Raw genomic sequence first — 72,089 nt, forward strand, 5'->3', positions numbered from 1 at the left:
CATCATCCATGAGCTTAGAACAGGTTTTGATTAATAGGCAGCAAGGAAACAGTTCTCATACTTGAAAGAGAATTAATTTTGTCTCTTATCTAAATGAGCTTAGAATCAGATTCTTTCCAGAGCCTCAGAAGAGACCACACTAGCAACTCCTTGAATGAGAGACCTTGAGCAGAGTCATACCTGCCTCTGACCCATAAAAACTGGATGATAATAACTTTCAGTTGTTTTAAATCCTCAAAGTTCGTGGAATTTTACAAAGCAAGAGAAAATGGATACACCCTTCTATGACATTACATTTCCATAAAGCTGTTCCTCTGTTTTACAGTCATAATAACTTCCCATTGTCTTTATCATACCATTCAATTTAATTAACAAGACTTTTTGAGACCTGTGGGTCCTGATCACCTCCCTAGGCTCATTCCTTGTGAGGCTGATGCTCTCACTCCATTTCAGATATATTAAAATGCTGGGAGCATCTTGAGGACAGCAGCTATCTCACTTCCCTCAGTTGCCTTCACTTCATACCTCAGTTTAAAATCTGATTTGCTGTCAAGCCTTTCATTAGTGTGCCCAGACTGGATGAGGCTGCTGTTCTCCTGGCTCCCAGGGAATCTAGTCCTTCCTCCTCTACAGCTCTCAGCACAGAGGTGTAATTGCCTCCGTACCCATCTCTGCTGAGTACACAGCTCTTCTTGAGCACACTGTTTTTATCTCACTCACCCTTTTTTTTTCCCCCAGGGTCTGGAACAGTGTTGACTGAGTGAGTGTATAAATTGGAAGACGAACTGTCCAGTGTACAGAACACAGAAAAGATGAACCATTGTCTGTTCCAACAAAGGGAGACTTGGTTTTGGATACCAGCCTACTCCACCATTAATTACAGGTGTTAGATAATTGAGATCAAAGTCCAGGATGATTAAGATACAGAGCCTAGAGCCCTTTTCTCTAAGGACATCATCATAGTAATTAGATACTCCACCTGTATAGTTATCTTACTAGCTTCAAGGGGAAACTGATGGGCATGCCAAGGGTGGAAGACAGAGCATCAGTGACCCCCTGGGAGTTTTCTCACCAGAGAAACAATTCCCTGTACATTTCCATGGTCAGAATACCTACAAGTCCTTATATCCTCAGGAGCTCTGTGCCTGAGATGATATCAAAACTGATAAGACTCCACTCAGAGTTTTCTCATGAAGGATATTGCTACAGCAGCCAGGAATCCTGTGTCTTATCACAGGAGTTTCCCAGCAGTCTGGCATTCCGTGTCTTTGCACAGAAATTTCCTAGCAGCCAGGCATTCTGTGTCTTTGCAAGAAACTTCCTAGTCACCAAGCATGCCACAATTATGAAGTTTATCAGAGACTCCAATCTCAAGCACAGAGCCTCTACATTTCCTAACTGTATCTTTTTCCTCTTGAGGAAAAAGAAACTTACTGGCACTTGGCATGCTGACGCTGAATGTTTGCTGCTTTGAGTTTCGGTTTCTTTTCTTGTCTCCACCCAGTGGCTGTTCCATAACTCAGACAAAATAATCAATCTTCCATTTAATCCTGAGCTGATCCAACTCTCAGCATCAGGTAAGAGGCTTCCAGCCATTTGGTTTCTTAGCTGTGTGAATAAAACAGCCGGCTTGCTTTACCTTGAGAAGATATCAAGGTAAAATTGCTTCTAACGATTGGATTTTCTCTTTCATTTGCTCTTTTATTTTCATGAAAATTTACACACTGACAACTATAGAGAAGAAAAAAATAAACGCTTGTATATTCTTCATACGTTTCTATCGGATTTTAAATATGATTTGCTTTATTAGAATAGATTTTTTTTCCTTAGAAAAACTGTTACATATAAAGTTGAAGTAATCTCTGAATCTTCCTTGTACTATATCTCCTCTTCCCTTCCTTCCTAGAGAGAAACATTATCTAAATTTTGGTGTAAATTATTGTCATGCTTATTTTTATGCTTTTGCTGTGTGTGTGTGTTTGTGTGTGTCTAGTATTACTTAGTATGCTAATATTTTATAAAAATTGTATTATATTGTTTCTCATTATCAATTTATTTTTTTATTCAAAATTAACTATTCAAGCTTCATTTATGCTGATACGAATAGTGCTAGTTCAATCACTTTGCTGTTACTTTCACTGTGTAAATGTGTCAAAATTCATATGTCCAACTTTCAAATGTCATTATGACCAATAATGGTATGAATATATTTCTCTCAAACTGCATATGTTTATCAGGACAGTGTTAACATTCTGGACTCTTCATATCTTGATCAACAGTTAGTATTGCTGGACTTCTGTTTTGATGTGGAGTGATACCCTGTTTATAGTTGTTTACAGTTTCATATTTTAAGAAAGATTGTTTGGGTGACTTCATCTGTGAATTTCCTTTTCATCTACTTTGACTGCTTTTTCTACTATGTTGTTTATGGTTTCCTTATTTCCTTGAAGAGATTTTTTTTAATGTATAATGCTTATAGAATAAAGATGTGTCAAAATAAAAAATAAAAAAAAGGACAGGGGATGTGGCTCAGTGGTAAAGCATCCCTGGATGAAATCCCCAGTTAAAAAAAAAAAACAACCAAACAATAACAACCAAAAAAGAAAGAAAAAAGACTAATCAGTTATGTTGACTGGACTTGGCTCCTCCTCCCTTTCCTGCTTGTCCCATTCTTGCTTGTCTGGAGTTGCACATCACTATAATTAATGCCTCTGTTTATGAGACTCCTTTAGCTTTGTTTCCCAGGGGCCCCTGGCTATGAAATTGATCAGTGACAAGGCTGTTTATTTTTGTGTCACTGTAATATTTCATTATAATTTTAGATTATTTAAACTATTAAAAGTAGCTATTTTTTTCCTGTGAAATATGTGAAATTCAGGATTATCTTATTAGAGATAATAGAAAGAATGTTCTTGGGCACTTGAATGAGTTTGCACTAAATTTGAAGATGAAGTTTGTAGAATATTACATCATTTTCAAGAAGGCTCTAAGCTGACAGTGTGAAATTGCAGCTTTATTCTTTTTGCTCAAGATTGCTGTAGCTATTTGGGGTCTAGTGTGTTTCTACATGAATTTTAGGGTCTTTTCTTCTATTTCCTCTTAACAAATCCCACTTTATCATTAGGAATGATCTTGTTATATGATTTAAATTGAACTTGCTAGTATTTTGTTGAGGCTTTTTGCATATAAGTTCATTCAGAATATAGGCCTGTTCTTTCGCGTAATGGTCTTATCTAACTTTGGTACCAGCACAATACTTAACTTCTAAAATGAATTTAGAAGTATTTCCCGCATTTCAATTTTTTGGAAGATTCTGAGAAAACTTGGTATTCTTTCTTCCTTAAATGTTTGTAGAAAACAGTTAAGAAACAATCTAGTATTAGTCTTTTCTTTGTTGGAAGACTTTTCTATTTTTATTACTGATTCAATCTACTTTCTTGTTTTTGACTATTCATATTTTCTATTTCCTCACGACTCTGTAGATTATATATTTTTAGAAATTTATTCATTTCTCCTATGTTATTTAATTTGTTGATATATAAGTTTTAAAAACTGATTCTATGTATTTCTGTGGTATTGGTCATAGTTTTCTCTTTTAATTCTGATTTTATTTATTTGAGTCTTGTCTTTTTTTTCCCCCTCAGCCTCTAAAGTTTTGCCAGCTTTGTCTTTAAAAAAAAACACATTTTTTTTTATATTTTTTAAAATCATTTTTTTAATCTCTATGCCACTTGTTTATTCTCTGATCTTTATTATTTCCTTCCATTTGCTAGCCTAGATTTTGGGTTGTTCTTGTTTAGAAACCTCTTCCCTGGAAAAAGGCCTTTAATTAGTTATCTCATTCTATCTTCTTGTATTAGTATTCTATGTTGCATAGCAATTCATCACAAATGTAGAAATACATGGATTATGCAGTCTCCAGGGGTCAGGATGTTTGGAATGGCTAGCTGGTTCCTTTGCAAGGTTGAAGTTGTGGGTAAGAGTCGACCTGCAGCACGGATGGCTGCTATGGAATGGGTTTAGTTTAACATATGTAAGAAGCTGCAGGGAACAGATCAATCAAGACTTTCCAAAAGTAATCTCTGGTTCAAAATTAATAAAAAGGGAGGAAATGTGGGAGAAACAACTCTCGGCTCATAACCAGTGGCTGTGAGCAGCTCAAGTGTGTAAGGAAAGCCTATGCACATACAGGCCTAGCAGACATAACTGCAGGAAGGAGCGCTCTGCTCTGGCTTAGCAGCTGAAGTAAAACCACTTCCTCACAATTGGTTGCCAGGGAAACCGAAGGCAGAGACTTGATGATCTAACCCACCATGGCTTAAGGTGATGAGTGAAGGGACCTGTACACCCAGTAGTGACCCTTCTTGCCTTCTCAGACCGCTTGGCAGGCTCCCCTACTTCCCATAGTACAGTTAGTTTTGATCTTGATGATGATTGGCTTCAAGATATTGTACTGCTGGCTTATACAATTATGATTGGTAAACACGCCCTATATAAACTATAAGCTCTTCTGTAATAAACGAGCTTGCTGGCAGCTCCCCACTTGCCTACTTTCACCCAGCTCCTGGTGTCTGTGTCTTGACTCTGCGTCCCTGCCCCCTCCACTGAGTGAAGCCGAGAGGCAACATGCAACATGAAATCAAAGTACCATTTCCATAGAAATTTTAGAATTACCTTATAACTGTCCACAAAATCTCATTAAGAGTTTAACATTGAATCTATTAGTACATGAACACATTATAAGGCCTTCATTTGTTTAAGCTATAAATCTGATTTTGCTTAGTAATATTTTATAGTTTTCTGTGTACAGGCCTTATACATGTTTAAAACATTCCTTTAGTTAGACATATTATAGATTTATTTATTTTTTTAGTAATGTAAATGGTACTTAAAACGTTTTATGTAAAACTGTGTTGGTACAAGAAATAGGGGTCATTTTAACATATTGGCCTTGTGTTTTAGTCTGTTTTGTGCTATTGAAACATGATACCAGCTGGGCACAGTGGTGTAAGCCTTTAATCCTAGCAGCTCAGAAGACTGAGGCAGGAGGACTGAGAATTCAAAGCCAGCCTCAGCAATTTAGCAAGGTCCTGAGCAACTCAATGAGGCCCTGCCTCTAAATGAAAATTTAAAAAAGGGATAGGGATGTGACTCAGTGCTCTTGGATTCAGTTCCTGGTACCAAAAAAACAAACCAAAACAAAAGAACCAAAAAACCAGAATACCAGGGACTGGGTAATTTATAAAGAACAGGTATTTATTTCTTACAGTTGTGGAAGCTAGAAAGTCCAAGGTCCTGGAGTCTGCATCTGGCAAGGGCCTTCTCATCATGTCATCCCATGGTAGAAGGTGGAAAGACAAGAGACATTTATGAGAGAGAGCAAGAGAGTGAACCCTGGGCCTACAGTCCTTTTATAATCAGCATTAATACATTCATGGCCTAAAATCCCTCACTAGGCCCACCTCCCTATACTGTTGCATTGAGGATGGAATTTTCAACACATGTTTTTTTTTTTTTTTAGCATTCATTGAAACTGTAGCACCCTTTATTCAGCAGTCTTGTGCCATGGGGTGAATTGGATCTATAATAGCTGCTAATTATCCCCATTTGTTTGGGTCAACTGGTATCTTTTTTCTGAGTTTTTGAAGTAAAAGCTTGTGTCATTTGTTTTCATCCTTTCTTCTTTCTTCTTTTCATCTGTTTAAAGACATATAACTTTATATCATATTCTAGCTCCATTCCATAAATTTTGACAAGGATATTTTTATCGTTTTAATTTCATTAAGATATGTCTCACTAATGGATTATTTAAAAGTGTATTTTATTTTTTAATGTATGAGTAGCTATATAATTATGATATCTAGCTTATATTCTTATTCAAACTTTAGTGCTTTGACTATTTTGAGATTTGATTGCTTTGGGGGGATCATAGCACCATGTTCATATTTGCTGTATGCTGGCTTTGTTTTTTTCTGGTTCTCTGGCTTTATATAACCTAACCAATTTTGCTATATGCTTTAGTTTTTTGTTTGTTTGTTTGTTTCCTCTTTCATTGTCTTTTGGCCTCAGTGCTTCAGTTTAGAAAATATATGAAATATATATACAGTTAAATGAATTATGTTAATTATTAATTTGTATATTTTTAAATTCAGAATTTCTTTTCTTATTCTTATTTTAAAATTTTACTGTCAATCATACAATCTTTACTTAAAATTATTTGAACACACCAACTATAGTAACTTTTAAATTATAATTATTACCAAGTATTAATTGTACAAATTAATGGGTTTCTTTTTAAAAAATGATTTTATTTTATGTTTTATACAAGTAGAGCATAACTTTTCATTTCTCTGGTCATATATAATGTAGAGTCACACTATTCATGCAATCATACCTATATATAGGGGTAATAATGTCCATCTCAATCCATCATCTTCCCCCACCACACACACCCTCCCCTCCTCTTCCTCCCCTCTGCTCAATCCTAAATTCTTCCATTCTTCCCTTGCCCTCCCCCACCCATTTTGGATCAACATCCACTTATCAGAGAAAACATTTGGCCTTTGTTTTTTTTGAGATTGGCTTACTTCGCTTAGCATGATATTCTCTAACTCTTTCCATTTACCTGTAAATGTCATTATTTCATTCTTATTTAAGGCTAAGTAATATTCCATTGTGTATATATACCACAGTTTCTTTATCCACTTATCTATTAAAGGGCATCTAGGCTGTTTCCACAGTTTAGTATTGTGAATTGAACTGCTATAAACATTGAGGTGGCTGGTTTTAAGTCCTTTGGTATAGACTGAGGAAATTAATGGGTTTCTTTGTGATATTTTCTTATATTCATATAACATACTTAAATCATATCCATTTTCCCTATTACCCTCTCTTATCCCCTTCCCTCTTGACCAGATACCTTTCCCCTTCCTGAATAGTTTTTCTATTTTCATATCATCTTTTAAAAAATCTAGATTACACATGAGAAAAAAAAAAACATGTAATACTTAAATTTCTGAGTCTAGCTTGTTTTACTTTACATGATGACCTCCAGTTCCATCCATTTTCCTGCAAATGACATGATATCATCCTTCTTTATAGCTGAATAATGCATTATTATGTACATATAGCACATATGCTTTATTCATTTATCTGTTGGTGGGCATCTAGGTTAATTCCATAACTTGGCTATTATAAATAGTGCTTTGATAAACATGGATATGAAGATACATCTATTGTATATGGATCAGTGGATCAAAGACTTTAACATAAGACCTGAAACTCAGAAACTACTAGAATAAACATGTGGTGTGATCCTCTATACCTAGTTGGGTTTGATTACTTCAGGCATATATACTCAGGGGTGGTAGAGCTGGATCATATGGTAGTAAAATTTTTTAGCTTTCTAAGGAATCTTCATGCTGATTTCCACAGTGGCTGTACTTATTTACATTCCAATCAACAGTGTATAAATGTTCATCTTGTTGTTGTTGTTTTTACACATATTTACTAGCACTTCTTATTTTTTAATTTTCTTGATAATTGTCATTCTTACTGGAGTGAGCTGGATTCTCGATGTGGTTTTGATTTGCATTTCCTTGATGGATAAAGGTTTTGAACATTTTTTTCATATAATTATTGGACACTTATACTTCTTTCTATCTTCTAGTGTCTTCTTTAATTTATTTCTCCAAAGTTTTAAAATTTTCCTTGTAGAGGTCTTTCACTTCCTTACTTAGGTTTATTCCTATTTTTTTTTTAGGGTATTTTAAATGGGATTATTTTCCTAATTTCTTTCTAGAGCGTTCTTTTTTTATTGATATGTAGAAAAGTTACTTATTTTTGTACATTGATTTTTATGTCCAGTACCTTTGCTGAAATTGTTTTTCAGTTCCAAGAGAATTGTGGTGAACTCTTTGTTTTTTTAGATATGGAGTCTTATCTGCAAGCAGCACTACTTGGATCTTCTACTTTTCCTTTTGTATCCATTTTATTTCTTTCTCCTGCTGAATTGTTCTGGCCAAAATTTCTAGTACTAAAGCTAATGAGAGCAGTGATAGGAAATATCCTTGTTTTGTTCTTGATTTTAGAAGAAATATTTTCAATGATCCCCATGCAGTATGATGTTGCCTATTGGTTTTTCATGTATTGCCTTTATTATGTTGAGGTATGATCCTTCTAGTTTTTTCAGGATTTTTATCCTAAAGGATAAAAACCCCTAAAGGGATTCGGATTTTATTGAAGGTCTGTTTTTTCTGCTTTTTTTGAGATGACCATTTGGTTTTTATTATTGATTCTCCTCTATTGATTTGTGTCTGTTGAACCCCACTTGAATCCCTTAAATGAAACCAACCTAATCATGCTATATTTTTAATATGATTTTGAATTTAATTTGCAAGTATTTTTTGAGGATTTTTGCAAATAAGACATTAGTTTCTAGCATTATCTTATTATTATGTTCTTATCATATTTTGGTAACAGATAATACTGACTTCATAGAATGAGTTTGGAAAATTTTCCTCTCTTTCTATTTTATGGGATACTTTGAGGAGATTTGATTATTAGTTCTTTAAATGTCTGGTCAAAATCAGCAGTGAATCCACACTGGTCCTTGGCTTTTCTTTGGGAGCTTTTTATTACTGTTTCAATCTCATTACTTGTTACTGGTCTATTTAAGTTATTTATATCCTGTTGGTTTAATTCTAGACATATATGTCTAGAAATTTTTCTGTTTCTTCTGGATTTTCCAATATGTTGTCATGTAAATTTTCAAAGTATTCCTTAATGTTTCTCAGGATTTCAGTGGTATTTGTTGTTGTGTTCCCCTTTTACCTCAAATTTTATTTATTTTTTTGATCTTTTCTCTCTCTCTCTCTCTCTCTCTCTCTCTCTCTAAGTTTAGCTAAGAGTGTTTATATTTTTGAAGAACCAAGTCTTTGTTTTGTTGATCTTTTGCACAGTTGCTTTAATCTGTTTCATTCATTTCTGCTCTGCTCTTCATTATTTCCTTCATTCTGCTGATTTTTGAATTTGTTTTGTTCTTGCTTTTGTTAGATTTTAAGATGCATTTTATGTTATTTATTTGAGATTTCTCTTTATATAATGTAGGACTTACATCTGTAAACTTCCGTGTTATAACTGCTTTTGCTGTGTCCAATAGGTCCTGGTAGGGTGTGTTCCCATTTTCATTTTATTTTGGGAATTCTTCAATACCCTCTGATTTTTTCAGTTGACTTACTGGTCATTCAAAAGTGTATTGTTCAATATTTATGTGTTTGTGTCTTTTATTCATCTTCTCTTGCTATGCATTTTTGGTTTTATTCCATTATGGTTTGAAAAATTTAAGAAATTATTTCAAAATTTTTTTTTTTATATTTGTTAATGTTTGCCTTATTGCCTAAAATGAAACGTATTTTGGAAGAAGTTTTGTGTGCTGATGAAAAGGATGTGTATTCTTCAGCCATTGAACCAAATATTCTTTATAGATGACTATTAAGTCCATTTCATCTATAGTATAATTTATTTTGAAATTTCTTTGTTGACTTTTTTTTGGGGCAAGGGGGGAGGCGGTCTGGAAGATCTATCTATTTGTGAAAATGGAGTACTGAGTCACCACTATTTTTGTGTTGCCGGGCCTGTCTATGCCTTGATGTTCTGTGGCATTTATTTTGTAAAATTGGGTACTCTGGAGTTTGGTGCCTATATATTTGCAATCATTATATCTTCTTGATAGGTTCTTCCCTTTATCAGTATAGGTTGTATTCACTTTCTTTGTCTTTTCTGACCAATTTTTATTTGAAATTTATATTTTTCTGATATGAATACTGCTACTTCTGCTTGATTTTGGATTCCATTTGATTGGCATATAGTTCTTCATCATTTTACTTTCAATCTCTTTATTCTTTGCTGAGGTGAGTTTCTTGCAGACAGCAAACAGTTGGATTCTTGTTTTTTAGATCCAATCAGTCAGTCTGCATCTTTTAGGTAAGAATTCAGATTATTTACATATAGGGATATTATTGAAAAGTAAAGATAAATATTGTTTTTGTCTTCTTTTTTTTCCTGATTGTTTTGAATGATCTATGTTAGTTTCCTTTTCCCTTGATCATCTTAAAGGTTTAATGTTTTACTGAATTATTCATGCTGGAATCCATCTTAATTCTCATTTGTTCATATACTCTTCTAGTAAGATTTATTCTTTCCTGTGCTCTCACAATTGTGTTTGTCTTGCTTTGTCTTCTGTGTATAGGATTCTTTTTAAGTATCTTCTGCAATACTGGCTTATTGCTCACAAATTCCTTTGGTTTCTGCATTTCCTTGGAGTCTTTTGTTTCACCTTTGATTCTGAAAAACAAATTTACTATAGATAGTAATCTAGCAGTTTTTTTTTTAATTTTCATGGCTTGAGAAACATTATTACATACTTTTTTGTTCTTTAGACTTTATTGTAAGAAGATTGTTTACCTTTATGAGCAACTTAGTGTTTCTCTTTTGTAACTTTCAATATTCTTTCTTTGTTCTATACTTTGTTAGTTTGACTAATACATGAGGAGATACTTTTCTGGCTATCTCTATTTTGGGTTTCTAAATGCCTCCTGTACCTGGATGTCTATATCTTCTCCAAGATTTGGGAAATTTTTTTATGAGTTCACTGATTATGTTTTCTTTGCCTTTGGCCTATACCTCAGGCCCTTTCTCTAACCTGATTATTCATAGGTTTGGTCTCTTAATTGTCCCATAAATCTTGTATGTTCTGTTCATAATTTTTTTTCTTTATTACTGTCAGAATGTGATAATTCATTGATCTTGTCCAGAATACCTGCTATTCTTTCTTCCACTTCATCTAGTCTATTTTTGAAATTTCACTGGAGTTTTTGTTTGGCTTATTGAGTTTTCCATTTCCAAGATTTCTTTTTGGTTCTGTTTTAGAATCTCTACCTCTTTTTGTTGAAATGATCTTTTATATCCTGTATTATGTGCCTTAAATTCATTCAGCTGTTTATATGTATCCTCTTTGAAATCATATTAGAAATCAATCTTTTGAATTCTTTGGAATTTTATTCACTTTGAATGTCTTTGGGTTCAGTTACTGAAGAGTTATGAACCTTTGGAGAAGTCATGTTGTTTTGTTTTTCATATTTCTTGTGTCTCTCTACTAAGATTTGCACATCTGTTGGAATGAATATCTCTTCTACTTTTAAGTAAGGGTCTTCTTAATGAGCAGAATTCTCTGGAGGGCTCAATTCCCAGTACTACTCAAATAAAAGAAACCATGGTAACGACAACACCACAAAGAGAATCTTGTGATTAAAGCATTGGGTTCCTTTTCCCCTGGAGTCAGAGTTGTGGACAATTTTGTACTTTTCTCTGAATTGTCATTCTGCTTCTATGTGCTTCTTTTTCCTATCACCTCTTTCTTAATTCCCAGAGCTCTTCCTTTTCTTCCTCTCCTTGGAATATAGTTTCTACTTTAATTTTTTCAGCCTTGACTCTTCTTACCACAGATGAATGGGAAGGATGCTTCTATTTTACCCAACTCTAGTAGTTTTTAAATCTTTGTGGTTAACTCTATTATCAGTCTGGGTTTGTTTTTATTGTTCATTTTTTTTCTCTTGATTTTCTACTATGTTCTCTGTTTCTCAATTTGTTTATGATCAAGTGTGAGGCATTGAGTTTTGAAAAATATAGAAATAATGTAAAGATAGAAACATGTTCTCTTCATCCAGGTAAAATTCATTTTGATTTTGCAACAAAAATTATTGACAGTCTAAATTCTTGTTCACCTTAATCCAAACAAGGACTGAGATTGCTGAATGATCAAATCTGTATGTTTCTAGTACACCCTTACATCTTCCTTAGGGCTCTTCAGAATTCTAATCCACAACCTGGGCTGTGAAAGGTTTCTAAGACACCCTCCTTGCTGCACACCAAAGAAGTTTTTTTTCCCCCCTCTTAGCTTATAAGTCTAGCAGAAGCTTTGCTTAATTTCTCAAGTGACTCTTCTAAAGTTAACAGCCACACCTCAGGAAAATGTTCTCTCAAATGCCCATCTTACCTCTATTAACTTTCCCAAGTCTTAGCCTGTCACATAATTCCTCCCTCTCTTGTGAGCTCTCTAATTCTTTTGAATACAGGCATTTTTACAGTTTATCCTTTTTCTACCTTTTTTTTTCATTTAAATGACTGTTAATAGTTTAGTATGCTACTGTGGGACTTCTATATTTGTTAACTATTTCCATATTTTATTTTTTATTTGTGAGCTATTTTCTGTATAAATTCTTCAGTTTTATCTTCTAATTCATGGGTTGATAAACTTTGGCATGTGTTTATCTTTTTTTTTTTAATATCAGGAATTGAATTGAGAGGTACTTAACTACTGAGTCACATTCTCAGCCCCTTTTTCATTTTGAGAGTATAGGGTCTCACTAAGTTACTGAGGCTAAGTTACTTGCAACCCTCCTGCCTCAGTCTCCTGAGCCACTGAGATTATGGTGTGCACCACCACACCTGACTAGCCATCTGTTTTTGTAGTGAAAATTTTATTGGAACATGATCATTTTTTTTAAAAAAAATTGTATTAATCCGTTTTTGTTACTATAATAAAATGCTAGAGACAGGTTAACTTTATAAAGAAAGGTGGCTAATTTAGCTCACTCTTCTAGAAGTTTAAGTGTATGATGCTGGCATTGACTTGGCTCTGGTGAGGGACTTCTTGGCTGCATCACATCCACCTCACATGGACTGAACATTGTGAGAGCATATGTGTGAAGAAAAAAAAACACATTGCTAACAGGAAGTCAAAAGAACTGAATGGGGCCAGCTCAGGCTCTTATAACAACCCTTTCATTAGAACTAGCCAAGGTCGTTCTTTTATGAGGACATGCTCCCAACTGACCTATCAATATCTCACTAGGCCCCACCTCTTGAAGGTTCCATTTGCCAACATCACCACACTGAGGATGAAACTTCCAGTACATAAACCTTGAGACAAATCACATCCAAATTTTAGCACAAATTGTGATTGCTTCTATTGTACAATGGCAATTTTGAGTAGTGCCAAGACTATATGACTCATAAAGCCTAAAATATTTGCTACCTAGTTTATTAAGAAGAAGTTTGTAGTGTTGTATGAAAGGAGATAAGGTTAGCATTCCCACTGACAAGGATGGAAGAGGCCCTTGGAGATGAAAAAATGCAAACATTTAAGGCATTACTGCCAACTTCATGGCATCAAAACATTTTTTAAAAATATTTTTAGTTGTAGATGGACACAATACCTTTATTTTTATTTATTCATTTTTATGTGGTGCTGAGGATTGAGTCCAGTGTCTCACATGTGCCAGGCAAGTCTTTACTACTGAGCTACAATCCCAGCCCCATCAAAATATGTTTATTTGACCCAGTTATCCCACTCCTCTGCCTAGATCCAAAGAACTTAAAATTAGCATACTCTAGTCATGTGGCCACATCGATGTTTGTAGCAATTCAATTCACACTAGCTAAGCTGTGGAATCAACCTAGGTGCCCTTCAACAGGTGGATAAAGAAAACACGGTATATATACACAATGGAATAAAGAGGGATTTTATTCCATAAAGAGGAATAAAATTATGGCATTTGTCAGTAAATGGATGGAACAGAAGATTATCATGCTAAGTAAAAGAAAATGTTCCCTCTGATGTGCGGATGCTCACACACGATATGGGGGAAGAATAGAAATTCATTGGATTAGACAAAGGGGAAGGAAGGGCAGATAGGAATAGAAAAGACAGTAGAATGAATCAGACATAACTTTCCTGTGTTCATATATGAATACACGACCAGAGTAACTCCACATGATATAGAATCACAAGGACAGGAAGTTATACTCCATGTATGTATAGTATGTCAAATCTATTCCACTGTCAAGTATATCTAAAAAGAAGAAATAAACAAAGAAGTTTGTAGACCTCTATTCTAATTGACTATTTTTTAAATTATTTATCCAGTTTTCAGTTTACTCATCAACTGATGTTAAAATGTTAATATATTTCATTTCTAAGTTATTTTTACATCAATCTATTATACTCTGTATGATTTTTGCTTATGGTATTAATAGTGTGTTTTAATTGGGTCAGAGAAAAAAAACTCAACAGCAACTAAAACAGAAATCTTTGCTGTGCTGTGCTATGCTGGCCTCCCAACATATATGATTTTTTTTCCCCTTTAGATACAGGACAATGGCAGTGACACCCAGATTGACCTGGCTTGAAGAAAAGTGTTTACAGATTCTACTTGGAAATGCTTCTTTGAGTCTTCTTTATAAGGAGAGTGCTCATGGCTGTAGCATTCAAAAGATGGTTCAGAGGTGCAGTCAACAGGGACCCACTATAACAATGCTTTACCTTCAAAAAAGTATTGTTGGTGCTTTAACACTTGATCATATTCCTAAAATAGTTGACGATTCTGAAAAACAATGTGCTTCTATCTTTTTTATCTTTCAAAAGGATAGTTTAACTGTAATGTCAACTTTATTTTTGAATCTACTGAAAGTTACGAGTGATTACCTGGAATTTTACTCATCTGATAAGCTTAGTTTCTGGATATATCCAAAGAATCGTGTATTCAGAAAACCTGGTTTTTCAGTGACAAAATTTTCCACTGACATTCAGTACTTGGAATGTGAAGTTTTCCGAGTTGAAGGTATGTTATATTAGATAACTCTACATCCTATATTCTGGTTCTAGTCTTTCTTTTCCCCATAGATTATAATTGATCTACAAGACTAAGGAACAATGAGAGAAATAATCTGATTTTATGACAGATGATATACTTTGATAAACTCCTAAAGGAAACTTGGGAGACAAAAAGATTTTGAGTTTATTATTCAAAGAGTACAGATTGTTTTGAAAAGTTAAGAAGTATATATGTGGAGACAGAGATAAAGACAGAAATGTAGATGGAGGTGGAAGAGAGAGAGAGAGAAAGGGGGGGGGGAGAGAGAGAGAGAGAGAGAAATGACTATTAGAGCAGGTGTGTTTTGACATACGACCTGACCTAAAGATCAGCCTTAGGACCTTAGGCATAGTTATGGAAGAGTTTTCAGAGAGATTCAACATGCAGAGAGGATTACTTTTGCTTCTCTTCTCATTATGCTGTAATGCCTAATTCCTAACTGAAAAACTTAAGAGCTACACAAGCAGATTAAGTGTCCTACTTAGGAAGCAGACTTGTTCACATAAGAACGTTCAATTTAAAAGCATATTCTTTGCTTATTTCCCATAGGAATTAAGAATGATCTAGGCTGCATAAAGAAGATGATGACAGCCACACAGTATGTTATGTTCTTAATTAATCTATGGCTTATTTTATTTAGAATAATTGTATAAACTGATAATGAAATAGTAAGAATGTAAAATTCTATCACTTCAAATGACAAACAAAAATTGTTATTGACATAAAATATTCAAGGTAGTTTAGAACATCAATAACAAAATCATTACCAACTTTGAAACTTCTAAAATCCACTTGATGACAATTGACCAATTTGACTTCATGTTTCACTCTGCACCTATTAGATTCAGGGTTTTCCAAGTAAAATCTGGATAATCACTTTAGGTAATTCTTTTGAATCCTCTCCTTATGAGAAGAGTTTTGGGGGAACCTTAGTTAATATTAAAAACTAAGCCCTATTTCTTCAATTTTTATAGATGCTACATTACATATATTTTATTTTAATTTATCCTTAATAGGATATATTTTACTGAAAATAATAACCCACCTTCAGTGTTTTTGCTATTTCTCATTAAATTTTTGTGGTCTCAGGCTAATAGTGTAATAAGAGTTTGATTTCTGGTTAATGAGTGTGTTAGAGATAAATGAATTTTTTTAATCACAAAATACCTAATCATAGATATTTAATATCATTCTATAGAAGGTACTACTATCAAATAATAAGTAAGCAACTAAAACAATCCTTAGAAAGGGAAGAAAAGAGAAGTTGTTCTTTATGAAGTTTGGCTGTTGTTTTTAACTACTACATTTTAATAGGCACAAAAATAAGCTCCTAGCAGACCTCAGAATCTACAAGCCCCATGCAGACTTGGTTTCAAAAATTCGTATTCTCCTCCTGGGTCCAGTTGGTTCTGGAAAGTCCAGTTTTTTCAATTCAGTGAAGTCTGTTTTCCATGGCCACACAACTCGCCAAGCCCCAGTGGGGTCTGATAACACTAGTATTACTGACCAGGTAAGTTATTTCAGAATTCCCTAAGGATTTTGTTTATTGGTTACAATTAATAGACTTATGCATTGTTTGCTGTTTTCCTCTTATAACATAACTTCTCTTCTTAATCTACCAATAGTTACATACTGAGTCAAATGTGAAATAGGAATAAAAGTTGAATCAGAATTACCTCCTTTGAATAATGTTATCCAGAGAAGTTTTTGGCTTTTTATGGATGCAAGAAGAAATAATAATAAAAATGCCTTTTTTGGTGTTTGTTGTAAGACAAAATTTTAAAAATATGGAAATATTTGTCTGTTATTTTTGATGTCCATTTTTACTTCTGCCGCACATGATTTTACCAGGCTTGAAATGCTTTTCAGTTTTTCTTTTGTATAATAATGAAATACAATACTATAAAATACAATAATTTTTTAGTATGTAAGTCCAGCCTTAAGAAATGGTCATGAAAACAAAATATTCATTTTGGTAAGTCATGTATCAAGGAATAAATCTATCTATGCTTCTAAAAATGATCTTATTTACAAACAAATGTATTTAAGGAAATATGTACTCATCTTTATTGTTGCTCTAAAGAGCTATAAATTAGGGTGCGACATTTATCTAGAAACTTCTTTATTATGCTTGTTATGTTGTAAAATCAAACAAAAAGTAATAAAGGGAATGAATAGAAAATTTCATAATTGGGGTGTATTTTTCTGCTAACTATAATATCATTTGATGGGAAATATGTTGTGCATTGTCAACGCAGATTTAGCACAGGCAGTAAGAGTTCCATTCAGCTTTTGTGTTTCACTTAATAAATTAAAGCATTTTCTAGGATTTTCATGAAGCACATCTTTTTTCTTGATGGTGACTAGATTCTTTTTGAGCAGATTTATTTTAACGTATCAGCCTTGGCTCAGAATCTAAGATAAGATACTTCAGTTCATTAAGCATTAATTGAAATGTTTAAAATTAAAATTCAGTTCATTAAGCATTAACTGAAATGTTTCTATTTGCTAAATATTGAAATGGCATTAGAGAACTAAATAGAAAAGAATATTTGGTCTCTTGGCTCAAGGATTTCAGAATGCAGCAAGTAATAAATAAGTATTATTCAATGTGATAGATGCTCTGATAGTGGTTTTATTCAGAACATAATGTTTCTTCTTTCTTTATAAGTCAAAACCCTAAAGATATTATTTCAAGAGAAAATTTAGATCCTATACTCTAAATGAAATTGAAATACTATATAAATTGAAGTAATATAGGGTAGAGTTTTTGTGAGGGAAACAGTATTTTATTGCTTGGAAACCCTTCTCTTTGAATAACTGAAGTGGTAAAGGAACCAAATTAATGGTTAAAAAAATATGAAAGTACATATTGGTGTTCCTGAAGTTTTCAATATACTTAATGATTTATGTAATTCTTTTAATGAGTAAGACTCATTCTCCAGGATCATAATCTCAGTGAGATTATTCCTAGGTATTTAATGGGCTAATGGGAGTTTTTGACTTCAAGGTGGACTACAATCTGCCGAAGACAGGTTCTGTACTTTCTGGTTTGGATGTAATATTGTACCAGTGCTCTCTCCACTAATGGAAAAATTGTGATTAAGTGTCTGGAGTCTCTAAAAACTATTTTTTCTTTTTAGTTCTTCCCAAATCCTTCCTATCTGTTCCTATGTTAGAAGTGTATCTATCCAAAAAAATAAATAATAAAAAATTTTCAGAGGTCTTCTGAAAAACATTCTTGTGAACACATTGAGTTTACCTAGGAAGAAAATTTGGTTAAAGTTGTTCTTCTTAAAGTAAATTTTTGAATGCAGGGTTGTCCCTGAGATACTTTAAGGATATCTGTGAGTTCAGAACTATTTTGAGAATAATTCTAAGATGATTTTTGCTTTTTATAGTGTACCAACACTTGAACTGGTTATACAAACATAGTTTTACTTGCTGATACCTTAGTACAAATCAAGCTGTGGCCTCCAACAATGTAATTTTCCCCACTACTGTGCTGATAGGAAAAAAAAAAATCCCCCAAATATCAGCTTTACTTAATAATATTCTTGAAGAATCACTAACAATGATTAATTTTATAATTGTTTCTTAAATTTTGAACATATATCATGGTAATACTCTGTGATGCAATGTGAAGGGCATGTAAGGTGCTTCTAAAGCATAATGAGATACAGTGGCTGTCTTTAGGAACAGAACTGTAGAAATGTAGTTTTGAACTAAACTTTTTTCATATGACATCAAGTTTACAAGGTAAGACTGATCATCCACCTGCATATTCATACTTGGATATTTGACACATTTTAAAAAATGTACAAAATGAGACTATCAATCCAAGGGAAATAATAAGACAGTCTTTGCTGCCAATAATAAAATTTAAGCTTTTAAGAAAATTAGAAATATAAAATATATAATAATAATATATAAAATATATAATATTTTTATATTATATATTAATATATAATATAAAAAATTATATCTACCACTCTGACCTTGACAGATTCCCAACACCAAGAGAGAGATATGATGGGATTAGTGGTGGTCTATAAAAATGCATTGTTTCAATATTGTATGAGGTAAGCTGTCAATACTTAGAACATCAGGATAATGCAGAGAATAAATGTTCACAAATGATCAAAGTATCAAGTTAAAAATCATTTCTGAGCTGGGGCTATAGCTCAGTGGTAGAGTGCTTGCCTCATTCATGTAAGACACTGGGTTTGATCCTCAGCACCAAATTAAAAAAAACAAAAACAAATAAAATAAAGGCATTCTGTCCATCTACAACTACAAAATCATTCCTGGGCACAAGGTATATTCAAAATTTAAGATTGACCAGTAGATTTCATATGACCGAGTATGAGATTATCATAGATTCTGCATTACAACAAATATTTAAGAAGTTGTCACTTGTGGAACTTTGATATATTATAATAAAGAAAGATATCCATGATTATCTGAAAGCTATTGAATTAATTCTTCCTTTTCCTATTATATATGTATGTGAGGCTAGATTTTCTTACATACAGACATGTGTCACCTAATGATAGGGACATTAGGTGAAAAATGTATCCTTAGGTGATTTTGTCATTGTTTAAACAGCATAGAGTGTACTTATATAAACCTAGATTGTATAGTCTACTAATCAACAAAAATATGTGTGATTGCCTATGGCTCCTAGGCTATAAACCTGTACTGCATGCTACTGTACTGAATGCTGTAGGAAATCATAACACAATAAACATAGAAACTATTTAGTAAAACTATAGCATATTGATAAAAAAAAATTGTGTTACTTACAGCGCATTTATCAGGAGTGGTGCATTTATTAGGGTTAGAAGTTACTGTGGGTGAGTCAGTGAGCGAGCAGTGAATGAATGTGAAGGCTTAGGATACCACTATACACCACTGTAGACTTTATAAACTGTACATTTAGGCTACACTAAATTTATAAAACAGTTTTTGGGGGCTAGGGGTATAGTTCAGTGGTAGAATGCTTGGCTAGCATGCATGTGGGCCTGGGTTCAATCTCTTGCACCACAAACAATTTTTTGTCTTCTATAATAAATTTACCTTAGTATTTTAATCAGTTTTTTTTCTGCTGTGACTAAAAGATCTGACCAGAACAACTGTAGAGGAGGAAAGGTTTATTTGAGGGCTCATGGTCTCAGAGGTCTTAGTCCATAGAAGGCTGGCTCCATTCCTTAGGGCTTGACGTGAGGAAGGACATTATGGCAGTAGAGTGTGTCAGAGGGAAGCAGCTCACATGTCAATCAGAAAGCAAAGGGAGAGGTCTCCAGTTGCCAGATACAAATATTCACCCCAAAGCCACACCCCAATTCCCACCTCCTCCAGCCAAACCCTACCACTTCAATTACTATTCAGTTAATCCCTATCAGGGGATTAATTCACTGATTGGATTAAGACCCTCACAACCCAATCATTTCTCCTCTGAACCTTCTTGCATTGTTTCACATGTGAGCTTTTGGGGGATACCTCACATCCGAACCAAATTAACATTTTTAATCTATGAGCTTAAATTTTTAAATTTTTACACTTTTGTAATAATATTCAGTTTAAATAGGAACACATCATATATCAAAATATTATCTTTCCTAATATCCTTTCTCTACCACTTTTTTAAAATTAATTTTTTATTATTTAACTTTTGTTAAAAACAAACATACACATTAGCTTAGGCCTTCACAGGTCAGAATAATCTGATGTTCTGTTTTTCACCTACACATCTTGTACCAGTGGAAGATCTTCAGGGGCAGTAACCTGCATTAAGCTGTTATCTCCTTATGATAATAATGCTTTCTTCTGAATTGTTTCCTGAAGGACCTGCTTGAGGCTGTTTAAAATTAACATTTTTGTAATAAGTGGAAGAGATACATTCTAAAATAATGACAAAAATAGTATAGTAAACACATAAACTAGTAGCATAGGCACTTATTGAGTATTAAGTATCACATACTGTATATGATTTTATCGCTATATTTTTAAGTAACAACAATACAGTTGTTTTTTTAACATCAAGATCACCACAAATGCATTGAGCTATGATGTCAGAAGGCAAAGGGGTTTTTTTTAGCTCTCTTATAACTAAAATTATACAAAGGTTGTATACAATCTCTCATTGACTAAAATATCATCATATGATGCCTGATGTGACTTCAGCTAATACAATTTGACACAACAGATTGAATCAGAAACAGATATGAGAATCCAAATATTGTCTATTAATTCAGACACTAAATTGATTGGGAAAACTAAGTCAATGCCATTCTGTTCTAAAATTGCTTTTGGAAAATACATTGATTTTTTTCCAAGAAAATGTTATCCAGCTTAACATTTATTCGGAATTTTATTTTTTAAGACATATGAGAAAAGGAAGGATAGATAGACGTGTCAGAAAAGGAAGACTGAAGGGGTGGCAGAGTAAGCCCCTTCATTGACCATATCTCTCCATAGAAACATCAATTTTGACAATTTTCCATTTATGAAAACACCTTCTCAAGAGCAAAGAAAACCAGGTGAGATATTACAGGACCTAGGAGTAGCACAATAATAAGATTGAAGAAGGTAGGAAGGAAAGTTTTACATTATCCTCAGTCCTTCACCCCAACCTCAGAAGCACAGCATGGAGAGAGGGAAGTGATCACAAGACTTTCCCTTGGGCTCTAGCACTGAGACTACTTTGGTAAAGTCCAGTTCCAGTACTCATATGCTGAGCCTCTGGATCATGGGGGGATAAAAGACAGCCCCAGACATCAAGGTTGCATGGTGGACTTAGTCTCTGGCCTACACCACTGTTGGGGATCATGGATTCTGGACAGGCTTTAGCAGTACAGAAGCTTCTGCATCTCCAGGATTTAAGCTCACCATATCATCATTATGGCCACACTGAGTTTCAGGCTTCTGTCATGTTGTAGCACCACATTGGATGCAGTGTCCAGGCTTTGGAACCATGTCCGATGGTCTGCCAAGAAACTCTGGATGTGCTGACTATTGAAAGGCTTTCTTAGACAAAGTCAGCCTGTGAACATTGGTATAAGGGCATATGTCTTCAAATGACCAGATATTAACACACAGCCAGAAGGATCAAGAACAATCAGGGAAATAGTTTATCATCAAAAGTATTAAATCACTATTTTATTTTAACCACCCTATTTATTAGGGTGAGAGACTGACCCTAAATAAATAGAAAGTATGACCTACTGAACAAATAATTTAAAATATCAGTCCTAAGGAATCTCAGCAAATTTCAAGAAAACAAAATAAGAACAATGTGACCAGAATGAGAAATTTAATAGAAATTGGAAATTTAAAAATCAAACAATTTATGAAGCTGAAAAAAATACATTGAAAAATTTTTAAAAATCCAGTGGACAGTATCAATAGCAAAATAGATCAAACAGAATATCTGTGAACTTGATAGGTTGTTTAAACTCTCAGAAAAGAAAAAAAAATGGGAAGGAATAAAGAAGCTTATGGGACTTATGGGATGGCTTCAAAGGAAGAAATTTTGATTCTTTAGAGATGGGAAAGATGGTATAGTAGAGAGAACTGGGACCAAACACAGAGCAGGCCCAGCAGCCTGCTGAGGGGCAGAGCCGCCCCCCACCCCCCACGCCTGCCAGGTAGGGGAAGGGTGACCACCGACAGAAAAGGCCCAGTGGCCCAGGGCGGGACAGAGCTTCCAATCACTCCTGCAAGGTAGGCGGGCCTGCGACCCACCGGCAGAAGAGGAGCAGCCGCCTGCTGAGAGGCTGAGCCGCCCCCTCCCCCTGCGCCAGCATAGTAGAGGGAACTGGGACCAAAGACAGAGCGGGCCCAGCGGCCTGCTGAGGGGCAGAGCCGCCCCCCACCCCCCTCGCCTGCCAGGTAGGGGAAGGGTGACCACAGACAGAAAAGGCCCAGTGGCCCGCGTCGGGACAGAGCTTCCAATCACTCCTGCAAGGTAGGCGGGCCTGCGACCCACCGGCAGAAGAGGAGCAGCCGCCTGCTGAGAGGCTGAGCCGCCCCCTCCCCCTGCGCCGGCATAGTAGAGAGAACTGGGACCAAACACAGAGCAGGCCCAGCAGCCTGCTGAGGGGCAGAGCCGCCCCCCACCCCCCTCGCCTGCCAGGTAGGGGAAGGGTGACCACCGACAGAAAAGGCCCAGTGGCCCAGGGCGGGACAGAGCTTCCAATCACTCCTGCAAGGTAGGCGGGCCTGCGACCCACTGGCAGAAGAGGAGCAGCCGCCTGCTGAGAGGCTGAGCCGCCCCCTCCCCCTGCGCTGGCATAGTAGACGGAACTGGGACCAATCACAGAGCAGGCCCAGTGGCCTGCTGAGGGGCAGAGCCGCCCCGCACCCCCCTCGCCTGCCAGGTAGGGGAAGGGTGACCACCGACAGAAAAGGCCCAGTGGCCCGCGGCGGGACAGAGCTTCCAATCACTCCTGCAAGGTAGGCGGGCCTGCGACCCACCGGCAGAAGAGGAGCAGCCGCCTGCTGAGAGGCTGAGCCGCCCCCTCCCCCTGCGCCGGCATAGTAGAGGGAACTGGGACCAAACACAGAGCGGGCCCAGCGGCCTGCTGAGGGGCAGAGCCGCCCCCCACCCCCCTCGCCTGCCAGGTAGGGGAAGGGTGACCACCGACAGAAAAGGCCCAGTGGCCCGCGGCGGGACAGAGCTTCCAATCACTCCTGCAAGGTAGGCGGGCCTGCGACCCACCGGCAGAAGAGGAGCAGCGGCCTGCTGAGAGGCAGAGCCGCCCCCTCCCCCCCGCGCCTGCAAGGTAATCGGAACTGAGACCACCATCAGAACAGGTCAGACCTGCAACCGAGAGACAGAACAGGCCCAGTGGCCTGAGGAAGGGTAGAGCCGCCCCCCCCCCCCCACGCCTGCAAAGTAGGCGGACCTGCGACCCACTGGCAGTACAGCCCCAGAGGCCTGCAGAGGGGCAGTGCCGCTGCCTGCGCCTGCAAAGTAGGCAGAACGGCGACCACCGACAGAACAAGCCTAGCGGCCCGCAGAGGGACAGAGCCGCCGCCCGCGCCTGCAAGGACGGCGGACCTGCTACCGACTGGCAGAGCAGGCCCAGCGGCCTGCCGGCGTGGTAGGCACATTGCCCCAATTGGCGGAGGGGCAGAGCCGCCGCCCGTGCCTGCGAGGGAGACTTTGCAACTATACAAGACCAATATAAATATATAGGGGGAAAATTCAATAGCACAACAGTTTCACCAAGAAGAAAGGAACGCGAACAGTATGAAGAGACAAGGAAAGAAAGGACCACAAGCATTGCAGGTCAACTCAACTTTAGAAGAGGTAATAGCTGCAGCTGATGGAATGTCAGATAAAGAATTCAGGATATACATGCTTCAGATGATCTGGAGTCTCAAGGAAGACATCAGACAGCAAAATCAGACAATGAAAGATCACTTCAACAATGAATTACATAAACAAATCCAAGAAGCAAAAGATCAACTATACAGGGAAATAGAGGTTATAAAAAACAAACAAACAGAAATCCTAGAAATGCAGGAAGCAATAAGCCAACTTAAAAACTCAATTGAGAATACTACCAGCAGAGTAGAACACTTAGAAGACAGAACATCAGACAATGAAGATAAAGTATTTCAACTTGAAAAGAACATAGACAGCTCAGCAAGACTGTTAAGAAACCATGAGCAGAACATCCAAGAAATATGGGATAACATCAAGAGACCAAATTTAAGAGTCATTGGGATACAGGAAGGAACAGAGTTTCAAACCAAAGGAATGAGCAATCTATTCAATGAAATAATTCGAGAAAACTTCCCAGACTTGAAGAATGAGACAGAACCCCAAATCCTAGAAGCCTACAGGACGCCGAATGTGCAAAATCATAAGAGACCCACACCTAGACACATTATAATGAAGATGCCCAACATACAGAACAAGGAGAGAATTTTAAAAGCTACAAGAGAAAGGAAGCAGATCACATTTAGGGGTAAGCCAATCAGGATAACAGCTGATCTTTCAACACAGACTCTGAAAGCTAGAAGATCCTGGAATAACATATTTCAAACACTGAAAGAAAATGGGTTCCAACCAAGAATTGTGTTTCCAGCGAAATTAAGCTTCAGGATGGAAGATGAAATTAAAACCTTCCACGATAAACAAAAGTTAAAAGAATTTGCAGCTAGAAAACCATTTCTTCAAAACATCCTTGGCAAAACATTACAGGAAGAGGAAATGGAAAATAACAATGAAAACCAACAGTGGGAGGTAGGACACTAAAGGGGGGAAAATAATCAAAGTGGAAAACAAACCATGTTTAGTAACATAAATAAACAAATATGGCTGGAAGAACAACCCATATCTCAATAATAACCCTAAATGTTAATGGCTTAAACTCACCAATCAAGAGACACAGGCTAGTAGAATGGATCACAAAACAAGACCCAACAATATGCTGCCTACAGGAGACGCATTTGATAGGAAAAGACATACATAGGCTGAAGGTGAAAGGTTGGGAAAAATCATATCACTCATATGGACTTCGGAAACAAGCAGGAGTATCCATACTCATATCAAATAAAATAGATTTTAAGCCAAAGTTAATCAAAAGGGATAAAGAGGGACACTACATACTGCTTAAGGGAACCATACACCAACAAGACATAACAATCATAAATATATATGCCCCAAACAATGGTGCAGCTATGTTCATCAAACAAACTCTTCTCAAGTTCAAGAGTCTAATAGACCACCATACAATAATCATGGGAGACTTCAACACACCTCTCTCACCACTGGACAGATCTTCCAAACAAAAGTTGAATAAGGAAACTATAGAACTCAATAACACAATTAATAACCTAGACTTAATTGACATATATAGAATATACCACCCAACATCAAACAGTTACACTTTTTTCTCAGCAGCACATGGATCCTTCTCAAAAATAGATCATATATTATGTCACAGGGAAACTCTTAGACAATACAAAGGAGTAGAGATAATACCATGCATCCTATCTGATCATAATGGAATGGAACTGAAAATCAACGATAAAAGAAGGAAGGAAAAAGAATATATCACTTGGAGAATGAACAATAGGTTACTGAATGATCAATGGGTTATAGAAGACATCAAGGAGGAAATTAAAAAATTCTTAGAGATTAATGAAAACACAGACACAACATATCGGAATCTATGGGACACATTGAAAGCAGTTCTAAGAGGAAAATTCATTGCTTGGAGTTCATTCCTTAAAAAAAGAAAAAACCAACAAATAAATGATCTCATACTTCATCTCAAAATCCTAGAAAAAGAAGAGCAAAACAACAGCAAAAGAAGTAGAAGGCAAGAAATAATTAAAATCAGAGCTGAAATCAATGAAATCGAAACAAAAGAAACAATTGAAAAAATTGACAAAACTAAAAGTTGGTTCTTTGAAAAAATAAACAAAATCGACAGACCCTTAGCCATGCTAGCGAAGAGAAGAAGAGAGAGAACTCAAATCACTAACATACGGGATGAAAGAGGCAATATCACAACAGACACTTTAGAAATACAGAAGATAATCAAAAATTATTTTGAATCCTTATACTCCAATAAATTAGAAGATAGTGAAGGCATAGATAAATTTCTTAAGTCATATGATCTGCCCAGATTGAGTCAGGAGGATATAGACAACCTAAACAGACCAATATCAATTGAGGAAATAGAAGAAACCATCAAAAGACTACCAACTAAGAAAAGCCCAGGACCGGATGGGTTTTACAAAACCTTTAAAGAGGAACTAATACCAATACTTTTCAAGCTACTTCGGGAAATAGAAAAAGAGGGAGAACTTCCAAATTCATTCTACGAGGCCAACATCACCCTGATACCTAAACCAGACAAAGACACTTCAAAGAAAGAAAACTACAGACCAATATCTCTAATGAACCTAGATGCAAAAATCCTCAATAAAATTCTGGCCACTCGGATACAAAGGCACATCAAAAAAATTGTGCACCATGATCAAGTAGGATTCATCCCTGGGATGCAAGGCTGGTTCAATATAAGGAAATCAATAAATGTTATTCACCACATCAATAGACTTAAAAATAAGAACCATATGATCATCTCGATAGATGCGGAAAAAGCATTCGACAAAGTACAGCATCCCTTTATGTTCAAAACTCTAGAAAAACTAGGGATAACAGGAACATACCTCAATATTGTAAAAGCAATCTATGCTAAGCCTCAGGCTAGCATCATTCTGAATGGAGAAAAATTGAAGGCATTCCCTCTAAAATCTGGAACAAGACAGGGATGCCCTCTCTCACCACTTCTGTTCAACATAGTTCTCGAAACACTGGCCAGAGCAATTAGACAGACGAAAGAAATTAAAGGCATCAAAATAGGAAAAGAAGAACTTAAATTATCACTATTTGCAGATGACATGATTCTATACCTAGCAGACCCAAAAGGGTCTACAAAGAAACTATTAGAGCTAATAAATGAATTCAGCAAAGTGGCAGGATATAAAATCAACACGCATAAATCAAAGGCATTCCTGTATATCAGCGACAAATCCTCTGAAATGGATATGAGGACAACCACTCCATTCACAATATCTTCAAAAAAAATAAAATACTTAGGAATCAACCTAACAAAAGAGGTGAAAGACTTATACAATGAAAACTACAGAACCCTAAAGAGAGAAATAGAAGAAGATCTTAGAAGATGGAAAAATATACCCTGTTCATGGATAGGCAGAACTAACATCATCAAAATGGCGATATTACCAAAAGTTCTCTATAGGTTTAATGCAATGCCAATCAAAATCCCAACGGCATTTCTTGTAGAAATAGAGAAAGCAATCATGAAATTCATATGGAAAAATAAAAGACCCAGAATAGCAAAAACAATGCTAAGCAGGAAGTGTGAATCAGGCGGTATAGCGATACCAGACTTCAAACTATATTACAGAGCAATAGTAACAAAAACAGCATGGTACTGGTACCAAAACAGGCGGGTGGACCAATGGTACAGAATAGAGGACACAGAAACCAATCCACAAAACTACAACTATCTTATATTTGATAAAGGGTCTAAAAGCATGCATTGGAGGAAGGATAGCATCTTCAACAAATGGTGCTGGGAAAACTGGAAATCCATATGCAACAAAATGAAACTGAATCCCTTTCTCTCGCCATGCACAAAAGTTAATTCAAAATGGATCAAGGAGCTTGATATCAAATCAGAGACGCGCCGTCTGATAGAAGAAAAAGTTGGCTACGATCTACAGTCGGTGGGGTCGGGCTCCAAATTCCTCAATAGGACACCCATAGCACAAAAGTTAATAACTAGAATCAACAAATGGGACTTACTCAAACTAAAAAGTTTTTTCTCAGCAAAAGATACAATAAGAGAGGTAAATAGAGAGCCTACAACCTGGGAACAAATCTTTACTCCTCACACTTCAGATAGAGCCCTAATATCCAGAGTATACAAAGAGCTCAAAAAATTAGACAATAAGAGAACAAACAACCCAATCAACAAATGGGCCAAGGACCTGAACAGACACTTCTCAGAGGAGGACATACAGTCAATCAACAAGTACATGAAAAAATGCTCACCATCTCTAGCAGTCAGAGAAATGCAAATCAAAACCACCCTAAGATACCATCTCACTCCAGTTAGATTGGCAGCCATTATGAAGTCAAACAACAACAAGTGCTGGCGAGGATGTGGGGAAAAGGGTACACTTGTACATTGCTGGTGGGACTGCAAATTGGTGCAGCCAATTTGGAAAGCAGTATGGAGATTTCTTGGAAAGCTGGGAATGGAGCCACCATTTGACCCAGCTATTCCCCTTCTCGGTCTATTCCCTAAAGACCTAAAAAGAGCATGCTACAGGGACACTGCTACATCGATGTTCATAGCAGCACAATTCACAATAGCTAGACTGTGGAACCAACCTAGATGCCCTTCAATGGATGAATGGATAAAAAAAATGTGGCATTTATACACAATGGAGTATTACTCTGCATTAAAAAATGACAAAATCATAGAATTTACAGGGAAATGGATGGCATTAGAGCAGATTATGCTAAGTGAAGCTAGCCAATCCCTAAAAAACAAATGTCAAATGTCTTCTTTGATATAAGGAGAGTAGCTAAGAACAGAGTAGGGTCGAAGAGCATGAGAAGAAGATTAACATTAAACAGGGATGAGAGGTGGGAGGGAAAGGGAGAGAGAAGGGAAAATGCATGGAAATGGAAGGAGACCCTCAGAGGTATACAAAAGTACATACAAGAGGAAGTGAGGGGAAGGGGAAAAATAATACAAGGGGGACAAACGAATGTCAGTAAAGGGGGCAGAGAGAGAAGAGGGGAGGGGAGGGGAGGGGAGGGGAGGGGAGGGGGGATAGTAGAGGATAGGAAAGACAGCAGAATACAACAGACACTAGTATGGCAATATGTAAATCAATGGATGTGTAACTGATGTGATTCTGCAATCTGTATATGGGGTAAAAATGGGAGCTCATAACCCACTTGAATCAAATTGTGAAATATGATATATCAAGAACTATGTAATGTTTTGAACAGCCAACAATAAAAAAATAAATAAATAAATAAATAAATAAATAAATAAATAAATAAAAAAAGAGATGGGAAAGATAAATATAAAGAGATATAAAATTATTTAAATAAATAGTTTCATGAACCTTTCCATAGCCAAAATAAGATATAACTATCCAGTTAAGGGAGGTCAAAGATCTGTAGTTAGATATTATTCAAATAAGACTACCCTGTGACATCATAATCAACCTGTCAAAATTCAAATACAAAGAAGATTCTGAAATCAGTAACAGAAAAGCAAATGACACATAAAGGAGTTTCAAATCAACTAGCAGAAGACGTCTCAGCAGAAACCTTACAGGTGAAGAGAGAATGAGATAATGTATTCTAAGGGCTGACACGGGGACACTTTCTCCACAAATATTGTACCAAGGAATGAGGAATGCTGTCCTTCAGAAATGAAGAGAAGATAAAGATTTTCTCAGGGAAATAAAAGAGGAGGTATTTAATTACCATAGAAGAAATACTAATGGGAATTACTGAAGTTAAAAGAGAAGCACACTAGTGAGCAACTCAAACAGGCAACACTAGAAGACTCACTGGTAAAAGGAGGTAATGTCAAATTTAGAACACTCTAATAGTTTAATGGTTTGTAAATCACTTTAGTCTAAAAGTTAAGAGACAAAACTGTTACAAATAATAGGTACAATGATTTATTAAGGGAAGTGTATTATAAAAAGATGTGGTGGAAACATAGATGAATAAAAATGAGGAGGATTTATTTTTATTTTTACTTTTTTTGACTATGATAGTTAAATTGCCATCAATTTAAAAGTAACTTGTTATAGCTGGGCATGGTGGTGCATGTTATGTTATCCCAGTGACTTAGGAGGCTGAGGCAGGAAGAGTGCAATTTCAAGGTCAGCCTTAGCAACTTTGTGAGACCCAGGGACTCAAAATAAAAATAAAACATAAAAAGGTAACTTGGAGGTAATGAGCCCCGGGATATGATACCCAGTATCAAAACAACAAACAAACAAACAAACAAAAACTTGTTATATAATAATATAAAAAAAATTAAGATTTTTTTTTGTAAGCCACATGGTAACCACAAAACTAAGACATAGGGCTTGAAATTTAGCTTTATGGTACAGCAACACAACAGAAATACAAAGAATCCTAAGAAATTATTATGAAAAATACATGTCAACAAAATAGATAACATAGAAGAAACACAAATTCATTGATATAACCTTCTAATATTGAATAATTTAGAAGTAGAAAAACGGAATAGATGCAATAAAAGTAAGGAAATTCAGTCCACAATGTCTTCAAAGAGCAGCTAAGGACCTGATGGCTTCAATGCTGAATTCTTTTTTCTCCACAATTTTTAATTGGTGCATTATAGTTGTACATATTGATGAGATATGTTGTTGCATATTTGTATATGTATACAACATGATGTTCTTTGGCTTCATCCATTTTCCTGCAGATGCCATAATTTTATTTTTCTTTGTGACTGAATAAAACTCCATTGTGTGTGTATGTATATATGTATATATAACATTTTCTTTATCCATTTATCTGTTGATGGACACCAAAGCAGTTAATCATTTGGCGTTGTGAATCATACTGCTATAAACATGTTGTCACTGTAGTAAGATGACTTTAAATCTTCAGGGTAAATACCTAGAGGATGGTATAGCTGGATCACTGCCAAATTTTACTAAACATTTAGAGAAGACTAATACCAATTCTTCTCAAATGCTTCCAAAAATTTGAAAGGGTACTTCAAAACTTATTTTATGAAGTCAGCCGCACCCTCATACTAAAGCCAGATAAAACAAAACAAAATCCAAACAAGCCCTAAAATAAACAAACCAAACTACAAAGAATAGAAGAAAAGAGAACTTTAGACGAATATATCCAAATCATTCACATCATCCACCATGATCAAGTGGACTTTATCCCAAGGATGCAAGGATACTTCAATATATATATAATATATAAAATAATGAGACACATCACAGAATGAAGGATAAAAACCAATGATCATTTCAATAGATGCAGAAAAAGCATCTGACAAAAATACAACATTCCCTTCTGATAAAAACTGAGTAATTTAGGTATAGAAGGATTGTACCTGAACACAGTAAAGGCCATAGATGACAAACTCTCAGCTAATGTCATACTTATGAGGGATAGTTGAAAGTTTTTCCTCTAAGATCTAGAACAATGTAAGGATGCTTACTTAATCTACTTCTTTATTAAACATAGTACTAAAATTCCCAACTAGAGAAGAATTGAGAGAAATGAAAAGCAGCCAAATTTGCAAGTTGTTAAATATTCCTGTAAACAGACATAATTTTATATATAGAAAATCTGCTAAAACTACCGAACTGCTTGTTAGAACTAATGAATGAATTTTAGTACAAATTCAGGAAACAAAATCAAGAAGCAAAAATAAGTTGTATTTCTACACACTAACAGTGAATTATCTGAAAAAACAATCCAGAAAAAACAATCTAACCAACAGTTATTAAAAATAATGTAGGAATAAATATAACCAAGGAGGTGAAAGATCTCTAAACTGAAAACTATAAAAGTGATGAAACAAGTTAAGACAAATAGATTGAAAGATAACTTGTGTTTATGATTGGAAAGTTAATATTGTTAAAATACCACACTACCCAAAATGACATGCAGATTCAATGCAGTCCTTGTTACATAAACCTAGGCCCATTTATTCTTCACAGAAATTTAAGAAATCTAAAATACACATGGAATCATGAAAGATCTGAAGTAGCCAAACAATCTTGAGAAAAACAATAAAGCTAGAGGCCTCATACTACCTAACTTAAAAATGCAATGCAGATTTATAGTGAACCAAACAACATGGTACTGGCATAAAAACCAACACATAGACCAATGGAACAGAATAGAGAGCCCAGTAATAAGTCTACATACATGTATACAGTGATTTTTAAGAGAGGTGTCATAAGCACACAACAGAAAAAGGACAGTCTCTTCAATAATTCATATTAGAAGAAGTGTATGAACAAGGCAAAAAATTGAAGTTGACCATTTTCACACACCATATAAAAAATCAAACTTTAACTGAGTTAAATATTTAAATGTTTTATCTCAAACTATGAAACTACCAGAATAAAACCTGGGGAGAAACTTTCATGATATTGGTTTGAATAGCCATTTTTTTTTTGGATGTGACACCAAAAACACAGGCAACAGAAAAAAAATAGACAAATGGAATTGCATCAGACCAAAAAGCATCTGTACAGCAAAGGCAACAATCAACAGAGTGAAGACATGATCTACAGAAAGAACTATTTGCCAATTATACTTCTGAAAAGGAGTTAATATCCACATTATGCAAGAAACTCAAATAACTCAAAGGCAAGAAAACACTGCTTTACAAAATGGGCAAGGGACCTTAATCAGTATTTCTTAATAAAGAAGACACAGATGATTCTCAGATATATGAAAAAGTACTCAGCATCACTAATCATCAAGGAAACACAAATTAAAATCAGAATGAGATACTACCTCACCTATATTGGAATGTTTACTATCCATAAACGACAAAAAATAACAAGTGTTGGTAAAAATGAGAAAAAGTAACACTTGTGCTTTGCTGGTGGGAATGTTCAGAAATCATTGATAACAGTGTGGAGTTTTCCTAAAAAAAACCCCAAAAAACTAAAAATTGGACTACGATATGACCAGCAAATCCACTACTGTGTGTACAGTCAAAAGAAATGAAATCAATATCTTAAAGAGACATCTGTATTCCCTTATTTATTACAGCATTATTCACAACAGGTAAGATGTGGAATCAATTTAAGTGTACAGCAGTGGATGAATGCAGAAATAAAATATAGTGTAGTACACGTACGTGATGGAATATTGTTCAGGGATCACAAAGGAGAAAACCTGTCATTTGTGACAACGTGGATAAACCTAGAAGACATTATGCTAAGTGAAAGGCACAGAAAAAGAAATACTATATTATCTCAGATATGGAATCTAAAAACGTTGATTTCATGGAAGTAGATAGTAGAATGTTGGTTCCCAGGGGCCAAGGTTGGTTTGACACGGTTGAGAGATGTGTGTGTTGGCCAAAGGATGTAAGGTTTAAGTTAGGAAAAATAAGTTCAAGAGATCTGTAGCATGGTGACTACAGTCAATAACATTTTTATTCTTAAAAATGCTAAGAGAGGGGATGTAAAATTTCTCATCACAAAAATAATGATATGAGGCTATATATATGTCAATTTAGTCATTCCACAATGTATATATACTTCAAAACATTATGTTGTACAGGATAAGTACTTACAATTTTATCTATTTTTTTAAAAGAAACCTTAACTTTTTAAAACTTTAATTCATAGTATGTCCATTATCTACAGATAGAACCTCATATTGGAGATACTTAGTATTTTTTGAAGACTTTGAAAGGGTCCTGAGACCAAAATATTTGAAGACCACTGTGTTACAATTGTTCTAAATAAGAAGATAAAAGTTCCCAGTCAAGCACAACTGAGAGTCAAAATACTTGAAGACCACTGTTCTTCCTATTGTTCTGTTTTGAATATTAGTTAAAAAATGAACTTTAATGTGACTCCTTTACAGTATAGGATATATCCTGTTAAAGATGGAAAAGATGGACAATATCTTCCATTTATGTTGTGTGATTCGATGGGGTTGGATGAGACAGATGATGAAGGACTGTGCGTGGATGACATACCCTACATCTTAAAAGGCTGTGTTCCTGACAGATACCAAGTAAGATTTCTTCAATTATAAGCCATTTCAAACCATTTTCATTACTACTAGTCATTGAACTTTTACCCCACAAGACAATTTCAACTGTCATAATGTGACTCCAATATCAACTGACCACTTTAGATGAGTTAGTACACATGTAAGAAAAGCAGGGTCACTGCTGTTCTTGTCTATACCATTGAGAAATAAAGCTGAAAGGCAAGACTCTTCTCCTCTCAATTCAAGGAAAAGGTCATGGGGATATTGTTTATATCACTTTTTATAATTATGTGAATCAACAGTAAAGTTGTTGTTTAATTTCTTATTCTTTTTTGATCATATAGGCAATATATTGAACAATTAACCACATTATTTTGAAATATTATACCATAAGTGCTTAGAATTTACTAGTACAAAGCTATATACAAAGGTCATTTGTGACAGTGTGGGTAAACCTAGAAGACATTATGCTAAGTGAAAGACAGGCACAGAAAAAGAAATACTAGAAATACAAAGGTTGGCTCTGCTGCTAATTAGATATGCTCCTACAAACAAGTTAACATACTTGTCTCTCCATGTCTTCATTTTAAATGTATGAAACAGTGTCCACTTCAAAGGGTGGCTGATAATATTAGGTGAGCTTATACACTGCAAACACTCAAAAAGTTAACCTTTATTGTATTTCCTTTTGGTATTGGGTATGATAGAATAAGCCTCAGTTTCTAAACAGTGACCTCCATTGACTCTCAGTTGTGCTTGACTGGGAACTTTTATCTTCTTATTTAGACATTCAAAAATTACTTATTAAAACTCTGTTTTTTTACCAGACATGAAGACAGCTACTGCAAAAAGCATAGTTAAATAAACACAATTCATTTTCTTAGCGAGCTCTCAATCTGGTCAGGGAAAAGAAGATTTAAAGATTCAGGGAAGAGAACAGAGCAGGGAGATGAGAGAAAGCATGAGCATGCTAACTAAATTTGTGTAGAAGTGAATCAATCAGTTCAGCCTAGTATTGAAATATAATCAAAACCAGACACATTTCCAAACTCCTGTGATTTTTAATGCATTTTATGAATATTAGAAAGATTACTGTCTTGTGTTAAGGAGTCATTAATTTGAAAGTTGACATTTCTTTTGTTTCACTTCAGTTTATTTTCCCTCTGCAAAATTCAAAGAAATTATAGCATTTTAGTTAAAATGACATTTTTAGTATATATTTTCTCTCTTTTTATCTGTATCCTTTAGTCCATTTCAGCATGTAAAATATTTAAAGAGGAGTCTTAAATGGTATAAAACAAATGTTAATATCATTTATTTCTGGAGGTTAGAATTTTAAGTTAGCTTTTTCTAAAGCGTTATTTGCACTTAACTTCGATATATACAGTGTATAATAATCATTTTTAACAAAGGAATGAAGGTCTTTTTCCATAAGAAAGATATTATAATGATATTTTGTTCATAGTGGAAAGGAGGAATGAAAGGGGTATGATTGATGTGGGGAAGGAGTAGCTGGGGCAGCAGAGGGATAGTTTCAGGTTGTAGGTTAGTGGTGGTGAATTTTAATGATGGAGGCTGAATTTTGAATGTTATTTTATGTTTCTATAACAGTTTAATCCCTTTAATCCAATCACACCCAAGCATCCTACTTTTATCACCTCTCCGTCACTGAAGGACCGGATTCACTGTGTGGCTTATGTCTTGGACATCAACTCTATTAAGAGTCTCTCCTCTGGAATGGTAGCAAAGCTCAAACAAATTCATGAAGAAGTATTAAAATGTGGTGAGTCTCATCATATCAAAAATTTTTCATTTTGGAATAACTTATATGTCCAGAAAGTTGCAAAGAGAGTACAGAGAGGCCCCATGCACCCTTTACCCAATTTCCTGAGCCCTGGGTTTGGTGGCAATAGTACGAAGAGCTCATTCAAAGGCTTGACCTAAGGAAAGCCTTAAATATATAAATCTTAAGAACTTAAAGACTACATTGGCTATAGTTGTTTCTGATGTTATTTTCCTGTGGCTTGATTGGGGGTCACCTTCCCACGCTATGTGATTATAGATATGGAAGATCTAAAACAGGAAACTGACATTATTACAATGTACATGCATGGTTATATGTTATTTTATCACATGTAGATTCATGTAATTGTCACTACAATCAGGATACAGAATTATTCCATCACTATAAAGACTTCCCTCAGCTGGGCACAATGGGTATGCATGCAATCCAAGTGGTTTGGGAGACAGGGGGATTGTGAGTTCAAAGCCAGCCTCAGCAACTTAGTGAAGCCCTAAATAACTTGACAAGACCCTGTCTCTAAATAAAAAATGAGTGGGGGGGGGGATGTGGCTCAGTGGTTAAGAACCTCTGGGTTCAATCCCTGGTAACCAAAACAAACAAACATTTCCCTCATGATAGTATCTATTTCTTCACCATGCTTAGCTATTAACAACCACTACTATCTTTTGTCATTTGAGACTGTTGTGTAAATGAAATCATATATTCTGTCAGCCTTTTTGACTAGGCTTAATATTCTTTGAAATCCATCCAAGATGTTGCATGCATTTATTGTTCACTGTTTTTATTGTTGACTAATATTTCATTGTATAGATATACCACAGATTATTTAACCCTTATCTATCAAAAGATATTTTGATGGCTTCCAGTTTTTTTAGATACACATTTTCATTTATCTAGCATGGATCTAAAGTGTATGTTTAGATTTTAAAAAATTACCGAGTTACTCTCAGGTAAAACTGTACCAATATATATTCCCACTAGTATTGTAATAGTATTATTTGTATTTTTTCTAATATTTTGTATTGTTTCTAATTTTTAAAACAATGTTAACTCTTTTAATAGGTATATAGTAATATCTCATTATAATTTGTCTAGTGACATCAAATGCCTTTTTATGTGCTTATTTCTTTTGTATTTCTTCTTCAGTAAAGCATCTTTTCATGGCTTTTGCCTATTTTTAGGTTGAACTATTTATTGAGTTTTGTTTTTGTTTTTCTTACTGTAGAGTTTGAAAAGATCTCTAAGTTCTAGATATGAGTCCACTGTTAGATATATGGTTTGCAAATAATTTCTCCCAGCCAATTTTTCTTTCCATTATCATTATTTTTAGCTGTGCCATCTCTATTCTTCAGGGACTCTGAAAACAGGAATTCTAGATCCTTTTTCATAATCTTACTGTGTATTTATTTATTTGTTTCTATTGGCTATTTTTTAGAGTGGGTAACTTCTATCAATATATCTTCATATCCTCTGATTCTTTGTATTCTTTATTCTGCTTTTGACCATATCCAGTGTGTTTTCTCATTTTGGTAATATATTTTTTATGTCTATAATTTTCATTGTGTTCTTTTCCATATATTTTATTTCTTTGTTAAGACTTTCTATTTTTTACTTGTTTCAAGTGCATTCCTATTTGATTGTTAAGTGTATCTATAATTGTGCTTTAAAGTTCTAGCCAAATAATTCAAAAATATTTTTCATCAGATTAGGTATCAGGATCTTCTGATTAGTTTTTCTCATTCAAGTGGAAATTTTCCTGGTTTATGATGTGAGAAATAATTCTTAATTATATCTTGGATACTTCAGAAATTATGTTACGGGACTCTGGATCTTACTTAGACCTTGTGTTTTAGCAGACCCTCTTAACACCAGTAGAGTGGGGAAAACCCATGAGGCCCTTGGGGGGGCATGGCACTTTGTTACTTCTTCTTATATGGCCTTCATCACAGAAGCTTGTTACTTGGCCTCCCCCAACACTGCCAGAGAAAGAGAGGAGGATGACTCATTATTGCTAGTGTGGTGGATGTCCAAAATCCCCAGTAGCCTCTGTTGAGATCACTAAGGTGGTTGCATGGGGTAGGGCTGAAGTTATTTCTGTAGTACTTAGCTGGAGTAGTGTGGCCATTTTAAGAAAGTACTCATCTTGCTAGGTTGCCCTTTTTTAAAGCTCTAGCTAGAGAGACCAGATTCTTTTTTTTTTTCTTTTCTTTTTTTCCAGTTCTAGTTGACCTTTCCTGGTTGTGGGTTTCTCCAGCAGGGAATTTGGGATGTATGTGTTGAAAAGAAAACCTAGGGAAGCCACCTCTGGAATGTTTCTTTGTTCCCAACCTTTCTAGCCATTGTGTCTTCTCTCCACCTTTCAGTTTTTGTTGTTGATTTATGTATAATGCCCAGAATTTTTTGGCTGCATTTAATGGAAAGAATTTTCTAACTTTGCTAGTTATTTACCTGGGACTTACATAAAGAGACTAAAGTGAAGACAGTCATTTTAGTAATAGGAATTAGAAATACAAGATTTCTAAAAGCTCTGGTAAAGGAGTCTTAGGACATCCTGAGATTTGACTGATATTGGGAAACGTTAATTTTATCCTTTTTTCCTTGGTAGCAGTTGCTAGCAAAACAGAACTTTGGTAAGTTTAGAAGCCAAGTATGAATTATTTCTCCAGTCTCTGGTTTGAGGCAGAATGTAGTGGATTCTTACTGGAGCTGTGATATCAAGGCATTTGCTTTGGTATATGATCACAGTGTTTCTCACTTTCTCTCTCTCTCTCTCTCTCTCTTTTTGTTTATTTGTTTGTTTGTTTTTTAGTTCTCCGAGTACAGCAACCACTATTACTCCTGTTGACGACTTTAGAACACAGTTTGAATGGGAGAGTAGATTTTTGCAATTATTGCAAATGTAGTTGTATTTAAAAGGAACATACTCTATATACAGAGTTAAGAAAAATTGTGCTGTGAATGGATAATTATGAATGTAATGCACTCCACTATTGTCATGTATGCAAGAAATAAAAAAAGGTGGATCTTTCATGTTGGAAGAAAAAACATTTATCCTTGAGAAGAAATTCAGGCTCCATATTGAGATTTACTGAGAATATTTCATTCTCCAGTTCTTAAAATTACCTTACATAGAGTGGCTTTCACACAATTTAATTACCTGTTTGACATATTGCTGTCTATGATATAAAATAACAGATTTATCTGTTTGATACAGGTGTAGCACATGTAGCCTTACTTACTAAAGTGAATGATTGTGATGAAGTTCTTCAAGAGAACTTTCTAAACATGACAAAAAAGATGACTTCTTGGAACCAGGTGAAGAATGCTGTTTGTAATTGGATATTATAGTAATAGTATCAGAATCATACTCTGTGTGTGTGTGTGTATGTGTGTTTGTGTGTGTGTATGTGTGTGTTCACACAACATATCCAAAGGCAAAGGATTGGAATCAATTGCTTGGCTTATTCAACTTTATACTTTTTTTAAACAATAATTTTCTGAATTATAATTACATTCTGAAGAGAATTTATCAAGCTATGGCTTTTTCAGTTTCTTGGATATTATTTAAAATCCAGTCAAATTTCAAATATGACATGCTTTTTAAATACGTTTTTCCACAGGTAATGTTAATCAACCAAATGCTAGGCATTCCTCTTTCTAATATCTTGATGGTTAGAAATTATGCTTCAGAGCGGGAGCTGGACCCTATGAAGGATGTTCTGATTCTCTCTGCACTGAGGCAGATGCTGCGGGCTGCAAACGACTTCTTGGAGGACTTGCCTCTTGAGGAAATTGGTAAGCTGGGCTTTTTCTGTTCCTCTTGTAAGGCACTGGTGTTTTTTGAAAAACCTTAAGTTATACTTAAATTGGGTGGATGGGGCCTGACTAGTCCTGACAGTTGTGTTTGAAGAGATGCTTCATTTCTGCCCCTTTGTTTTCTTTTCAGATGAAAGTTCATAATTGTTAAAATTCTCCCAGTGAAATTAGCTGCCTGGATTCTGACTCTTGGCACAAATCTAGACTGGGATGCCCCAGTCCATCTGTTCATGTCCTTCTTCAGCATCTGCTGTTGCTCCTGATTTGCCTTCTGCCCTAGACAACATCTAACTGATGGCTGATAGGATCAGTCACTCCTCAGACCAACCCAAAGGTCAATCCTTGAGAAGTGGTGGCCCAAGATATGTCCTGCCACAAACTACTCTCCATGTTTCTGAACCATTTACAATTTAGTATCTGTGACACTTTTCTCACCCTTCTCAGGCAAAATCCTTACTCATTCATCTATAGCACTTTATGTAACTATATGAGTTCTGATCACATTGAATACTGATTATAAAGTGATTAGATAGATATCTGCTTTTCTATATATATTGTGAGTTCTTTGAGAAACAGGGTTTGGGTTTTGTCTCTTTGTATTCACAGAGCTTAGCATAGTACCTGATAATACACAAGCATACCCGTGATAACTCTTCTCTCCTATCCTCTCCAGAGTAACATTTACTTTAAATATTTCTCCATATAGAAGGGAAGGCAAAGAGAATGAAAGGCTGAAGAGAACAAATGGAAATATCAGAGGGAAAGTATTTTACTTGTCTCTGGATGAAAATATGAATCTCTAAATAATTGAATGTAAATTAAAAAGAGCCTGTATTTCTTAACAAATTAGTGTTTTATTTCTGTGAAAAATAAAGTTTCTTCCTCAAATGATAACTGTGCCTGATTTCATTTGAATTCCAAACCATCCTAGTCATGTATCCAAAGTGGAATGATCAAATAAGGTTACCATTGTAAGTTAATAAGAAGGTTGTCTTATGTAAGTGACCAGATGATTCTGAAGTCCTCTTGATAGCTGTCAAAATTAGAACTATCAGTAAAGACTATCAATAAGAAAAACAAGTCCCCAAAATAGTTTTCAGTTATTTTTTTACCTGTAAAGGCTTCATAATTCTCTTCTTCCAATTTCTCAAAAATGTTTTGCTTCAATGGTTACTTATATTCTAACAATCTAATTTATATTTAATCAAAATTAGTCTCTCCTGGTTATTTCTAGGTATTAAGAGTATTGGAATTTCTTAGATCTAGGCAAGGGAAAATGAATGTTCTTAAAGTACAGCTGCAGGTGAAGCTGGGCTCAAGTAAATGTTTGGGAGCCATGATCCAAAGGAAGAGATGGGGTCTTTAAACAAGGTCTAGAAACAGGATGGTCATAGAAATTGACAGTTAGAGCCAGAAGTAAGTTTTGAGAACAAAAGCAGAGGGCAACCTGAAGAGTTATTATGTGTATATAGTAAGAATAAATATAAAATGCAAGGCACATTTGTCTCCTTATGATCCAGAGGAACAAAACAAGCCACAGCCCTTGTGGTTTGGGAGAGACTGAAGGTGTTGGAAGATTAACCATTGTTCCACAATGTGAATGAGGCAGTCCAAGAAAACATCTGGACAGAAGGTGGGGCTTCTTTATTCTGTATTAAGGGTAGCTGTGGAGCAATTTTATGTAGGAGAGAGGGATCCTGAAAAGGAATAGCAGGAAGTACTATAGAGGTGAAGAGGAAGAAACATTGAGGCACTGAACTTGTGAACCACAGTATCTGGGAACATGAATGTAGAGACTTTAAGTTTCCTTTTTGTGCTAAAGAGGAAAATAGTAGCAAAATGATGCTCTATAATGTTTTAGGAATATAAGCATGCAGTGGAATTAAATGTCCATTTGGAATTTAAGATGGAAAAGTTTGGTGAGAGAGAGGGCTTTAAGTAGGGAGAAACTTCTCTTGTAGGGACAAGTGCATGGAGTACTGCATACATGACATACGTTAAGGGCATCTGAGTGGCAGGTCATTCCCCTCGTGCCTGGCATGATGTGAGCAGCAGGCTGCTTACCCTGAAGGCACAGCCCTGGATGTGAGGCCATGTGTTGCAGTCCCTGTGCTTGTTCCACGGCTCAATCCTCAATTGGTCGCTGCAAGGACAGTTAGCAGCAATTGTATTGGTGGCTGCCTGTAATCTGCTTAGCTACTGCCTTGAGTATATATACATGGTAACTGCACAATAAAATTAGACCTGCTTCCTGCTTGGTCTCCGGAGGTCTTGATTAGTGACTCCACAGCCACACTCTCCTCTACTCTGTTCCGTGGACCTCTTCGCTGGACGAGAGAGAGCCCACGCCTTCTCTTTTATCCGGGAGGGGACTTTCCCTAATTTTGTGGATCCTCTCATCTTTCTCTACCACTCTTAAGGATGATGGGACTTATCACCTGACCACAATTTAGAGGCTACCCAGGAGTTTTGAAATTTTGCAAAATTTAACATTAAACTAAGTATATAGCTCAGTCAAAGTCACTAAACTCCTTCTAAAAATAGTGCTAAGGGACATAGTAGATAAAACATAAGAATGGCGCAAGGTAGCATATCATCCTAAAACAGCTAAAGCTGTGGAAACAGCTTAAGCATCAATGCCTAAGCCTGTGAGATTTGGGTGAATAGGCTAGGTTGTTGTGTTAGAAAGTGATTGTTTCTAATAGAAGTTCTTTGTGCAAACTTGCCCAACCTCTTCCTCAATAAAATAGCAAGAGGGGTTGTACTGGATGATACATAAGCTGATATCTTTTTTAGAAGGACAATTTTAAGGATTATCATGTTACTTCCTCATAGAAAAAGGCAGGCTCACAATTAGATAATAATGAAAAAATTGATGGAGGGACCCAAGTGAGCTCCAATACTTCAGAGATGAGTTGATGAATAATCATCTTTTAAGATATAGCTCAATCTGATGCTAAAGTATAAGATGGCAAGGCTGGTCAAAGTCCTCAAGGTATCCCTAAATGTCATGGGAAATTGAAAGCCTTCAAGGCTCATCCTTAATATATTAGTCTCTGACCAGTTATTAGAGGGTCTTAGATTAAACAGATCTCATTAGTTGTAAACCATTGCAAGATTTTTCTCTGGTGTTGAAGAAAATTCAGGACACTGAGGCCAACCATGTCATAGAAGTTTGTTATTATGTTGTAAACTTCAACCTATTTCCTTCCTCAACACAATTCAAATACAAGCTGTTTCAGAATTCAGGACACAGTCATGTGAATGAAACTGCAAAAGGAGATTGCAGAAATGGGCAGAGATCGGAAGTCTACTAATGAACTAAAGATCTGTACTAAAAATAATATTTAAATATACATTTTTTATAAAACAAGTGGTGTTTTTTGCACATTCTATGATAATGCCTGCTGAGATTTTAATAATGCAAGTAAACGTGTCTAAGCCTCTGAGCTCATTTGTCTTCCATTTGTTGGTGTGGTTTGAAAGTAATTCACTTATAAATGGACTACTACAATTTAAATAAGTATACCAAGATAAATGCATTTATGGGACTCAGAATATACGAGATTCTATTATGCCAGGTAGATAGTATTAGATTTAATGGGGATTGTTAAATCCCATGACTGAAAAGAACAAGAAGAAAAAGTAATTCATCTGCATGATAGGACTTCACACACTTCAAATGCGTATCACATATAGTTAGACAGCATCGGAAGAAAGCAATTCATGTATTTTTTTCTGTACTTCTTTACACATGTTCTTCCCTCATTTCCCAGAATCACATCTCCTCCTGAAAATTTAGTTTAAGTAAGGGAGTGAATAAACAGAAACAACAAAACAAATAAAAAACAACAAACAAACAAAAAAACCCAACCAGAAACAATGTTCAGCCTTTTAAATTTTCATTGTAGACTTTTTGGAGTCAAGGCCATGAAAGAATCTGAACAGAGAATTTAGAGAATAATTATTGATTAAAATGTTAACAGAAGAGAGCTATTTATCTTTTCCATTTCTGTAGAGGCTGCATAACAGTTAACCATCTTGGGAAGGGAAAAGGAAGAGAAACTGGACACAGTTGTAGAGAGGAACAGAACTGGGGAAGCCAAGGGGTTGGGGGTAGTCAATAGAGGGAGACTGCTGAGGAATACAGGACAGGATCAGGGTCAGCCACCCCACACCCAAACTAATAGTAAATTCTCTTGCTTAAAATGATCCTGAATATGGCCAGTTTTCACTACTTTCATCATTGTCGCTCTGGTGGGCATCTACTACTTTTATCTCTCAACTGATATTGCAATAGGCTTGTAACTCTCCTGTCCTTTCTTCTCATGATCTATTCTCCACAGAGCAGTCACAGTGTCCACTGCTATTATTTCCCTCCAAACCTACTCTGCTCAAATCAAAATGATTTACTTCCTGCAATAGCCTGCCATTCATGGGCATTCAGACTCGCCTTTCTGTCTGTGATGCTCTTCCCCCTAGATATTTTCATGGTCCTCACATTTACTTCATTCAGCACTCTTCTCCTATGTCATCTCCTGGAAAGATCTAAAGCAGCCGATTATTCCCTCTCCTCACTCTTGTTTCCTTTTCTTTTCTCCATAGCACTTGTACTTAGATGACATTTGTTTGCTGACTGCCTGCTTCCCAGAGAAGAATCTAGCTTCTTGAGAGCAAGAACTTTATTGGCATCTGCAGTTGGCATTTAATAAGTATTTATTGAAAGACAGATTCACAGTTGGGAATACAACTAATACTTACTTTGCAAACTGAAGATATTGGAGTTAACAGTGACTTTTGGGAAGGGGTTTCTACTCAAGTGGAAGGATGGAGATCTCTTAGATCACATTTTTTTACTTTGTTTTCATATTAATGGAGTACATTTAAAAAATTTATTTATGGATGCCATTGCCTTTAAACTCTGGCCAAGAAGTTTGATTGTATTAAAATATTCCTTACAATACAGAGAAACAAGGTAATATGTTGTTTGAAGAGTGTGGAGTTTTTTTCTTTTTCTTTTTTTAAAGCTATAGTAATGTATAACTGACATGCACCAAATTGCACACCTTAAGAATGTATAATTAAATGTTTTGACAAATGAAATCCATTATACCTCTGTTCAAATCTTGACCATGAAATTTAGTAACTGGATGATCTTTAGCTAATCATTTAACTCTCAGGTTCTGTTTATTTACTTGAAAACTGGCAACAACATTGGTTATCTTACTCATAGGTTATTGAAATATAAGTAAGATATATGCAAAGTGCCTGGCAAATAAGAAATATCTAACAACTTATATGGTATTTTTAAAACTAAGTAAGTAATATCTACAAGTTGATTAAAATATATATTTTTGATATTGCTATTCTTTTTAGTAGGGTGAACACCTTATATACCTTTCTGGGCAAAAGTAAATATACCAGTCAGATATAAAGCAACAGAGGATCTGTGTGGACAACAGGGAGCTGGAGAGTGGTTGCCCAACAATGTAAAGAATATACATTTGAATTTTTTAAAAAGGTATTTAAAAGGGATATGTGACAGATTTGTGATGGTCAGCAATGTGAAGTAATAAAAGGGACTTCAGTGTGAAATATACAGGTTTTGATTTATGCCTTACAAATCCGTTATGGGGAGGAAAATGAATTGGAGGGGACAAGCAGAAAAGCAGAGGATCGAATCAGGAGGCTATTGTAGTAATCTATAGGAGGAAGTATGCTAGTTTGGAATAAAATCGATAGCAGAGATCAAGAGAAGTGGATGAATTTGAGATGTATTTTGGAGGTAGAACAGTTGGCATTTTTTTTTACAAGTCCCTAATCAGAAACTAGTTGAATTTCCTTTTAAAAAATTCTTAGGTCGGTGAACATATATGTTTCCCTATCTCTTACATCAATGTCTAGGTTCTTTCTAATATTATATTTAGCTAAATTTACTGTCTAAATGCACTGGATCAGTTAACAATCCTTCGCCTAGGGGAGTGGGCACACTGCCAGTTGGGCGGGGCTTGCTGTGTTTCGGTTTCCTTTCCTGAGTCTCCCAAACATCAAGTTGCCGAAGCTTTTACCCCTCCCATTTTGTGCCTACTTTGCGTTCTGGACAGAGTAGCAAGCTTCTGCTCCAGTCCTCATACAGACTCTTCAAACAGGTAAATTACTGCCTTACAATTAAACAAAAGTTTTCTTTTTTTTCTGATTTCTAAAAATAATCTTTTAGAATGAAAAGCTGAGTAATTGTTTTTCTTGCTACTTGCTCACCTTGTGTTTGTTCCTTTCCTGTGTTACGTTAATAAGAAAAACAAATGTGAGCTTTGTGAGCTTTTGGAAGTACATGGATCTATTTTCAATATTTAATGGAAACTATATTGGATTTTTCACCAGATTGAGAAGTATGGCAGTGACAACTCGTTTGACATGGTTGCAAGAAAAGAGACTGCAACATCATTTTGGAGGAAAGCAGTTTAGCCTTCTTTACAAGGCTAGTGTCCATGAATTCTCTTCTGAAAACTTGTTGGAGAAATGCTGTAACCAAGGACCCACAATAACTGTGATTTACAGTGAAAATTATGTTACTGGAGCATATCTGCTAGACAGTCTCCAGGAAGAAAGGGAAGTTCCTGTCATTCTTTTTGCACTTCAAGAGACTGAGATTTCAGAATACAAAACAGGATCACATAGACTAGAGACATTGTTCTATGACATGTATAGAGATGCATTTGGCTACAGAGTTGATATTAAGAAGCCTCCTGCTGGATTCTGGATGGATCTAGGAAATAAAAGGGTGGCTATGAGCTCAAAAGTAAGTGAAGAACTTGGTCTACCTCAACCTTGTACTACATCCTTTCAGGAATGTGAAGTTTTTCGATGTAAAGGTAGGTTTAATCAGATCATGCAAATCTGTGTAGATTTCTTCTCTTTATGCTTGTAGGTTTCCAATTGATCTGTCTCCTTAAGGAGAAGTGACCTTTTCACTTGCCCTTTTCTCTGGATAGATGGTCCTCAATGAAACTGGCTACAAATTGCTTGCTAACACACAATCATCATTTAAAAAGAAATACGTATATAAAATATACATATATGAGATCTGGTAAATTAACTGGATATATCATGATGTTGGTCATCTTGGATCGGTTACACAAACTTTTTATTGAAATACAACTTATAAAAACATGGAAATATATGTGTACATATATATATATATATGTATGTGTGTATATGTGTGTGTGTGTATATATATATGAAGATGTATCCTCTTAAAAATGTTTTAAGTGTACTTCACAGTATTATTAACTATAAGCATTATGCTGTGTAGTAGACCTTCACAACTTAAACATTTTGCATAATTAAACTATCTTTTGGTCTCCACTTCTCCTTTTTCTCTTGGGCCCTCACAGCCATAATTCTCAACTTTTATGAATTTGACTATTTTAGATTCCTCATATAAGTGGGATCATGAGTATTTGTCCTGCTATTTGGCTTTTGCTGCACATAATAACTTTTAGGTGCACACGTTGTCACTAATGCCAGGATTTCCTTCTTTTTAAGGTTAAATAATATTCTGTTGTGGGGTATATACCACATTTTAAAACTGATTCGTCCAAGTCCAGTGATGAACATTTAGGTTGCTACTCAGCTGAGTTTTCCACCAATCAAAAAACAGTAATTAATTTACTTACTTTTCCACTAAAGGACATTTGTTTCCAGTTTTTGTTGTTGTGAACAATGCTCCTCCTTTACTATCTTTATGCAGTTAACTTTGTGCTCAAAAAAATACTTTTTAATGTTGGCTTTCCAGAAGTGGAGCTTCTGTTTAAGGACTATGCACATTTGCATTTGGACAGTTGCTTTCAAAAGTTTCATTCGTCAATACCATCCCCAATAGTTTTATGAAAATAACAGTTTCCTTGTATCCTTGCTAGTCTTTGATATTATCAAACTTCATTTGCTGATTTGATTGTGAAAGGATGTTTCCTCATTTTCGTATTTGTTTATCCCATTCACTAACAAGTATATGTGCATTGGTCATTTACATTTATTACATGAAATATTTATATCTACCCATTTAAAGAAGGTATAATGGGGATGATATTTCTTGAGCATTTGCATGTTCCAAAGTAATTGTCTGTGGTGATTATACTGGAATGACTGTATGAGAATATATAATTTCTGTATCAAATTTTATTTGGGAGGCTGAGTAATTGTAATATTTCCACTGCACTGATGTTGCAGTGGAAAAACAAAGGTCAAATTTATCTGTTATTACTTGTTTTTCCCCTATGAGTGATTCAGTCTTTCTTACTGACTGCTCCAAACATTTAATTTTTTAAAAATCTGGTAAATTAACTTGGATATATCATGATGTTGGTCATCTTAGATCAGTTAAATAAACTTTTTATTGAAATACAACATATAAAAAGAAGTACTCAATTGATAAGTATACCAACTGACAAACCTATAAATAAAACTCCCTCTTATAACCACTACTCAGATGAAGAAATAGATTTTACCATTAGGTCAGACCACTCCTTTATGACGTCTTCCTTTTATTGCCTGAGGCAAACGTTATTCTGTCCATATTAACATTAATTTATATTTCTTATATTTTAATGGTAGATATACAGAACTATACCAGATCATGTGCTCTTCTGTTTCTGGCCCCTTCAGTTGATGGTATATTTGTGAGATTGTGCTAATATAGAGGATTGCATTGAAAAAAAAATATGACTCTTAAAAATCAGATATCTCTATACGAAGCTATACTCGTAATTCCAAAGATAATGACAATCAAAAATCTCAAGGAAGAAACAGTAGTGGTATATTCTGTGTGTCTATCTAGATTCTTCCTTTCCATATTGGACATGAGTTTCTTGGACAAAAACAGGCAGGGTTGCAAAGTGAAAATTATGGGTCACCTTACACATGCAAAGGTGGTAAGATTGTGGAACCCATATACACAAGCTTACATGGCACTGTCCAGGAAGGTATGCCCTGTAAATTCACGAGATCTACATTTATTTACTGTATATAATTCTGTGCCATCCTTTAAGGATACTCAAAAAGTGAGTACTCTTCCTTGTAGCAAATATCATTAGTTTATTTACAAGGATGTAAAATTATATTTTTAAGGAAATTGGTCTAGGTCATTTGTCTTTTTTCTTTCCCTGAGAGTACTCCCTAGCACAGTAAGTGAAGGCATCATAATTTAGCTGCTCTAACTCTCTCTCTGCATAGTGAGTCATCCCTTTTCATTTTTACAAAGTACATTATGATGAAACCATATATGGTGCACACATATGCATATTTTTAAAAAATGCAAGAATAAAATTATAAAGTTATACCATATGCTTATGTTCAGCTTCAGTGGATACTAACAAAATATTTAATGTAGTTGTACCTATTTCTGTTACGACAAATAGTATATGAGAGTTTCTATCTACTTTAAATCTTCTTCAATGCTTTGTATTAACAATTTTAAAACATGTACTATTCTGATATGTGCATGGTGGCACAACGTTTAGTGAATTTGGCTTTCTTTAGATTACATTAGTAATTTATTTCACATTTTAGAATAATTAATCATCATATTAATAAGTATCCTTTTTCTAGTTTTAAAATTTATCTTTATTAATTATTCATTTTTATATTCCAAAGATTGGTTCACTTATTGTTTCTGTTCCTATGTTCTATTTTCACAACTTTTCTTCTTTCTTATCATTAATAAATTGTGCTTTCATCACAAGGTTGACATAAGGTGTTTGTACTGTGAATTGGTATGTATTTATAATTTTGGTTTTTACATTTCTTTTTGGTTATCATATTTATTTAAGAAAATGCTTTGTAAAATACCAAGAAGTTGCTTTTCTGTTTGTCAATAGTTATTCTTTTCTAGTTTTTATAGTCATTGAATGAAGTCTATGAATACTACCCTTGGTGATTTAATGAAGTTTACTCTGTTACTTTACTTGTGGCCATATAAACAAGGTTTTCACATTCTATTCTTTTTATGTAGTTTATAAAGGATTGCCAGTATCTCTAAACCTAATCCTTATGGTTTTAAATCCACAACAAAACAATGTCCCTTTCCCAGAAGCAAAAACCTGTGGGTCTGAAACTCATGGGTCTGAAAGAAGTCCTCGGCACACCTCGACCACTCACTGTTCTTTGATTGCCACATCACTTGCCCTATCTTCTATTCTGCTGGGGTGAGGGATGATATGACATGAAGTTCCTAGAGCTCCAATTGTTGATAGCAGGTTTTGAAGAAAGTCTGATTCCCCCTTGCTGTTTGAGTGTCTCTGTACATTATCATCTCAGACCTGTTGGATTTTTTTCAGGGAAAATACCTTGGAGCATTCCCAGTCTTTTCCCTGCATCTACCTTCCTCTAGCTCTAGCTTCAGAATGCACTCCCACCCCTAAGGCCCATGTTAGAATGAATGGTCCACTGTTGATAAGCAATTGGGTGAAGAAAGATCTGAGGACAACAGTCTTCCAGTGCCCATCTTGCCCCTAGCTCTCTTCTTTGCAAACAAGATGATATTAATGAGATTTGCCAGCATTTCCTCAGCCTGCTTTTTACTGTACTGCACTATCCTCATGGCAAGGCTATTTGTGCATTTGTCCCTAGTGAATTTGTTCATATTCATTCAGACAATCAATCATTTAACAATTCATAATCTACTTTATTTTTTCTTTCCTTTAGATTTATTGGACGAAAGAAAGGAAGAAGGAGTCATTGTGTAAGTTAATATTTTTAACAGTATACTATTCTGTTCATGATTTTTGACTTATTTTATGATAGATTCTATCAATAAAAAATGGCAACACAAATTATCACAGATAATTTGCAGATTGTCTAGAATAAATTAAAAGTATGATTGTGAAACAAGAACAAGAACAACACTGGGTAGAGAGAATAAATTCTAATGTTATTATATACTTTAAAAAATTATTTGATGGAATGTCTGTTTTTGTTTACTTTGGAGAACTATTGTGAAAGAAATGGTTGGTTTTCAGCTGGAGAAAATCTGGTAATGGTGTACAAGGACATGTTAGAAATCCTTAACTTCTATAAACTTCAAATGTGATATAATATGTTTTTGGAAGATTTTTATTGATTTATCTTCATGTTTAACAGCTGATGTTTATTCCTAATAATGTATATGGTCTTTTAGCTTGAGTCTGAAAAGTTTTATGTCTGACTTTAGTTTCAACTGTTATTTTTGCTTTTCCTTCTTTTACAATAGAATTTAAAAGAGGTCATTTGCATGTCTTTGTGCAAGAAGAAAAACTGCTAATAATAAGACAAATTATACATAGGAAAAGAAATAAATTCTAGGAAAATTTATGGTAAATTCCTGTGGTCTAATCTCAGTCATTGTAAAAAAAAATGTGTTTAAATAGGCTCAAGAGGACCTTGCTGTTTGCCATGAGTACTTATAAGCCATATAAAGACATGGTTCACCAAATAAGAATTCTGCTGCTGGGTCCAACTGGAGCTGGGAAATCTAGCTTTATCAACTCAGTGAAATCTATTTTTCGAGGCCATGTGACAAATCAGGTGCTGGTGGGCTGTGATGCAACTGGGATTTCTAAGAAGGTTGGTATATTCTAGGCAACCCAACTTTTTCTTCTTTTTTCAAGGCAATTATTTTTGAAAAGGCTTTTACTGAGGACAATAGTTTTCCAGTGCCCATCTTGCCCCTAGCTCTCTTCTTTGCATGTAGACTTTATCACAGTTTACAACAAAAAACGTACATTTGAAGTTTGTTTATTCCCTTTTTTAGTACAGGACGTATCCCATTAAGGATGTGAATGATGGCCAATGCCTGCCCTTTATTCTGTGTGACTCACTGGGGCTGAGTGAGAAGGAAGGCCTGTGTGCGGAAGACATAGTCTCCATCTTGAAAGGCCACGTTCCTGACAGATATCAGGTAAGATTAAGCTAATCATTAAAAAATTATAATTGATTTGTAAAATGTGTATTTTTGCCTGTTATCCATGACATCAGAACCTGGTTTAACTTAGTGCATCAGCACTCCTCTTTTTAAAATATACTTGTTGAAATTTCTGTGTTCATTTTTGGTGGTGAATTTCACAAAGAATAAAAATATTTCAAGGACTTTCTGTCATGGCTTCATAACAGCCATAAATTCTGTTCAACTTCCCATAAGGTAATTTTTCTTATGTAACAGAAGTCTGAAGGTAGGTAGACTGGAGCCAGTGTAGAAGCTTGTAAGTTAAGTAATTTCAGAAATCCTTCTGACCCTTTAGACATCTCAGCTCCGGGTGCTGAGGATTGAATGGTTGTGTCCTCCACCACCTCAAAGTTCATATGTTAAAGCCCTAAATACCCAAAAGTCATGGTTTGGTGGTGGGGCTTTGGGACGCAATCTCCTTTGCTTTCAAGGATAGAGATAGCTGTCTGTGAACCAAAAGAGGAACCTCAATAGTCACCAAATCTTCTGGTAGCTTGCTCTTAGACTTTACCATCTCCAGAATTGTGAGAAATAAATATTTGTTGTCAAAGCCACCATCATTTGTTCATTTATTCTCTGTTGTTTTATTGATATATTTTTCTATTCCTTTAAAATATCATTTTAATTTTCCATATTAATTTTTTAATTACCATAGCAGCCAATTATTTCTCAATTAATCACTTGATAAGTCACATTTATTATTTATTTATGACTTGTTTTTCTTGACAATTTAACACATATCCTTTTTGAAGCAAGCTTTCTTGTGTTATGTTTGGTTGTGCTTGATTTGTTATTTTGATTGAAATTTTATTAACATTTTCATGTTGAAAGTTTATTCATATCTTTACATATCCAGTGTTTCTATTCAGAAGCAGAGACTTAATTTTCTGTTCATGTAAATTTATTTCATTCTTTAAAATAGGGTTAACCTGTAGATACTGTTTCAGTTTGCTTTTTTAAAAAGTATACAGATAAATACACAGGGGCATATATCTTTCCTTAAACATAGCTAAAGACCCTTATCACATCTAACATGTTCACTTGTTCCTCATCAAATACTGCTCAATATTCAAATCTCTAATAGTCTTATATAAGTATCAGACATGTAAGACTTTTTCTGAAAAATAAATCAAATATATTCCATCCCTTTTAGCCTATATATCCTGTCTTTATATGTTTTATTTTTTCTTAAAATTTGTTTTAAGATATCCAGTTGGATGTTCTGTAGACTTCTATGCACTCTGTACTCTACTTTTTGTATCCTTCTGTGTGGTTTACGTGGTCCTCTGTTTTCTGTAGATCCTGACCATTGGTAGTTGAATATGGACATGTATTCTGAATCAGATTCTACTTCATAGATGGTGTTGTTTTCTTTCATGAGGACATAAATGTTTTGGGTTTTCTTGCTTCTCTAGTGTTGTTATTTACTCATGTTCAATTTCTATATCCATTTACTAATAAGGACGTAAGAATGGTGATATTCTACTTTTATCATTCCTCATCCTTTCACACATGAAGGAAAAACTTCCCCTCATCTACATATTTTGTGGTTATACAAAAGAAAAGTCTGAAATATGCTTGAATTTTTGTCCACTTTATGAACTTTTGAAATAACAAGTTGTTTCTTTAGTATTCAAGGAATCTACTTTCCCTGCACCTTCAAATAATTTCCTTCCCTCTTTCTACAAGTAATCCTGAAAAGTTTACAGTTTATTTCTTTAATATATAAGAAAATTCATATAGATTTGTGCTTCTCCTTTTCTTAGAGAAGTGGTAGAACACTGTATTTTATGGATATATCAGATTTTTAGTGCTACAAATAGTCCTATGGCAAACAGCCTTGTCTTCTCTCTACATAGTTTTGCATTTTGCTACTCTATCTGTAGGACAGATCCCAGCAGAGCAATTGCTAGTTTAAGAGTAAAGACATCCATTGCATCTTAAAGCATTTCCCTTCCCACTCTCTGCCTGTTGATACTACCTTTCTGTGAATTCTTTTCCATCTGTCTTTCCCCACATGACTTCTTTTATCTACAATACTTTTTCTAGACTAACTCTGCCTTTTTCTAGCCCTCATGTTGTGTGACCCTTGCTCACAGAAGCCTTATCTGACTAGGTAAAAGGGCAGCCACCTACATACATAATGACGATTTTCTCTACCAAATTGTTACCCTTGTAATATTAGAGATTTGTCTCTTTTGTTCACTGTTTTGTTCACTTGTACAGTGACTGGTGCATAGCATATGCTCATAAATATTTGTTGATTCATACATTGTTTTCTTTCTCCCTTACAGTTTAATTCTATGGAACCCATCACATCAAGGCATCGTAACTATATTCATTCCCCATCACTGCAGGACAGAATCCACTGTGTGGCATTTGTGTTTGATGCCACCTCTGTTGAACAACTCTCTCGTGAGATGGTGGCAAAGATCAAGAGAATACGAAGGGAGATGATAAAGTATGGTGAGTCTCAATCCACTTTGCTACTAGGGGTAATTGACTAGACTTTATTGCAGAATGTTTTGGGGGTAGGGCAGGATGAAGGACTTACGTAATCGCAAATTTGAATCTCTCCTGATTCATTGGCATGATATGCCTCATCTTATTAATCAATAAAATCAGTACATTTGGGTCCTCCTTCTTTGCTCTTTGCCAATCATGTGTTCAACTCTTCCTTCACGTTAGGCCATGGAGTTTATTTTATTTTTTAATATTTTAGTTGTAGACGGACACAATATCTTTATTTTGATTATTAATTTTTTATGTGGTGCTGAGTATCGAACCCAGTGCCTTACACATGCCAGGCAAGTGCTCTATCACTGAGCCACAACCCCAGCTCCCAGGCCATGGAGTTTTTAACACTACTTTGTCCTTTGTGGAACTGTCATGGTGCCCATCCTATTCAGGAGATCTTCCTCTACAGTTGATCCTATGTTAGTGCTGGGGTCAGTGGCTGGACAGGAGTTACCTAATTGTGTCTGCGTTACTAAAGAAATCTCTATTATGAAATATACGGAGATACCTATGGCCATAATGGTTAGCTTTACCCTGACCTCAGTGCACCCTGTCAAGAGTTAGTCCCATTAATCCTTCTTTCTTGATATATTTCCCCAATTAGCTCTCCAGTGAGCTCCTTTTGCTTCTGTTTGCTTTTTCTCAAGGTCTGTGCATCTGATGTTTTTCCTACAAGTTATCTGCTACAAGTTATTTACACATCTGCCTTGGAAGGAATTTATAAAAACTTGAGAAGTAACTTAAAGGGTCTGGGGATGTGGCTCAGTAGTAGAGTGATTTTCTAAAGTGTGAGGCCCTGAGTTTGATCCCCAGCACCTGACAAAAAAAAAAAAAAAAGCAATTTAAAGAAGACCCGTGGCCTTGTTATTCACCTCACTGTTCATTACTAACTGTACTTAACAGCAAGAAAAACACAAAGAAGCAGAAAAGTAATCTGTTTTATAGGGAGAGGCAGCAGAAAGGCTTTGGAGAAAGAAAAAAGGATCGGGGAGTTAAAATGCCCCATGTTTGACTTTTCTTGGCTTTATGTGTTTTGAGTGGGAATGAGTCAGTTTTTCACAAATTTGATCAAATTAGAAAAAGGAAATGTTGGATTTACCTGCTCACTGAAATTTAAAATCTTGCAATGGTGGTGTATAGAGAGGTGCTTGCTAAAAACTTTTTATTTGTGAAGTTCTGATGCATTCTGTCTCCTTGATGTCTCTTCTCCCCAATATCTTCATTAGAGCCCTTTGGTCTTTTCTCTATAATATGAATTAGTAATATTGTAGCATAAATTTTACTTACCTTTCCCAAAATGTGGTTTTATTTTTATCTTCATTTCTCACCATGGAATGCAATGAAGGGGACTTCCCATGTCAGAGAAATTCCAGATACTGTGAATAATCCAGGAGAACTTTTTTTGAGGGGTCGATGTGGGGGAACTTCCCAAATCTAAAATTGTTCCGTGGGGAACCTATGGCCTGGTTGACAGTTAATTAACTTTAAAATACTGATGCTGTGTGTGATGATAAAAACAATATGTATCTGTTTGATGTAGGTGTGGTACATCTGGCTTTGCTCACTCATGTGGATAGCATCAATCTGATTACAGTAGGTGACTTCCCAGACATCTATAGCTGTGTGCCTGTGAAACTCAAGGTAATGAATTATGCTTCATGTAAACACATTTTTTTGGATATGTCACTATGATAACATTACATTTGTATAAAAACAAAATAGACATATACTGAATTTAAGAAGAATTAAAATAGTTTCTTAGATAATTAGGACTCATTCTCAATTTTTAAAATATTAAATGTACACAAAGACACATGTGTGTTTATAATCTATCTCTATATCTACCTATATAATCTTTACAATGATACTGATTAATAATTGCATTCATTGTAATTCAGTTCAATTAAGTCTATTATTGATTACCTTAAGATCAAGCTGGTATGATAGTCTGTAATTAGATTCAAGATAATTATAACAGTTCCCCTGCTCTAAAAAGTTTATCATTTCATAGGTGGGTGAGAGGGTGGGGAAGTGGGATAAGAAAAAATTGACAAAACAATATGATATGATTAAGTATGATAGGTAACATGAAATGACTAAAAACAAAGTGCCTTCAAAGTTTAGAGGAGGAAAGTGTCACGTGGGAAGATTTCACCAATGAAGTGGCACTGGGAAATGGCTTTCAAGGAGAAATAGGGAGTGAAGAGACAAATTGGGGAAAGTCAATATCTTAAGGGAGGAGAAAGCAGCCTGCCTGGAGGCATGGAGTTGCTCAATTTAGTGGAGGACTGGGTCTTTGCAGAGGGAGGTAAAATGAGAAAGGAATATTTGCATGAGATAATGTTGCTTAATTTTTGCATTGTGGGGAATCCTAGCAATTTTTTGAAAGGGTGGCAATATGTTCAAAGCTAAGCTTCACAGAAACTAATCTGTTTGCCACTGTGGGCAGATACATTAGAGTCCAAAGGGATGTGGCTGTGGGGACACCAGTTGCAAAATGTAATAATAGTTAATATTCATTAAGCACTATGTGATAGTTTTTCTCATTCATTTGCTAACAACAATCCTATGAAATGTATCCCGTCATTACTACATTGTATAGATGAGAAAGAAAAGGCACACAGAATACAGCATTTCCAATGTTTATTGACAGTGCTAAGAAATGACAGAGCCATACTGTGAACTCAGGTAGTTCGGCTCCAGAGACAAACTAGTCGAAGCCAGAATTAAGCATTAGTCTAGTCAACTCTACTTATTCTGAGAATAATTTGTGAAGAGAAACAGGAAAATCATGGACTCTAGTGTATGTGGAAAATACTTCAGTTTCATAGAAGTTTCTCTAATAGAAACTATACTTTCTGTTTCTAATTTATAATGAATCTATTGCATGTATTCTAAATGAAAATTATCAGTGATATTAGAACCTGACAAAATGAAGTTCTTCCAGAAACTACTTTATGGGGTCAGATGTTCAATTTTTTAACAATAGTAAAATTATTGCTAAGTTCCTACTTTTTGTTATTATTTTCATTGCCATATCTGTTTTACTGTGTCAAGATCCATGTGTTTTAATTTCTGTATGACAGCTAGAGACAGTCCACAGAAAACTTGGATTTGCTCTTTCTGACATCTTGGTGGTCAGCAATTATGTCTCTGAGTGGGAGCTGAACCCTGTGAAGGATATTCTAATCCTCTCTGCACTGAGACAGATGCTGTGGGCTGCAGATGACTTCTTAGAGGATTTGCCTTTTGAATAAACAGGTAGATGCTTTTGGTGGTGTAGAAATTTGAAAGTATCTACTTCGCTACTTCCTTCCTGGATCTATTGAATACCTTGCGGTTAGTTCTCTGTCTCCTTGTGAGTCTTGCCCTGTGATTAGACCTGCCCTTTAACCCACTAGCTGGTTGCACTGTCCTGCCTCCTCTTTTTACCTCCTTCAATATATTCTGGAGAATTCATACTAGTTCTCTTCCTCCCTGTCTTGTTTTAAGACAACATTTTTGAAATGATCTATCTCTGTCATTCTCACAGTCTGAAAATCCCTTGTTTTATCCTTGGCCTCCTGTCTCAGAATATGTTTCTTTGCTTGGGAAATAGAATTGGATTGGGTAGTTTGACCTGTATGTTACCTGATGGCAGCAACTAATAGAGTCACTTCAAAAGACTTCCTTGACAATAGCTCCCACTATTGAAGGGAATCCAAGTAGTAAGAGACCTGAAACACTAATTAGGCTTGAGTAATGTCAGAGAGAGATTCCAGTAATAATGGATCCAGTGGTGGATATAATGGAAACGGAATAGTAACTTAAGGGTGTCTTTGGGAAAATGTATCCATAAGCAGAATGCAGCTCTGCCTTTGAGGCAGGCGATAGAACCATCATAATTGCTAGTTTCTATTACCAAAAGTCAGAACCTATGGTTCTCATCCTACTAAAGCAACATAAGCTTCCTGGTTTCCTGAAGGGAATCCCTTAACTGAGAGAAATAATGCATGTTGGAAGCCTAATCTCTCTCACCCTGTTGATGGTAAAAAGTTGTTTGAAAAAGGCAAAGTTAAGTCCATACAATGTGTAGAACTGAAGGCAGCATATCTAAGAATGCAGGAAATTTGGATTTTCACCGGGGGTAATGTCTGTATCTTTATGACTCATGCTGTGGTCATTATCTTTGCACTCACTGAAGATAGGATCCACATGATCATATAATTAAAATGCACTGTGAGTAGAATTACATCATGGAAGTTTGCGGGATTCTGTGAAAGACTTCAAATGGAACATATCAGTGAACACCAGATACAAAGTGGTTGTTGTCTCATAAAGGTTAGAATCCAAAGGCTGATGATGCACTTTGCCCATTCCTTGGATGCATCTCTTTGTGTGCATAATCTGAAAAAGGATGCTCAAGTTATAAATAGTAGGTGGAACCATAGCAGACTCCTTTATGGAAACTGCTAACATGGCAACAACACATCCAGCAGGCTAGCAGAAAGAGAATTTCCGAAAGTAGATTTTGGGTAAGATTCTCTGAAGGAAAAGGCCAGCAGGTAAAATATCTTGAACCTTTAGTGGTTACCTGAGTGACTTCCACTAAGTCCTGATTAGAATAAATGCATGTTAGATGTTGACTTTGCTTATGTTTTGCTTATAGCAATGGCTTAGAACACCATTAAAGTTTTGGAACAACATAATGTGAACAAATTCGGTCTTCTATACTATACATCATCATATCAGAATACACATATCCGAGTTGTATATGTACAAAAATGAGCTAAGAGACATAGCATCAAATATACTTAGAACTGGATTGGTAATCAGCACTGTATCTTATCAGGTGTAATTTGATTATTTGTCCCTTCCTTATGATCTTATACTTATGCATTGAGTACTGAAAATATGTACTTCTAGGTGTGTGTATACTGCATCTTTGCCAGGCCCTACTAATAAGGGAGGAACAATGGTTTGTAGGGCTAGTTGGATTATTGCACCCAAGACAGTATTGATCTTATACTTATGACTTGAATTTTTGGACTATTCTCCCTCATCTTCCTCTCTCTATAGGCAATATGGTCTGTGCTAGCAAGAGAATATGTCTTTTATGTTTATGGTCTCAGATTTGGCATTATGTGTGTTCTCTTACATCAACCTGCACATAGTATATGTTGTACTGTTACAATCAAAGATGAGACAGAGGTTTCATTTTATTTTATTCAATATTTCGTTTTATTTTATGTTATTTTAGTTCTTGGAAAATCAAATTATAATATTATGTCCTCTCCAATTCTATCTTACTCTCAAACAATAGAGAAAGTCTCACACACTAACTTTGCTGGCCTGACTCTGCTATTTGGGCTCTCCATCTCCATGGTGTACATGCTTCTGAAGTCAGGTGTTTAGACTCTGGTTATCCAGTGCCCCGTTTCCCTCCAGTTTCTTTTCACCATGTAATCCACTAGAAATATTTTGTTTCCTTTTTTTTTCAGTGCCCAGAAGTGAATTATCAAGTATGCAAAGAAGAATATAAATATGTGAATCTTACACAAATTGAAAATTTTGCCACATCAGGGAAGAGAGAAGTAGCTAAGAGTAAAAGGGTGGATTCTGTTTATTTCTAGGATTAATAGTATCTGCAAAATCATAGTCTCTGCAATAACTAGGAACAGCAAGATTTTATCATTAATTGTGAAAGATAGTCATAATTTTTCTTGGATTTATATTGTATATCTATGAGAAATAAAATATCATTTATATAATCTAGATCTAACTTGAGTATGTGTGATTTTTTGGGGGGAAAAGTTTATTTTAATAAGATTTGTCAGCATCTTCTAATCTTTACCTTGTTTGTCTTAATTTTGCCTCATTTTATCTATCTATTTTGCAGTGCTGAGTATCAAAACTGGTCTTATGTTATCTTATTTATTAAGTATTTAATTTTATTCTCTTTGGGTCCCCACTTAATGTTGTATATTTTACCTTAAAGTTGTTTCTTGTTTAATATCTGAACCTTTCCAGGATGTGGTGATTAACATAATGAGGGTTACACAATATTAATACTGACAGGGACTATAGTTTGATCACTCTTTATGGTTACTTCAGTTACAAGTGAAAAACTTTAATCTGAAGTATATGAATAAAAACAGGATTGTCAGTCAAACCATACAAAATTCTGGGATTGAACTGCCTCAGGGATGATGTTTTTCTCTCTGTATGTCTATCTGTCTGTATCTTTGTCTCTTCTCACACGCCCCTTTTCATTCCTCAAGTTTATGTGTTGCTGTCATTCTCTCAGGCTAGCATTCTTGATAAATCTTAAGCTTTCTGTATCCAAGCATCAAGCTCACATTTATTCTACTTTGTGATCAGAAAAGAAAGAGCACTTTTCTTTCCTAGCTTCATTGTACAAAAGAACTGTAGTTGATCTGGTCTGAGTCATGTGTCTCCACCCAGGAACAATCACTTTGTCCAGGGAGCAAGAAAAAAAAAAATGATCATCCCATTTCAGGTTGTGCCTTGCCAAGGATGGTGATTTAATAGTGTAAGAGTTAACTGTGGACATGGCCACTGTTGGATTAACCGAGCTAGAAAGGAACAATAATATGCATCGGTATGTTTTGCATCTAATTCCCCTCAAAGATTATAGGATTTGTGACAAAAAAAAGTTTTGTAAATATGTCAAAAAGTAAAATTCACTTAAAAAAAAACTTTTGTAGGATTTCAAAGTTGCATAATTTTCTTCTTATCAAAAGAAAGCCAGGCTTAATTTACTTTCTCGTGGAAAGAGTCACAGTATACATTGTACATCCTAGTATCTACCATCCTAGTAAACTCTCGTGTGCTAATATAAACTAGAGAGATGCACTTTTACTTGATCATCTATCTATCTGCACTAAATTGATTCATTATAATTATACTATCATGATAAATTCCTCATCAGAAAAGGAAGGAACCTGGGGCAGAAATGAGTACCGTGACAAGACATTCAGTTCAATTTTGAAGGGAAAACTTGGGAGTGTATTATAGAAAACTTTAAGCAGACAGTAATGAAAATATGTACTTCTTGGTAGGTATATTCTGCATCTTTGCCAGGCCATACTAATAAGGAAGGAACAATAATTTTTAGGGCTAGGGCTAGTTGGATTTTGAAGGATACATTTATTGCACCCAAGATATTATTGACCTTTATATATCAAGCAATCTAAAGAAAGTATGACTTCTAATGGGGTCTGGAACAAAAGAGGTTTTGAGAGATTTACAAAGGAAGAGCAGTAGCTGAAGTAGCACAATTAAAGACATGTTATGCTGATGCACGAATTATTCAGGAAGTACCAGGCAGACATGTTCAGACTAAACTCTGGAAGATGTCTGTTACTTACATGTTAGATGTTGACTTTGCTTACCTTTGATTCTAGCCAAATCTTAGGACACTTAAAAGATTTGAAACAACATATTGTGAAGAAACCCAGTCTTCTAGGCTATAATTCATCAGATCAGTTGTATATGTATCAAAATGAGCCAATAGACGTAGCATCATAAAAACTTAACCAATTTCCATATCCTTTATTTAGTAACAGTTTGATTAAAACCTGGAATGAGCCCTTCTATGGTACAATCAAGAAAAGCAAACCAGAGTTCAAAAAAAAAAGGTACATCTGATCATGGTAATTTGACAATGAAAGTAATTGAGAAAAGATGGCATGTTTTTAAACTTGAAGATAACTTCACAGGGGTCATAGGAAACAATAAAGATGAGGTAAAAGTCCTGTCATCATGGGTTCTGTCACCTGGTCATAGAACCAGTTATAAAAGAGTGTGCACCCAGGATTCCATCCAATGGGGGCAACAAGGCTTGATTCTCCTATGTGTTATAAAAATGAAAACAAAGTTAAAAGCTCATCTTTAAAAAGTATCTGAACTCCCCTCCCCACAAAGAAGAACTAGATTGGGTGATTAAAATATTTATTGATAAGCACATGAAGGACTTATCAATAAGTATTTTAATATTTATTTAATGAATATTTAATGAATAATTAAATATTTAATGAATCAATTTAGATATTTTCCAGAGAAAAACCACTGGAAGTGTTTTGGGCACATGCTTGTAGAGCAAGTGGAGAACAATGATGCACTAACACACATTTATCTTTCCAACATAAATTGTCTTTGACCTTGCCACATCTAGTTGTGTTATCTCGCATATCCCAACAAGAGAAGGCATCTCTATTAAGAGTACTATTTCATTTCCTCTGAATTTGACTTGCATACTGGTAAGGAAATGAAGGACTGGATAGAATTCACCTCATGTGTCTAAACTAAGACTGATTAATTGCCTAGAAGTGGGTGTATGTGTGTGTGTGTGTGTGTGTGTGTGTGTGTATGTGTTAAATGATTATTTACCTTTCTTCTCTTTCTTCCAAGGAAATAGAGATGAGAAGCCAAGGCAGGGTTATTCCAGCCATTTTCAATGTAGGTAAGCAGTAGAGACACATCTGAGTAGTAAAATCTTGTAATAAATAGGTAAAAAATGGCAGATGGAAATGTGTAATGAAGGTGGGATGCATCACTCTTTTCCTAAAAATATGTCTCAGAGCAGGAGAAAAACACTCATCTATTTCAGATACAATGCCAACTCAGGAAGAAGATCCTGGATTTTTTCCCTCTCTGAGAAGGAGATCAACAATGAAGTCAACTACAAGGGAACTCTGGTTTTGTTATTTACCAAAAAAGATATCAGATATATTTGATGCCTCCCTTCAATATTAGCTGGTTGGAATTTTCATTTGGGTCTGATTTTATTGCTTAATACTTATCACATCGATTCTATTTATCCTGGAGAGAAATCCTACCCCTGAGCTGAAGTGGGTATGTTGTGACTTAGCTGAGTATGGAAAAAACGTGTCACCAACTATCCTTCTCATAGGGTGGACTTTCCTTTGTTCTTTTGACTAAACCACATGCTAATGTGGAAGGAACCTTAAGCCATTAAGATATTCAGGATGACAGAATTGTGTCTAAGAATATGAACTATTGCCTAAAAATTGTCAAAGAATATGAACTATTTGCCTCTGACACTTTGAAAAAGACCATGTGGAAGCCTGATGCAACAAGGCTTTAAATGCATCAAGCAATCAACTGACAGTTTCCTGGAGTATCAATATTATAAGTTTCAACTGTATACTTGGACAGCATCCATGGCACAAGCAGTCAGTGGCAATTATATTTATAGAGTATTAACTAATAGTGACCTCAACATACCAAGAGAGATTTGAGAGCCTTAGGAATTGAACTTGATGAATCAAGTGTAAGATGTTCTTTCTGGAGGCTTACCATCATTTCAAGAAAGAGTTTTAATTCAGGTAAGGGACATTAGAAGGAGTTCTGTTACTAGAAAGGCCAATTAGAAAGATAGTGAAGCTATTCAAAGTTTAAAAAGGAAGGAGGGAATTAAAGAAAGGAAGAAAGGATGGGGAGGGAGGAAGAAAGGGAGAATGAGGGAAAGCAAGAGGGTAGAGTGAGTAAGCACATGGAAACTGTGGCTGAATGAATCAGAGGCATAGGCTATGGAAATGGAGGACCAGCCTATTATAATTTCAATACAATTGTCTTTTGGGGGGGAGAGGGGTATATTCTGAAATGTCTTTGTTTTTAAATTTCTATACACATGCAAGATGATCTTGTATGAGAAAAACAATCAGAAAATAAAATAAATCTTGCTTTAAATGTTAAAAAAAGAGAGATGACCATGTTCTCCATGGTTAAATAGGTTAAGATTGGGTAGATCAATACTGTTTCCTCCTTTTGAGAAGCAGATGCTATGGAGAAGTCTGTATCAGTAAAAACCCATTTTGTTGTGGCTGGCATATGTTTTTTCTCCTTCACCAGATGGTACTCAGAATTTACTGAACAGTGGTCTCTGGTAACTATCCCAGTTACAGAAATATATATAGCCTATTGAACATGGCAATTTCATTGGGATGGGTAGTAAAATGAAATGTACTATTATTGATTTGTGGTGTGCTAAGGATCATTTAAAAATCTCTACCATACTGTACAGTATAATAGAGAATATATAGATTCATTTACAACCATCATTGAAAGTAACGTATAGTTAATGAAGTTCCAGATGAAAAGGTTTCCCATTTGATACATGACTGATGGAAACTGTTTGGTAAAGGAAAAAGTTAATTTCATTTTTAAAAAGTTATACATGCAGTTGAATGCCTCTATCAATACCTATAAAATGTGTAAATAATGGTGAATAAAAGAGTCCATGTGATACGGGGATATCAAAACACTTGTAAGGTGTATGTTCATAGCAAATATACTTTACTGAGGAAATTCCAACTCTAGTTAATGATGTTGGTTTTGGTGGTCTTCAGTCTTTTAGTATTTTCATGTCTGCATATTCAGCATTATTGAAATTGTTTTAATAAAAATTATGAGAAGTTACCCTAGGAATAGATTACAATGATATGTTGAGAAGTTTCAGGAAAGCAAAATGGAATAGCTGGGCCTTTCCTTTAGTTTTGGGGTCAATGAGAGAATTCATCAGTTTTCTTTGTAAGGAATATGTGAGGCCCTGGGTTCGATCCTCAGTGCCACATAAAGATAATTATTCATTATAATTAGTAATAATAGGTAGTTAATAATTAATAATAGGCTGGGCTTGGTGGCACATGCCTATAATCCTAATGGCTCAGGAGACAGAGGCAGGAGGATCTCAAGTTCAGTCAGCCTCAGCAATTTAGCAAGGTGCTAAGCAACTCATGAGACTCTGTCTCTAAATAAAATACAAAAATAGGGCTGGGGATGTGGCTTAGTGGTTGAGTGCCCTTGAGTTCAATCCCTGGTACCCCACCCCCCACCAAAATTAATAATATACCCATACTGACTCATCAATTAAGGAACGTACCACACTAATAGGACATGTTAATATTAAAGCCAGGTGTGATAATGCACACCTATATCTCAGCTACTTAGAGGAGGCTGAGGCAGGATTGCAAGATTAAGGGCAGTCTCAGCAATTTAGTGAGACCCTGTCTTAAAATAAAAATTAAAAGGGGCTAGTTTTGCCGGTAGTAGTGGTACATACCTATAATTCCAGGATTCAGGATGCTAAGGGAGTAGGATTACAAGTTCAAAGCCAGCCTCAGCAACTTAGCGAGACCCTAAGCAACTTTGGGAGAACTTGTCTCAAAATTAAAAGGGCTGGGGATGTGACTCAGTGGTTAAATCCCCAGTACCAAAAAATAAACAAACAAAAAAAGAGACAGGGGGTTAGGGTTATAGCCTAGTGGTAAAGTGTCCCTGGGTTCAATCTTCAGCACACACACACAAAATTAATATTAAACGCACCAACTGGAGAAGTATAAAAGAACTCTTTTGCTCCGTTTTCCCATAAACCTAGCTCTACTTAAAAAAAAAAAAAAGTATAATTAATACTTGAGTCTGACACAAATGATCAGGAGACACTGAAAATGAAAGCTGGTCAGGAACCAGCCCAGCAATAATCAGGCTGCGTGATGATTTACCTATGGCTCTCTACCACTTGTCCTGGGAGGGAAGAGGAATATTTGCAAATTTATGTCCTGTTTTGGAGCCAATAGTGGGAAAACAGAAAACTTTTTGTCTGTTTCTTCTCAATTGCCTTCAGATCAAAATAGTACTTCAACATTGCTTAAGGTGGCACCTTTTGGTCTCCTACAGTGCATTGCTTTTTCTCTCTTGTTATAATTAATCCTTTCATCATCTTCTTATTCCTTTTTTACACATTCAGGGCATAACATATTATCTTCTAGTCCCAAGGGTGGAAAAATACAGGCTGGTATCAGGAAGAGGGAAATCATCCTCTTGGGAGTGTCAGGGACCCAAGTCTGACCTGCATGGAACTGCAGGCGAACCCAGCCTGCTGTTTCTGCAGAAAGAAATTGGCCATGGACCACACACATCCTGACACCAGAGGTTTGCAGCAAAAGGCCTCCACAGAAGTAGGGATGGGACACAAATTCACAGCCTTGCGCTGAGTGGCTCTGGCAGCGATCCTTGCCCCAGATGCTAATATGGACTCCTGAGCTGAATTTACCACTTCAATCATGTTAGTCTCTTCCTCTCTTTTAACCTTATACGAATTTTCTGAAGCCCTGCTGTATTGGCCACTGCCTTCCATTTCCTGGAAACTGGCTTCAATCTGTGTTGAGAGCCACAGCCGAAGGGGCCCCAGCAAACTTCCAGCTGCCAGCAAACTTCCAGCTGCCGCCTGATGATTGGCTCACAGCGGCCCCAGCAACATCTAGCTGATTGGCTCCTCTGCGGTGATGCTCATTGGGCTGTTTCCCTGCCCTTTCAGACCATGGAGCTGCTCATTGGGGGACTTTTTTGGCTCCGCCCACGTGACCCAGCCAATCGGCCTCAAGAGCAGGAGGATTGTGGGAGGTGGAGAGAAGCTTGTGTGGGAGAGAGAGGCTTGTAAAAAGCCGGTGGTGGCAGTTGAGGCTCTGAGGGTTTTTCCTGAGAGGCTGTTTTGTTTGGCGTGTGTGGTTCTAAAAATAAAGTTAGTTTCTTTTGACAAGTGGCTCCTGATTGTGCCCAGCCAGACTGTGGCATTTGGTGGCTCGCATGGGGAGCGACTGAGGGTAAGTGAAACTGCTCGCCCCTGAGGGCAGGGCGAGAGGATGGGTAGCCATTTTAAGATTCCTCTTTTATTTTGCTTCACTTTTGTTTTAAGTTGCCTGTCCCTGGAGATGAGTGAGACGGAAGAAAAACCGCTCACATCTGAGGAAAAACTATTTACGTCTGAGGAACAGATAGGGAGAAAGGACAGATGCACATGTCAGGAGGATAGAAAGGCTATAATGACTTTTTGTTGTTCTCTTTTTATTTCATTCTGTCTCGGTTTTGTTTGGCGTCATCTTGTTGGGTTGTATTATAGTAGAAATACGGGATCAGAAATTAGTAAAAAACAAACTGAAAGAGTGTTAAGTAAATTGTTAGAGGAAGGAGGCATCTCAGTAAAATCAAGAACAGTCAGGGCATACGTTGATACAATACAAAAATGTAGCCCATGGCTTTTTAAGGAGGAGTTGTTGAATATATCACAATGGAACCATCATGGTGAAGATTTAAAAAGAATAGAAAAGAAAAGCCCAGGGACTCTGCCAGTTGGCACATTGCCATTGTGGACGTTCATATCTTGTTTGCTTAGTCCAAAGCCTTCAGTTCAGACAATGGTAGAGGAAGGAAAAGACATAATGATTCAAGTAAAAGAGAAGGTCTCTCAAGTTAGTCAGACAGAGGAAAAGATTCAAGTAAAAGAGAGGCCTCTCAAGCTAGTCAGACAGAGAAAGAAAGTGTAAAACAGAAAAAGCCATCAGGGGGAAAGTTACAACAGGAGACTGCTACTAACACCTTTCTATCACCAGAGGGTGTAAGTGTCCAACCAACCGCACCACCTCTACAGGAGACTGCTACTAACACCTTTCTATCACCAGAGGACGTAAGTCTCCAACTAACAAGGCCACCTCCGTATGCTGGGAGGTCCCCAACCCCCGCAGTTGATAGTTGGGATCCTGAGACAAGATCTCAAATATTAACATGCCCTGTATTTGAGGCAGGAGGGCAGCGATTTTACCAAGTTTTAAATTTCAAAACAGTGAAGCAGCTAAAAGAGGCTGTAACAACCTATGGTCCTCAAGCACCCTTCACTGTAAGCATGGTCGAATCCATTAACAACCTGAACATGACGCCAGCAGATTGGGCTAATATGTGTAAAGCTGTGCTAAATGGAGGACAATACCTGTTATGGAAGGTTGCCAATGAGGAATTTTGCAAGGAGACGGCTAGGCGAAATGCAGCAGCTGGTTATCCTCAGAGAAATCTAGATATGTTGTTAGGAAAGGGACCTTATGAGGATCAGCAGCAACAAATTGCATATGATCCTGGTGTATATGCACAAATTGCTGTAGATGCAATTAAGGCATGGAAGACTTTACAAGGACATGGAGGTTTACAAGGTCAATTATCTAAGGTAATACAAGGAGCTAATGAACCTTATGCTGAATTTGTAGATAGGCTTATTCAAACAGCTACCAGAGTTTTTGGGAATACAGAACAAGCAATGCCATTACTAAAACACCTGGCTTATGAGCAAGCGAATCGTTGGTGCAGAGATATCATTAGACCATGGAAACATGAAGATTTAAACACATATATTAAATTATGTAGAGACATTAATGAACAAGAGCAAGTCGTGGCAGCTGCAGTAAAACAGGCTTTAGATGCCAGAGACATTAATGAACAAGGGCAAATTGTGGCAGCTGCAGTAAAACAGGCTTTAGATGCCAGGCCAAGAACATGCTACAATTGTGAACAAACAGGACATTTTAAAAGGAATTGCCCCATTGGAGGAGGGTTTAACAAAAACTAGGTATCAAAGGAGTAGAATACCAAGTATTTGCCCACGATGCCGTAGAGGGAGACATTGGGCTAATGAATGCCGTTCTCAAACCACCATAGAGGGTACTCCATTATCAAAAAACGAACAAGGACCAGGTGTTTATCCACGATATCATGGAGAAAGGCATTGGGCTCCATTGCCAAAAAATGGACAGGGGGGCCCAATGCTCCGGGGCCCAAAACCACAAATATATGGAGCACTGGAGGAACCCAGCAACCCCATCAGGGTAGTGCCCAGGACACATTGTCCATCAGATCCCTCATCAGACAAACCAGAGGGAGCGCAGGGTTGGACATCTGCGCCTCCGCCAGAGCAGTACTAACTCCAGAGATGGGAGTTCAAATCATTCCCACAGGGGTGAAAGGACCTCTTCCCAAAGGAACAGTAGGCTTATTATTGGGACGCAGCTCTTCTACTCTAAAAGGACTTATGATAAGTCCTGGGGTAATTGATCCCGATTATGAAGGTGAAATAAAAATTATAGCCAGTTCTCCAAAGGGTATATCAGTAATTTCACCAGGAGATAGAATAGCACAGTTACTAATAATACCCAGCCTACATGATAAATTTTCCAGTCGTACTGTAGAAAGAGGTTCCAAGGGATTAGGCTCCACAGGTGTAGATTAGGCTAAGCTTTCTTTAAATTTAGATTCTCGCCCCATGCTAAAACTAAATATTCAAGGACATGAATTTAATGGGCTACTGGATACAGACCTTAGCATCATCTCTCATCAAGAATGGCCAAAACATTGGCCATTACAACAAGCCACTCAAACGCTTCGAGGCCTAGGAGTGGCAACTAATCCCCATAGAAGTGCAATGGTATTAGATTGGAAGGATCCTGAAGGATGTGAAGGAACTATACAGCCATATGTATTGGATCATCTTCCCGTAAATTTATGGGGACGAGATGTCCTATATCAATTAGGTTTGACATTAACAAATAACATCAACCAAAGTGCACCCACTATTATGACTAGACAAGGTTTTAGGAAAGGAAAAAGATTAGAAAAACAAGAACAAGGTATAGCAGCACCAATACAAATAGATCAAGGAACAGAAAGTCATGGGTTGGATTTTCAGAAAGGGCCACTGAGACAATAAAAATTACTTGGAAATCAGAAAGACCAGTATGGGTTCCTCAGTGGCCCCTGACTAAAGAAAAGATACAAGCAGCCCATGACCTGGTCAAACAACAATTAGCAGAAGGACATATACAACCTTCTGTATCTCCCCATAATACTCCCATTTTTGTCATCAAAAAGAAATCTGGTAAATGGAGATTATTGCAAGATTTAAGAGCCATTAATAATGAGATGGTTATTATGGGACCTGCTCAATCAGGGATTCCTCAGTTGTCTGCTTTGCCAAAAACCTGGTATGTTTTAGTTATAGATATTAAAGATTGTTTTTTTTTCAATTCTAATTCATCCTGAGGATAGTCCACGTTTTGCATTTACTATCCCTGCACTGAATCATGAAGGTCCTGATCAGAGATATGAATGGAAAGTACTCCCTCAAGGGATGGCTAACAGCCCAACTATGTGTCAAATATATGTTAACAAAGTAATCCAGCCACTTAGAAATCAAAATCCTGAACTACAAATATTTCACTATATGGATGATGTATTATTAGCACACAAAGATAAAAACACATTGCTAGAATGTTATGCCACACTTAAAAAACTTATTAAAAAATTATAATCTAGAGCTAGCAATAGATAAAGTACAATTAAATTTTCCAATTAATTATTTAGGAGTTCTATTATCCTCAACCATGGTCCGTCCACCAAAAATTCAAATACGAGTAGATCAACTCAAATCACTTAATGACTTTCAAAAGTTATTAGGAGACATAAATTGGATAAGGCCTTATTTAGGTATACCAACAGGAGAGTTGGGACCTTTATTTGATATCCTAAAAGGTCCATCAGATCCAAATTCACCCCGAATGTTAACGCCTGAAGCAAGAAAGGCATTAAAAATCATTGAAACATATATGGAAAATATGCATTTGGACAGAATTGATATAAGTTTGCCTTTATTATTTATTGTACTACCAACAAAAAATATTCCTACAGGAGTATTTTGGCAAGAAGGTCCATTATTATGGATACATTTATCTTATTCTCCTAACACTATTCTTACTAGGTATCCTGAGGCTGTAGGACAATTAATACTCAAAGGAATAAAAGCAGCAAAGGGAGTGTTTGGAATTTCTCCCAATAAAATTATTACTCCATATACTATGAATCAAATTGATGAGTTAGCTAATGAGTTAAATACTTGGGCAATAATCATGTGCAAATCTAATGTTTCATTTGATAACCACTTACCATCTAATCCTTTATTGTCTTTTTGGTCATTGCATCCTGTAATTTTTCCAAAAATGACAAGAAAAACACCTATCATGAATGCTCCAAATATATTCACTGATGGGTCAAATAATGGTACAGCAGCAGTAGTTACCCCTGATCAAATTTTACATTTTTAGTACCCAAACAATCAGCTCAAAAGGTAGAGCTTAATGCAGTTTTACAAGCTTTTGTGATGTTTAAAGATTCTGTATTTAATTTATTTTCTGATAGTCAGTATGTAGTTAATGCTATAGTATCTCTTGAAGATGCTGGTAGGATTTCCCCTTCTTCTACTGTTTTCTCTTTGCTTTCCACTATACAAAGTCTAATCTGGGACAGAAAAGATCCATTCTTTATAGGACATATCAGGGCACATACAGGATTGCCTGGAGCCCTTAGTTTGGGCAATGATTTAGCAGATAAAACTACACATGACATACATATTTTTTCTACACTAGAAGAAGCTATAAATTTTCATAAAAAGTTCCATGTCAATGCTAATACTTTACAAAAGCGTTTTAAAATAACTAAGGAACAAGCTAGACAAATAATAAAACAATGTCAAAATTGTGTGACCTTTTTACCACAAGTTAATCTTGGAGTCAATCCTAGAGGATTGATACCTAACCATATTTGGCAGATGGACGTCACACACTTGCCAGAATTTGGAAAATTAAAATATTTGCATGTTACAGTTGATACTTCTTCTGGATTTTTGATGGGATCCCTTCATGCCGGAGAAAAAACTAAAGATGTTATAGCTCATTGCTTACAAAATTTTGCCACTGTGGGTGTTCCAAAACAGTTAAAAACAGATAATGCCCCTGGTTATACTTCTACCTCTTTTAAACAATTTTGCTCAACATTTGGCATTACTCATATAACAGGAATCCCATACAATCCACAGGGACAAGGCATAGTTGAAAGAGCTCATCAAACTATTAAAATGTACTTATTAAAGCAAAAAGAAGGAATTGGGAAGGGGTATATATTCCCCAAAGATAAACTTAAAATAACCCTTTTTACTCTAAACTTTTTAAATTTGGATTCATCAGGACTTAGTGCTGCGGAAAGGCATATGTGTCCAAAAAATGTGCATAAGCCCAAGGTACTTTGGAAGGATAT

The 72,089-nt window shown here is 35.9% G+C and overlaps 2 protein-coding genes, 1 non-coding gene and 1 pseudogene across 4 annotated transcripts; 3 read left to right on the top strand and 1 right to left on the bottom strand.

Moving 5' to 3' along the window:
- The first annotated feature begins 1,502 nt into the window (after nucleotides 1-1,502).
- Nucleotides 1,503-40,561, top strand: Ifi44l (interferon induced protein 44 like). Of its 2 annotated transcripts, none has more exons than XM_027935183.2 (9): nucleotides 1,503-1,577; nucleotides 14,209-14,681; nucleotides 15,264-15,312; nucleotides 16,029-16,224; nucleotides 33,916-34,068; nucleotides 35,659-35,830; nucleotides 39,066-39,166; nucleotides 39,472-39,646; nucleotides 39,798-40,561. In XM_027935183.2, the coding sequence occupies exons 2-9, from the start codon at nucleotides 14,219-14,221 to the stop codon at nucleotides 39,809-39,811; spliced, it is 1,323 nt and encodes a 440-aa protein (XP_027790984.2). In that variant the 5' UTR covers nucleotides 1,503-1,577; nucleotides 14,209-14,218; the 3' UTR covers nucleotides 39,812-40,561. The 2 variants fall into 2 exon arrangements, with proteins under 2 accessions (XP_027790984.2, XP_027790985.2); XM_027935184.3 differs by having other exon boundaries at nucleotides 1,572-1,656.
- LOC114092706 (U6atac minor spliceosomal RNA) lies at nucleotides 13,122-13,244 on the top strand. Its single transcript, XR_003582786.1, has one exon. It is a non-coding gene; the product is annotated as a U6atac minor spliceosomal RNA (small nuclear RNA).
- Nucleotides 40,562-45,727: 5,166 nt separating the features above from the next.
- On the top strand, nucleotides 45,728-59,915 carry Ifi44 (interferon induced protein 44). Its single transcript, XM_027935243.2, has 9 exons — nucleotides 45,728-45,816; nucleotides 46,049-46,539; nucleotides 50,369-50,405; nucleotides 51,070-51,265; nucleotides 51,453-51,599; nucleotides 53,939-54,110; nucleotides 55,702-55,802; nucleotides 57,248-57,422; nucleotides 59,642-59,915. The coding sequence occupies exons 2-8, from the start codon at nucleotides 46,059-46,061 to the stop codon at nucleotides 57,416-57,418; spliced, it is 1,305 nt and encodes a 434-aa protein (XP_027791044.2). The 5' UTR covers nucleotides 45,728-45,816; nucleotides 46,049-46,058; the 3' UTR covers nucleotides 57,419-57,422; nucleotides 59,642-59,915.
- A 5,917-nt stretch (nucleotides 59,916-65,832) lies between these two features.
- LOC114092554 (developmental pluripotency-associated protein 2 pseudogene) overlaps nucleotides 65,833-72,089 on the bottom strand; it is an 8,365-nt pseudogene continuing 2,108 nt past the window's right edge.

The sequence above is a fragment of the Marmota flaviventris genome, chromosome 10 (assembly GCF_047511675.1).
Source record: "Marmota flaviventris isolate mMarFla1 chromosome 10, mMarFla1.hap1, whole genome shotgun sequence".
Classification (NCBI taxonomy): Eukaryota; Metazoa; Chordata; class Mammalia; order Rodentia; family Sciuridae; genus Marmota; species Marmota flaviventris.

Excerpts from the sequence above, each read along its gene's own strand:
- Ifi44 (XM_027935243.2), top strand. The coding sequence starts at position 46,059 with ATGGCAGTGACAACTCGTTTGACATGGTTGCAAGAAAAGAGACTGCAA. Across the intron at positions 51,600-53,938 it reads ACGTTCCTGACAGATATCAG|TTTAATTCTATGGAACCCAT; the intron begins GTAAGATTAAGC and ends TCTCCCTTACAG. Across the intron at positions 54,111-55,701 it reads AAGGGAGATGATAAAGTATG|GTGTGGTACATCTGGCTTTG; the intron begins GTGAGTCTCAAT and ends TGTTTGATGTAG.
- Ifi44l (XM_027935183.2), top strand. The coding sequence starts at position 14,219 with ATGGCAGTGACACCCAGATTGACCTGGCTTGAAGAAAAGTGTTTACAG. Across the intron at positions 34,069-35,658 it reads GTGTTCCTGACAGATACCAA|TTTAATCCCTTTAATCCAAT; the intron begins GTAAGATTTCTT and ends TTTCTATAACAG. Across the intron at positions 35,831-39,065 it reads TGAAGAAGTATTAAAATGTG|GTGTAGCACATGTAGCCTTA; the intron begins GTGAGTCTCATC and ends TGTTTGATACAG.